Source organism: Salmo trutta, chromosome 33 (genome assembly GCF_901001165.1).
Source record: "Salmo trutta chromosome 33, fSalTru1.1, whole genome shotgun sequence".
Lineage (NCBI taxonomy): Eukaryota > Metazoa > Chordata > Actinopteri > Salmoniformes > Salmonidae > Salmo > Salmo trutta.
Window position 1 is genome coordinate 19,312,858 of NC_042989.1, and position 71,800 is coordinate 19,384,657.

The 71,800-nt window shown below is 45.1% G+C and overlaps 2 protein-coding genes and 2 long non-coding RNA genes across 7 annotated transcripts in view; 3 read left to right on the top strand and 1 right to left on the bottom strand.

The window, feature by feature from the left end:
• The first annotated feature begins 6,901 nt into the window (after positions 1-6,901).
• Positions 6,902-39,254, top strand: tmem260 (transmembrane protein 260). 3 transcript variants are annotated; one of them, XM_029730151.1, is made up of 17 exons: positions 6,902-7,062; positions 7,430-7,545; positions 12,114-12,145; positions 13,942-14,105; positions 25,066-25,243; positions 25,460-25,573; positions 25,694-25,873; positions 25,994-26,034; positions 27,149-27,235; positions 30,987-31,095; positions 31,273-31,445; positions 32,159-32,330; positions 32,506-32,645; positions 34,179-34,355; positions 36,553-36,606; positions 36,904-36,988; positions 37,085-39,254. In XM_029730151.1, the coding sequence occupies exons 2-17, from the start codon at positions 7,440-7,442 to the stop codon at positions 37,337-37,339; spliced, it is 2,067 nt and encodes a 688-aa protein (XP_029586011.1). In that variant the 5' UTR covers positions 6,902-7,062; positions 7,430-7,439; the 3' UTR covers positions 37,340-39,254. The 3 variants fall into 3 exon arrangements, with proteins under 3 accessions (XP_029586011.1, XP_029586012.1, XP_029586013.1); XM_029730152.1 differs by having other exon boundaries at positions 6,918-6,972; XM_029730153.1 differs by lacking the exon at positions 6,902-7,062 and having other exon boundaries at positions 7,488-7,545; positions 12,518-14,105.
• An 11,900-nt stretch (positions 39,255-51,154) lies between these two features.
• Positions 51,155-51,933, top strand: LOC115172127 (uncharacterized). The gene is made up of 2 exons (XR_003871387.1): positions 51,155-51,513; positions 51,609-51,933. It is a non-coding gene; the product is annotated as an uncharacterized LOC115172127 (long non-coding RNA).
• Positions 51,934-64,775: 12,842 nt separating this feature from the next.
• Positions 64,776-71,182, bottom strand: LOC115172584 (homeobox protein OTX2). Of its 2 annotated transcripts, XM_029730155.1 has the most exons (4): positions 70,879-71,182; positions 67,644-67,859; positions 67,029-67,180; positions 64,776-66,651 (listed from the first exon to the last, which is right to left on the bottom strand). In XM_029730155.1, exons 2-4 carry the CDS (start codon positions 67,738-67,740, stop codon positions 66,028-66,030), a joined length of 873 nt encoding a protein of 290 aa, XP_029586015.1. In that variant the 5' UTR covers positions 67,741-67,859; positions 70,879-71,182; the 3' UTR covers positions 64,776-66,027. The 2 variants fall into 2 exon arrangements, with proteins under 2 accessions (XP_029586015.1, XP_029586016.1); XM_029730156.1 differs by lacking the exon at positions 70,879-71,182 and having other exon boundaries at positions 67,644-68,021.
• Positions 71,183-71,570: 388 nt separating this feature from the next.
• Positions 71,571-71,800, top strand: part of LOC115172585 (uncharacterized) — a 5,189-nt gene continuing 4,959 nt past the window's right edge. Inside the window, exon 1 of the long non-coding RNA XR_003871462.1 lies at positions 71,571-71,800. This exon is cut by the window's right edge and continues 359 nt beyond it. This is a non-coding gene — a long non-coding RNA (uncharacterized LOC115172585).

Below are 71,800 nucleotides of genomic sequence, written 5' to 3' on the forward strand. Positions count from 1 at the left end.
GGCAAGTCAGTTAAGAACAAATTCTTATTTACAATGACAGCCTACTACGGCCAAACCCCGACAACAGTGGGCCAAATGTGTACCGCCCTACGGGACTCCCAATCACGGCCAGATGTGATACAGCCTGGATTCAAACTAGGTACTATAGTGATGCCTCTTGCACTGAGATGCAGTGCCTTAGACTGCTGCGCCACTTGGGAGCCCATGACTAAAGCATGAAAATAGCTTCCAGGTTTTTAACCAAGTACAAAAACGTAACATCTGCCAAGATAGTATTCATTTTTTGTGTATGCTAAATGTCAAAATTACTACCATTATTCACCTAAACAGCATTGCTATGGTATAGTCTTTAGCTAGTAATACAGCAGAATTTGGGGTGGGAGTGATGATACAACGTTGAAGCATTTCCCATCAAGATGGACATACATGTGACCCATTTGTAGACCGGCCCTCGAAGTGTGGCGCTTAGTGCTACTGTGCTCTGGAGGCTTCACAGTATGTATGCCGTTGCGGAGCGGTCCATCAGGAGTGTGCCACAAACAGAGAAAGGTAGACACAATGCGTGTGATTATTTCAGCCCACTGACAGACTGTCAGGATGCCTGCCTTCACCAGAAGCCCGTACCTGCAGGATCAAAGACAGAAGCAGGATACATCATGTCCTATCAGTCAAAGACACATGCACCCAAGGAAGGGAAGATACAGGTGACCAAGGAAGGAGATTGAACCCAGAACAGCCATCTGAGTCTTTGTCATCTCCCTTCTGATAACCATGACTACATCACTCCTCCGTTTTATGTTGCACCAAAACATATTTTGAAGTTATGAGGTGAACAGCACTTGATGAGTAGGGAGTGGTGTGTTTTAACAGCTGTTGGACAGGTGTGTAGATGGGAAGCTGGCAGTAGGTGAGGAGGGTGGGGGCAGTTTTGAGAGGAGATCTGTTACACGGAGTGGAACAGGGAAACCCAAGAGCAGACTCAGACGAGAAGACTGGGATGAAGTAACCAAGGTGTTTATTGAAAGGCAGGGGGAAGATGGAGTGCAGGCCAGGGGAAGCTCAGGCGGGTTGCAGGAAACCAGGTGTGGAAGCTGAGGCTGGAGCGAGAGGGGTTGGGACAGAGTAAGCAGGTCCGGAGGGGAATCCAAGGGAGCAATAGAGTGGGGAATCCAGGGCAGAGTAGCAGGATAAGGAGAGGTGGGACTGGAGACAGGGACCAGAGTCAGAGCGGGCAGAACTGTAGCGGAAAGGAAAACCGTGTCAGGCAAGGAAAACAGGCACAACAAGATCTAAATAGTAACAAACGGCTAGAAACATTGACTGAGCAGAGATTACAATCTGGCAGTGTGGAAGTGGCAGGACTGAGTATTTGTAGAGGTCTTGATTATGGAACAGGTTGCAGCTGGTGGGGATCTGTTCTGACTACAGCACACATGTCTCCGCCCACACAATCACACACACAGAGAGAGAGGGAGAGGGAGAGAGCACTGGGGGAGTGGCGTCAGGTCAAGGAGACACAGGATGAGCAATAGAGGGAGTGGCAGGAGCAGATGTAACAAGATCAGAAGACGTCAACCTCAGTGAATGGTGGGTAATGATGGTGTAGGTATCATGAGTTATCATTTGCAGTCCATTATGAAACCACTCAAATTAATTTGATAATATCCATCTTATTATAGAAAAATGTGAGTCTAAACAAGATATCAGTTGATGCCACTGCTACATATTTAGAAGGAAAATATGGGGTGGTGGTGGACCATAATCATATAGTAGGGGAGAGCGGGAAAATGCTAGGCCTTACTTGAAAATGGTTTAGAAGATGACCATGTGGCATGGTGAGGGACAGCATATGCAATGTATTGCCATTCAGCTATGTTATCATGTAAACCTTATTATCCTAGCAGGAGACGGCATATCTCTTGCTGTGTCTGAACGGTGTAACCGTCATTTATCTTTGTCTCCTCATCTATTTTCTGTCCAAGATCCGGTGAACTGGCATGCGAAATGCCACAGGTGGCTGGAGGCTGCACGCCAAGCTATCAATAGGACATCTTAGCTGGTGACTTGAAGGCGGTGATATTTACCTATGTCCCAGCGTGGTACCAAGGCAAATAATATGCAGATCGTCTGTAAATAAGAGATAGGGTTATCCCCCCTCGCTTTAAATGAAGTAACAACAACACACGCACACCGTCACACGCACACCGTCACACGCACAAACACAACAAGACGCACGTTTGTTTCCCCGCTTTTTAATTTAGTAAACTTGGCAGTCATTTTAATCTCCCGGCAAATTGAACCGGTAGGGGCTCATGGCAAGCGTTGGATGAATATTATTAATTGCTGGCTATATCTGTCTTGCGCAATTAGTCACTGTTTGCCACAGAAAACATCTCATTAATTATCCAAACCCGTTATTCAGTTATAACTGAAGTTACATTTACCTCGAAATAGTGCCAGGCAGAGGTCCACTCTTCCCTGGGCCCCATGGTCGAGCTCCTCTGCAAATAAATCAGGGGTAGAGAGGGTATTTGAAATAATGTTTTAATTACTGAACTCTCAACCTATTTTCCTTGATATATGCAAAAGCAGAATCCCGGTTCCCAAAAAACAGGCCTACTCCAGGTGTAGTTTGAATGTTAAATATTGCATATTGCTCTAGGACTGTTTTTTAATGTCACATTTGTCCCTTGTTACATTTGTCCCCACCTTCCCCTATGACCTATGTCTGTTGGAACTCAAAACAGGCCCAACCTGGTGAAGAAGACCTTGACTTTGATTATGACCTTTGTGCTGTTACTGGGCATACTCTGTGCATGTTTGTCATCAACTACATTTGTTTGTGGGCAGATGGCCTTTCTTCTTCTGATTTACCACTCTCTCTCGCCCTTCTTTCTCTTCTCTGTCACTCCCCCCTTCTCCAATTTCCTATTTTGTGGAAGCTGTGGCATATAGCCTACTCATCCCAACAAGGGGACAAATTACTTTAATTACAGAGTAATTGCAGAGTTGTGTGTTAATTAAATCTTTATCAGTTGAAGTAAGTGGATTGCTCCCTCATGGAAACCATGCTGTGACGTGCTGTCTCTCTCTCCCTCCTCCTGTTATTTCTAAATTCTTCACACCACAGTCCTAGACCATGTTATTTCCTTTATTCTCACTCTATCTCACACACTCCTCTCTCTAACTTCATTGCGTAGGATTAGTGCCATGTTGGAGCGGTAGTTTGGACCAACTCTGTCAGTAGCCAGCTGCTTTTCTAAAATGCCATAACAAACATGATAGAAACCAAAGTGAGGTAGTGGCCTTCACTGCAAACCGAGATACAAGATTTATCTTCAGGTTCCTGTTGTTTTGCAAAATTGAATCCTCAAATTTTAATTGGTCTCCATTAGGTGTACTGCTCTGGGCGATTGGAACAAGGGCTCACTTTGTTGTCCTCTGTTCTCCCAACCCCATTGTGTTCCATTGTGCAAAATGTTGATTATGATTTGTTTATCCTTTCCATCTAGCGGTCTAGTTTAGGAACATTTTCTAAACCAAATGGTGCAAAGGGAAAACGGCTAACGTTAGCTTTAGTCTACAACATCCTTGTTATTCAGTTGATACACAAGTGCGTTGGGACCAGTGTGTGTTTTGTTTCCCCTGTCAACAGACTTATATTGAGAGTGGTAGCTAAATAGCTTTTCAATCACAACCACATCAGTAAGAATCCTGTCTGAAATAGCTTTGCCACCTGCAGTGTTTAGACCACCTATCAGTACCCACTAGGAAAGACTCTGGATCATAGTAGATGTGTTTCTCTGGTGTAGTCCCTGTGCAGCTTTTGTGTTGTGTACGTGATCACTACGTTCGGGGTGCTATATAAAAGCAGCAGCAAAGTATGAGGCCGACTTTCTGCTTGTTTGCATTTGATCTCTATGGATATACACAGTGTGGATAGTGTCAGTTAGTCTGTGTGTGCAACTGTTTAGTGGGAGGACGAACAATTCTATTATGACTGTGAAGCATATTTCACAGGGGCTTTAGTGGATTACACAGGGTTTGCAGGATGCTTAAGGTAAGATTAAAATAAATAATATAGTAGATCACAGTAAGAGAGAAATCAGACCAAATAGATATATGTGAGTAGCCACTTCTTTGTATGAGTGTGTGTGTATATGCGCTCTGTATGTGTATTTGTCAATGTAAGACATACAGTACGTTGTGGATATGAATGGTGGGCTTCACTCTTTACAAAGGCAGGGAGAGCACCAGTGTCATCAGACTCTCCTGAATGCTTACCTTTGCATAGGAAAAAAAGCCTAAACATTTTTGAAAAACAACACGTCCAATTACACATGCAATACTATCAAGAGTGCACTTTCCATTTTCAACATATGGCTCTTCATCACATACAGAGACCATTGATTATTCCATCCTATTGAGATTGTAGAGCAGCTTAGAATGTACCAATGGACATGTTGTACAAGAGAATGGTGCTATAACAAGATTGACAAAAACACACATAATTACAGTACAGAGACAGATGTCAGACATTAACCCGCTAACTAGCCTACTTTATCTAAGGCCCCTAACCCCCACTACCATTTATGATGGATGCCCTTTCCCTATCACTGCACTTTACAAATCACCATTGCTAACACATGAACTTTCTTTCTGTACACACAGGCTAACTGCAAAGATAATGAACGTAATACCACAGCCATTAGAGACTAGTGTTATTTGCTAATAGCTTGGCGCCATATGGAACCGGGGATTCACCCATGTGGGTAATTCCCATCGTTTGACAAGCTGTCAATAAAAAAGTCTTACATTTTCAGCAAGCATGGGGGGAGGGACAGGGAGGGGGCTGTGGATGCTGTATAATCCCTCAGGCTCTGGGATGAGTTCTCTGTGTCACTAATGTGGCCTGCCAGCCTGGCACATATGGTACAGACATGCCTCTGTACTTTGTGCAGGCAGTTGAGTTTGTAGCTACAGTAGCAGCCTAGCATGGGCTGTCTACAAAGTTCAGAAATGCAGCATGAGACAAATAGAAAGGTGAGTTGTTGTGGTGGCTGGTGGTCCAATCTGGGTTTCATGGCCAAGAAAGGCATTTTAAACGAGCTAATGAAACATGTTTCAAGCTCAAAAAAGAGAAAATACAGAGTAGCAACAGTTTTGTATTGTCCAACGATCCACTTGGAGGATTCCTCTGTTGACAACCCTCTTGTTCGGTTGTTTGGGGGAGAACTTGAATCTGTGTGTATGCTAAATACACCACGGTGCATCTGTGCATCTATAAGGCCTGCCGTAAATCCTCCTTTTCTATGTGCCAGGATTTGTGAGAGTAATGGAACACTCCAACTTCCCCCTTCTCCCTCCTCATATCCCTCTGCCAGCGCTGCAGCCCAGCGGATAACCAAGCGTGGATTAAGAGTGACATTACAGTGAAGAGATGGCTGAGCTGAGAGTGAAGAAGGGTGAGTGCTGGTGTGTGTGTGTATATATGCTGGATGTGAGTGTGAGTGTGTGTGTGTGTTTAAGACTGATTAGACAGTACGGGTGTTGGTGAGAGGGGAGAGAGGATTAGAGAACCATCTCTGAGTTCTTTAGGTGCTGACACCACTCCACCTCGCCAAGGGCTCAATTTACTGAGGGATCAGACCCATTTATGATATAGTGGGATTATTATCAGTTCAATAGGGCAATTTCTTTATTAGGGTAACCCTTCAACTTGGGAATGTGGACACTTGTGAGACATTTAGGGGTGCATGTACACCTCATTTCAGTATCATTGAACATTAGCCCACATTTGAACATATACTGTGATGTAGCTGGACTTATAGAAGAAGGAATCTATGCAGCTATAAAACATAAGAGAAAGGAGACGTATATAAATGTGTCCCCACAATTATGTGTCGACACTTCCCTATCCAGTCATGATTTAATGCCTAAAGCGAACCAAACACTTTTATCATTTTAGTACATTTTATTGACAGATTTGTAGAGCTTTTGAAACAAGAATATCTGCACCATCTACATTCTACACCAGTGAAAATATTATTTGATCTGAGATGTTGACATGATCATCTGCTGTATGTTAGTGTTATTCGTATATTACTGAGGATGCTAATCTCTCCTCTCCATCATTTACAAGAACCTAGAGCCTTTTTCAGCTTGACTGACTGTATCAACACACCCAATTAGGAACCAAAACAAATGCAGCTTCCTTCAGTAATTCCTTACCACCTCACAGGATGACCGTGACGTATAGCTTCTTTCAAAAGGCTCCAAATCCAATAAGGCGGCTGGCTGGGTTTGAGTTTGAGTTTACCTGGTTTGTCAACATTCTTAAGCTGGCCCAGTGTATTGGCTCCCTTGTAATGCATTGTACTTCCTCCGCTGAGTGATACAGAGTAGTCCATCATTGAGCATGTGATTACACACTCAATATCAGGTTAGAAGATACAACAAGAAATGACAGAAGTGATGAACCCCTTAGCTTTTTCTCAGCATATTGAGCAAGTTACAGGGCAATTGAATCTTGCTCTATCCTTCCATAATCACTTTAAAAACACCTTGGTTACAAACATATTTAATGTTCAACCCAAAAACATTTTATGGAGCCTTATGATGACCATAGCTCGGGATGAAGTATCAGATTATATCATAATGATGCCTGTCAATCAATCTCGAAAAGAGCAGGCAAATGTTACATTTTCAAATAGATGTGCACGATGTGGATGTTTGTGTGTGTTTGCCAAATGTTCAGACATTTTAACAGGATTACTGAGTAGTAGCAGGCTGGTAAAAGTGTAGGGTATCACACACGCACTCTATTCCCTCTTGTTGGATGTGACCTAGACTAACCCTAACCCATTTTTTCTCCCCAAATCTCCATCTGTCAAAACTGCAGTTCCCTCTGGTTGTCCCCCTGTCCCTTGGAGAATGCTGCTGATGGGCAGACCAGGAAGTGAAATCAGCAGTGTGACTATTGTCATTTGAACTTTATACGGAATAACCTGTTGTGGACCATGCATGTATTTTTGGAAGCTAGCTATTGATTTGTTTCTTACAGTAAGACGTTTAATCAATAATAGCTAATATGCACGAGTCAATATGAATGGCGCGTCTTTGTAGCGGAGAAATAGAATGCGCATAGCATGGGTCTGGAGTAGTTACCAGTATCTTGGACATGCCTTTCAATGAATCGGCTAGCTAGCTACCGTAGCTGGCTAGGCTACGTTAGCTAGGCTGTGCTTTAAAATTAGAATGGCTAACGTTACTTTGGCACAACAACAAAAAACATGTGTAAATAGACGTTGGGGTGTTAGCATTGAAACCTAGCGCTAGCTAGCTACTCATTGTTTCAGTGCTAGCTTAGCTTTCCGGCTAATTGTGCATGCTAGCCAGCTAACAATGCGTGTTTTTTCCCTCTATCTAGCTAACTAACCATGGTGGTGGAGCAGAGAAGCTGGGTGCTGACTGGCGCCACTGTCGCCTTTGTCGCAGCGCTTTACCTGCCCTGCACGCAGAAGGCTGTCCCCGGTGGAGACTCAGGTAAAGCTTTTGAGCTTGTCAGGCAGCCAATCGTGTATGGTTTATGACGAGTGAGTGGTGTTGACGTGTCATCTACCGGTGATCTGACTAATCATACAGGTGCTGTATGTAGCATTGCCCTTGTTAAGGATACAACTTAATCACAGTTATATCACGGTTTCTGAGTAAATAACTTTTGCATACACCTTTTCATTGTGCATGCAGAAGTAGCTAATGTCAGTTCCATACTCTTTACATTCAAAATGTTCTCTACTTACCCATATATAACTTGTTACTCAGTTACATCCAAAAACGTTCATATTATATTCAGTGCACACTTTTCTGGTGGTGACATTCCAGTGCATTGAATCTTCTCATTATATGAGGTGCCTGGATACATCTCTGTTCAGTGGCAGTGGTGTTGAATTGGCCATCAAGTCCTTTGTTTTAGTTTGTACTGTACTGTCCATGGTGCTGAATGTTTGTTTTCATGCGTCCTGCGAACATACAGTAAACATTATGCACTTCTATAGGCCTATTTGATAACATTTGCAAATATTCTTCTATTTGTTTAGTATATCTTGTGCTCACTCAGTCTGTTATAGATTGTCTCTTTAACCATCATAAACAAACAGTACAATTGTATGTAGTTTTATAGGCCTACTTAACAAAATGTGAACTGTTTCCACAATTTGTGGTCAGAACATTGTTTTTTTTCCTCTTGTGCTTCCTCTGTCTCTTCCTATCAGAGGAGATTATTTTGGCATGAAGTGAAGATTGGCGGTGCATATTTATTTAATGATAAAGTACATTTTACATTCAAATTATGACAATGAAGCGACAATGAACTGCGTTTTAAAGTAGTTTAGTAATGTATTCAGCAGGTAGTGGTGTGTCTCTGCTTGCCTGCAGACTGAGACAGGGAATTACTCCAGCGTCAGGATTACTGATTCATAGATAATCATGGATGGGGGACTGTGACATTCACATCTACCACAATACTTTTGTCAGGCTTTAGTGTCAAAAGTCTCCTCTCCTCCACCATTTGCATTGTTATTAACATAATGTGGGTTTATTTCCTAAAGAGAAACTGCATTTCCTTCAAAAACCTCTCAATAAGAACAAGATCCAAATGTTTCTCTTTAAGAAAAACGGTTTTGTGTTGCCTAGTAGTTTACTAGAAGTTTAACATTCACTTTTGATGTACAGTTGTTACTAAAATAAGAAATGCCTCATTATATGCCTTGTTATTGCAGAGAGCAATGGTTATTTAGTGCAGGTAATCTATAGTTTATATGTTGTTGCAGGGATAATTGCAGCTACTCTTGACCCATGGTAACAAATTTCCATACTAAATCCTCTTTTTATTATCATTTTTGACAACATTCATTTAAAGCATTTCATGAAGTAATGGCCTGTGTAAGTAGGCTACAAACTGTGCTTAGAAATATCATACCGGTAGGTACACTACATGACAAAAAATATGTGGACACCTGCTCGTCAAACATCTTTCCTGCTGTACCAGCCTCCACTCTTCTGTGAAGGCTTTCCACTAGATGTTGGAACATTGCTGCGGGGACTTGCTTCAATTCAGCCACAAGAGCATTAGTGATGTCAAGGACTGATGTTGGGCATTAGGCCTGGCTCACAGTCAGCGTTACAATTCATCCCAAAGGTGTTCGATGGGGTTGAGGTCAGGGCTCTGTGCAGGCCAGTCAAGATCTTCGACACCGATCTCAACAAGCCATTTCTGTATGGACCTCTCTTTGTGCATAGGGGCATTGTCATGCTGAAACAGGAAAGGGCCTTCCCCAAACTGTTGCCACAAAGTTGAAAGCACAGAATCGTCTAGAATGTCATTGTATGCTGGAACTAAGGGGCCTAGCCCGAACCATGAAAAATAACCCCAGACCATTATTCCTCCTCCACCAAACTTTACAGTCGACACTATGCATTGGGGCAGGTAGCGTTCTCCTGGCATCCTGCAAACCCAGATTCGTTCGTCGGACTGCCAGATGGTGAAGAGTGATTTATCACTCCAGAGAACGCTATTCCACTGCTCAAGAGTCCAATGGTGGCGAGCTTTACACCACACTGGGCATGCCGATTTTAGGTTTGTGTGCAGCTGCTCGGCCATGGAAACCCCCGATGAACAGTTATTGTGCTGACGTTGCTTCCAGAGGCAGTTTAGAACTCTATAGTGAGTGTTGCAACTGAGGACAGATGCTTCAGCACTCGGCGGTCTCATTCTGTGAGCTTGTGTGGCCTACCACTTCGCGGCTGAGCTGTTGTTGGTGCTCCTAGACATTTCCACTTCACAATAACAGCACTTACAGTTGACCGGGCAGCTCTAGCAGGGCAGAAATTTGACGAACTAACTTGATGGAAAGGTGCCACGTTGAAAGTCACAGAGCTCTTCAGTAAGGCCATTCTACTGCCAATGTTGTCTATGGAGGCTGTGTGCTCGATTTTATACACCTGTCAGCAACGGGTGTGGCTGAAAAAGTCAAAGCCACTGATTTGAAGGGGTGTCCACATACTATTGTGTATATATAGTGTAGGTTCAGCTACACTGAAAGTGGATTTGGGGGCATGAATGCTTTGCTCAGTAGGTTTGTGTTGTTCTGGCATACATTCTGCAAAGGGGAAATACATTGAAACTGCATTTTGCAAGATGGAACCATTTGAAAAGCCTGGTCCAGATATGGGGGAGTAGGGGAGAGTACAGGAGAAAAGTCCTGAGTAGCCCTGCTGGTTGTGATGCTGCCGAGCGGCCTGGGCCTTTGAAAAAACATCCAGCCCCTTCTCCACAGCGTTTAGGGACGGTGCAGGATGCCCGCTCCGATAGTGCCAGCTGAACACCCTTTCCCAATTCTCCAGGTCTCCGTTTCCATGTTCTAATCTCTTTAGGTGTGATGCGCCCCAGAAGGCTTGAGCACACCCTGCGGGAACGCTGTTGTCTAGGAATGTGGTGTGTGGAAGTGACAGGGATTATGGGAAGGCTGGTGTGGGTGCCTGTGCTCTGCTATAACAAAGACTCTTGGCGTCCACGCTGCTACCCTGTCAACTCATATATTTTCTCATTTTAGTAATGGGACCGCAGCACTGCTGCATCTCTGTGCCTCTGCCACTCTGATGTTGTGGACCTATATTATTTAGAATTTTATGTTGGTGTGTAAAAGTGTACAATATGGAATATGTAGTGTGAAATGGAAGATGAGACAGAGTGATGAAAAATGATGACAGGTAGTTCTCATGCCAGGTGAAATGGACCAATGGAAACATTTGAGCTGTGCAATTGAAGAGCTTTCGGGTTTCATGGCCTATTAAACTGATAAGAGTGAGGGCGCTTCATGAGCCAGAAACTCAAACATGATAATGCACTGTATCACAGAGGTTAAATGCAGAAAATAGAGGCAGGCGGCCAACTGTTTGAAATTATACTGCAATGTTCTGCAATTTTGGTATTGCATCAAAACCCCAGTTCTTGCAATTCTACAGTAATTTTGTATGTTTATGTGTGTTACTGATATTTATAAAAAATCATATTTCTCAACTGAAAAAATGTATTTTAATTCAGTCAATATAGAATAACCATTTCCAACTATATAGCCAACTTTTATTGCAAATTGACCACATTTAACACCATCAGTACAATTATATAGACATATTTGCAAAGACTCTTATACACAAATGTATCAGTCAAGTTATATTTCATACAAAACCTTGATGCAAAAATTCCTTTATCTGTTTTTATGTAGAAAAATAATGTCATTGAATTGTACCTCAGAGAAAACAATATCTGATGTATCTATATTCGGCCAGCAGAGGGTGCTGTGTAGGGCACACGCATTTATCAATTACATTTCATCTGAACAAAATTTCAATTTTCATGAGTGGGAGATGCAAACATTGGGTGAAGAATCTGTGTAATTGGAAACGCTTTGGATAGATTCTGGCACAAATGGGTTTGTGCCCAAAATGATCTGATGCATCCTGAAATAGCATTTAGGGGGATGAATGCAGTTTATGCTGCACCCCACACAGAGGTAGAGACAGTCATAAACCTTGCAACCAGCTCCTGTGTCCTTAAGCTTACCTCATCATGCTCTCATTGTCACCAACACTGCCTCTGTCTCTGTGTCCTCTCTGGACCAAAGGAGAGGCTGGGAGTCTGGGAACAGAGAGAAAGGGATGGAAAGAAGAAAGAGAAGGGACCTGGTGCATGAGGAGGTTTGGAACAGGAGTGATACTCTCAGAGCAGCCTACGTGTGTGCCTGTGTGGCGAAGCATTGGGGAGGAAGTGTTATGGTGTGTTTGTGTGTGTGTGGCGGAGATGGGAGTAGTTTTGCTGTGTGTGTGTGTGTGTGTGTAGGGGGAGGGGGGAGTCAAGGGAGAATCGAGAGATGAAGAGAATGAGCGTGCCGCTTAGGAAATGTCACACTGTGAAGATTTGCAGGTTTTGATCCAGGCAAATTAATGCAAACCCCCAGTGCAAGTATTTGATTTGGGAAAACTTTGGAGCAGACTTGTCTCTTAATAATAATTATTGGGTTTACATTAATTTCCTCCCCTATTGTCTTCCACAGGAGAGCTGATCACCGCTGCTTGTGAGCTGGGGGTAAGCGTTAGCCGTATTGTTTAATCAATTCACTCATTAACTCCTTTAAGCATTACGGAAGTTTAATTAAGCATGGGCAGAAAGCAGATTAATTTACTTTCAGTCCACAGGTTTTTCCCTTCTTTTCTATATACTTATTTGACTAAGTTGGAAGTAGAGAATGCTATAATTTGCAACCCGTTTTTCAAATCCAATTAAAGTCAATGGTAAGGCGATGGCTTTCATAGGCTCTGCCTTATGTACGGTATAAGGCTCATTATATCTTTTTTTTGTGTGTGTGTGTAAGCTGGGAAGAATGAACTAAATCGGGTTAACAGTTATAATAAGTTTTATTATTTAATAAAGTTTATTACGCTGCTGTGATCCTTTTAGGGAGGCTGTGTCGGTGTCACTATGCCAGTAATCCTGCCGTTAGTGCCGCAGTCCGTGTGGCCTGCGTGTCAGGCCTCCCCAGTGTTCGGAGGTCCTCCCTGGGCCCGGGGACGCCGGCCCTCCCCTCTGATCCCCAGAGCTCTGGAGCTCTCTCTCCCCACAGCTCCCAGTGGTCTTGGTGTCCCTCCGCTGTCCTTTAGCTCTTTAACTATGAGCCGGACCATCTGGATTTGCCCCCACATCCCGTCTTTCCTACCTCCACCTCATGTTCACCTGTGTGGTGCTGCCTGCCCGTCTGACCCAACCATCTGTTTATCAAACTGGGATTTTTCACTGTCTCCCTTCACCCCTTCTTTCTCTCTCTATCTCTCTCTTGGGCTCCTCCCATTTCACTGTGCCTTTTTACCGCCCACATTTCTTCTCCTTCTGTCTTTCCATTTGACCTCCCTTTGACCTCCGTAGCTTTAAAAGCTCCTCCAGTCTGTCCCCACTCTCCTCAGACCTAGCTGAGGCTGGTTGTTGTGGACATACCCAGGGATCCAGTGAGCCTCCGCCGGGTCCGTGATGATTGGTGGTGGAATCACTCTCTCACCTCTCAGTGGCGGCTTCATTTGAAGGGCTGCCCCTGCTCCCCGGCTGACCCTGCTCCCCGGCTGACCCAGCCTTATCAGTGCCAGGGAATGAGTCTGTGTGTAATGACTGAGCCCTTATCGGCCTGGAGGAGACTTAATGGCTAATTGCAGTGATTGCTGGGATCCCCCGGGTGAGAGTGGCTGCGGCTCTGAGGTGATTTGGGGGGCTGGTGTGCACCACGTGCTGCAGCACGGACCCCAGGGAGTTGCCTTGTCCTTGGGAAGTGATGAAGGGAGGAAGAGGAGGAGGAGTGGTTTGTGTAGAGAGACGAAAGAGGGTTGGGAGGTCCTCTCATAGCAGAGTCAATCAGTCAGCGGTCAGGTCACAGTAACAGTATGGCTGTCTAGGCCTGCCACTCCATCCCTTCACCTCCACCACCACTCCCCCTGGGGCACTCAGGTACAGCACTGGTGGAAGTGGGGCTAATTAAAATAACAGGCCTTCATTACCCTGCTACCACCTCTCCCTTTCATCCTGCCTCAGCCCTGTGCCCCCACTCTGTATAGTTCCACCACACTTATTTAAACATTTCTCACTCCTCAAACTTTTTAGCCTGATATCCAGGGCCAGGAGTATTTCCTGAACGGGCCAGGAAAAACTTGTACCTATACACTGATGTCCTCAGGATAGTGGGCTCCCTCCTGTCGCTCTCCTCATCATCCCTCCCCCGGTTACTGTCCTCTCTCTCTCTCTCTCGCTCTCTCTCTCTCTCTCTCTCTCTCTCTCTCTCTCTCTCTCTCTCTCTCTCTCTCTCTCTCTCTCTCTCTCTCTCTCTCTCTCTGTTGGTGCAGGTGGCTCACCCCCCGGGATACCCAGTCTTCACCCTCCTAGCCTGGCTGGCTCTGTCCCTGCTGCCCTATCTCTCCCTCTCCATGTCTCCGGCCCACAGTGTCAACCTGCTGAGCAGCTTGCTGGGGGCTGGGGCCAGCGGGGCCCTCTGCTTCACTGTCTGCAGGTAAGACTACAGCACATCGCTAGGGCCAGGCGTCTCTCCTGGTCAGGTCACCTAGTCAGGAAACACTCCAGGTCCTTCTTATCTAATTATAATCAACATGGTTAGTGTCTGCTGCATCCAATAGGGCTGTAATTCTGCTATTCTGCATGTTTGTCAATGATATAGATCAGTGGTTCCCAAACTTTTTATAGTCCCGTACCCCTTCACACATTCAACCTCCAGCTGCGTACCCCCTCTAGCACCAGGGTCAGCTCACTCTCAAATGTAGTTTTTTTGCCATCATTGAAAGCCTGCCACACACACACTATACGATACATTTATTAAACATAATAATTTGTTTTTGTCACAACCCGACTCGTGGGACCAGGGCACAGGTAATAATCTAATAATAATCAATAATTTTGCTCTTTACTTAGCCATCTTACATATAAAACCTTATTTGTTCTTCAAAAATTGTGATAACTCACCACAGGTTAATGAGAAGGGTGTGCTTGAAAGGATGCACATAACTCTGCAATGTTGGGTTGTATTGGAGAATCTCAGTCTTTTTCCACACAGTCTGTGCCTGTATTTACTTTTCATGCTAATGAGGGCTGAGAATCCACTCTCACATAGGTACGTGGCAGCAAAGGGCATCAGTGTCTTAACAGTGCGATTTGCCAAGGCAGGATACTCTGAGCGCAGCCCTATCCAGAAATCTGGCAGTGGCTTCTGATTTAAATTAAATTTTTACAGAACCGCTTGTTGCAATTTCAATGAGGCTCTCTTGTTCAGATATCTGTAAGTGGACTGGAGGCAGGGCATGAAAGGGATAACGAATCCAGTTGTTAGTGTCATCTGTTTCGGGAAAGTACCTGCGTAATTGCGCACCCAACTCACTCAGGTGCTTCGCTATTTCACATTTGACATTGTCCGTAAGCTTGAGTTCATTTGCACACAAAAAATCATACAATGATGGAAAGACCTGTGTGTTGTCCTTGTTAATGCAGACAGAGAAGAGCTCCAACTTCTTAATCATAGCCTGAATTTTGTCCCGCACATTGAAAGTAGTTGTGGAGAGTCCCTGTAATCCTAGATTCAGATCATTCATGCGAGAAAAAACATCACCCAGATAGGCCAATCATGTGAGAAACTCGTCATCATGCAAGCGGTCAGACAAGTGAAAATGATGGTCAGTAAAGAAAACTTTACGCTCGTCTCTCAATACAAAAAAAGTGTCAATACTTTTCCCTTTGATAACCAGCGCACTTCTGTATGTTGTAAAAGCGTTACATGGTTGCTGCCCATATCATTGCATAATGCAGAAAATACACGAGAGTTCAGGGGCCTTGCTTTAACAAAGTTAACCATTTTCACTGTAGTGTCCAAAACGTCCTTCAAGCTGTCATTCCCTTGGCGGCAAGAGCCTCTCGGTAGATGCTGCAGTGTACCTGAGTGGTGTCGGGAGCAACTGGTTGCATGTACGTTACCACTCCACTATGTCTCCCTGTCATGGCTTTTGCGCCATCAGTACAGATACCAACACATCTTGACCACCAAAGTCCATTTGATGTCACAAAGCTGTCCAGTACTTTAAAAATATCCTCTCCTGTTGTCCTAATTTCCAGTGGTTTGCAGAAGAGGATGTCTTCTTTAATTGACCCCCCATAAACGTAACGGACATATACCAGGAACCGTGCCAGGCCCGCCACATCTGTTGACTCCAGCTGTAACGCATAGAATTCACTGGCTTGTATGCGAAACAGTAATTGCTTCAAAACATCTCCTGCCGTGTCACTGATCCGTCGTGAAACAGTGTTGTTTAATGAAGGCATTGTCTGTATAGTTTTTTGGGCCTTTTCCCCCAGCATTGTCCCAGCCATATCCGCGGCAGTAGGAAGAATTAAGTCCTCCACAATAGTATGGGACTTGCCTGTCCTAGCCACTCGGTAGCTCACCATATAAGACACTTCTAGCCCCTTCTTATTAATGGTATCTGTTGCTTTTGTACATGTCTTACTACTCGAAAGTCGTCTTAATTCTCACTCAAAAAACTCCCGTGGCTTATTTTTCAAATCGTCATGTTTTGTTTCTAAATGTCTGCACAATAGTGAAGGTTTCATCGAGTTGTGAGATAGTACTTTTGCACATATAACACACTGTGGCTGAGGAAAGGCACTACTCCCAATATAATTGAACCCCAAATCAATGTAGTTGTCATCATATTTGCGCCTCTTCGATGGTCCAACGTCCCTGTCTGTTGTTCGGTGCTTTCCCGGGTAAGGGGGCAGTAGCTCTTCGGCTGCATCAGATTCACAACTATCAATGTCCATGCTAGCTGGGCTAACAACAAATGTAGAATTACTGATGCTAGCATTGGATGTGCTCGTGGAAGCAGAACAACTTGTGTCGTCGACAGGTGCAGGTGTAGTACTGCGGGTAGTAGCAGTACTACAAAGTGGAATTTCCACGAGAGAGTAACGGTTAATGTGATTGGATGTTAATTATTTGACTAGGCTACCTGTATTTGACATTGTGTTGTTATTTCGCTGAACACTAGATGGTTTAGTTTTATTTCTGGCAGTGAAACGAGGCTACTCAGGCGAGAAAAAACCTCACCCAAAGGTATAGCCCCGTTGGAAAATATAAATGGACTGTTTGAAAATGTGATTAAAAAATATATATATATAATTTTTTTTATAAAAAAAAAAAGTAAATCACATTTTTATTTGGCGTACCCTCGACGGCATTGCCCGTACCCCTATTTGGGAATACCTGATATAGATAATAACTAAATGGATAATTACTAAATGAGCCAACAAATGGGTTTTTAGCACAAAATGTAAACTCTCTTCGTAGCACAGTTCTGTAATCCCTGGACATTTTCCAACTGACGTTTGCATCTTGCTGCTTGGTGAAAGGACTGGTGATATTTTTGGGTCGTTTCTGACTGGCAGTGGTGTTCCTGATCCCCCTGTTCTGTATTCAGAGCAGAGTCCCACCACACTCCTCCCCCACAAACACACCCAGCCTGTTTACCCATCGCCTACCCGTTGTGTGTGTGTGTGTGTGTGTGTGTGTGTGTGTGTGTGTGTGTGTGTGTGTGTGTGTGTGTGTGTGTGTGTGTGTGTGTGTGTGTGTGTGTGTGTGTGTGTGTGACACCTCCCATCACCCAGCGTGCTCCCAATCCTGACATGGCACGATTTCTAATCTCCCCCTTCTGCACTCCTGGGTCTAAAAGGGACAGGATCTCCCCTCCCTCCCTCCCTCCCTCCAATCAGGACCTCAGAATGTTAGCCACTGTGTCTCTGTACATTCCCATGCCACCCTGCCTACGGCCCTCCTCCTGCAGCTCTGCCTGCCTGCCTGCCTGCTGACCCCACCATGTAAGGAGTCTTTTCCCCCCTCTCTCCCTTTGTGTGCTTTTATCTCACACTGTCGCCTGGCCTATCTTACATCGACTGTTTGCTGATTTTGGTAGTTTCCTACATGTGTGCTCTATGCACCATTGGTGGCAGCTTAATTTCAGACTTTTCCCCCATAGTTTTACATTTACCTGGCCCATTTATGCATGCAGTGCTATTTTGAGTATGTATTGTGCACCGTGTTAGATTTACCATTCCAACAAATTAATTGTGGCGTATGTTAAAAACTGTGCCATTTGTAGCACAGATACAGAACCAGCAAGCTGATTTGGGCCAGAGAAAGCAGGTGATACAGGGCTGGTAAAGGGAGTGTCACTGCTCCCATGTGGGCTGCAGTGGGCTGGGTCCATTTCCTGTGTGCTTGGCCGGTGGTGTCTGGGTGGCAGGTGGGCTGAAGGGGGTCAGGGTACAGGGTCAGCCCTGCTGGAGCAGGACAGGGGCTGGGGAGGAAGTGCTCTCTCCATGTGGACTGGCCCTCAGCCCGGACTGACTGACTTCAGCCTCACTCTCAGCCCCTGTCCTGCCTCTCCTCCTCTCTTCAGAGGTGACTCATAACCTGAAACCGGCTGGCCTCCCAAGAGAGGACAGAGGAGAGGAAAATCCTTATTATTTCTTTCCACTCTCACTCACTCCAAAAATCCCAGTATGTTAGTGGCTAGCCAGAGCTTAGTGAAATGGTGCAATTGATCGTTTATGAAACAAATTCCAAAACGCAGTTGAGTCCATATCGGAGACAGAGACCGAGAGAATGAGATCCACAGAGCAACAAACCACAGAGGGAACCGTTAGAGAGCAGTTGTTCCCTCTGTGGATTGTTGCTCTGTGGATCTCATTCTCTCCGTCTCTGTCTCCGATATGGACTCAACTGCGTTTTGGAATATGTTTCATAAACGATCAATCGCACCATTTCACTAAGCTCTGGCTAGCCACTAACATACTGAGATTTTGGAGACAGCATCTATGCATGCTGTCTGAAGATATTTGGACCACAACACATGGAAAGTGCTGCCCTGTTTGTAATCTCTAAGGATTTAGATCAAATTTTGGATTATAATTAAACTAAGTGAAAAGTCATTATGAGGACCCCCCTAATGGGCTGATGGGCACTGAGGACTTCAGCCAGAGCACCCAGTCATACCCTCTAAGCTTTTAAGTATGAATGTATAATTTACGCTTTTCAATTTGAAAAATAAGCATAAAGGTTTTAGTCATTATCTGTCTGGAGCATGATTTGGGTTGAGGCTGTGGCTGGAGTTCAGCTGGCAGACTTGGTATGGTACTGATAGGGCTGGAGGGGGCAAGGGGGGTAGATGGTTTCCGGAATGGTCGCTGGGGGCATTGGGTGCTTCGCCCGTGCCCGGTAGGGTGGCAGAGATGACATGCCATGCCACTGTGGGGGTCCCTCCGGCCAGACCTGGCCCTCAGACTAAATGCCAAGACTGACCAGTCTGCACTCCCTCCCTGCTCAGCCCTCTCAGGAACATTTTAGCTAATCTCACTGGGCTGAACTATAGTAATACCTATTCTATGTCTGTGATTGACATTTCCCCTGGTTTGTATCCAATCTCCATATAACTTTTGTTTGTACCACAGCAGTATTTTGAGAGTGGTTATGCAAGTGGTTGCACTAGAGGAATAGTCACAGTTTCAAATGCATAGGGACTTACTGCATTGAAGTTATTACATGTTATCCACTTTTATTTTTTTATGGACTTGAAGGCAGTTCCTCCAAAACAGTAAATTGCAAGACCTTGAAATTTGTCTGTAATATTCCCAACATAGCGAGCCTTTGATGTATCAATTTAAATTAGTCGGACAGATTGCTGTTTTTTAATGTGGTGGAATGTAAATTGATAGACTTGGAAGCCATTTCTCCCTAAACTGCAAGTTGCGTAAGTGTAAAATGTAGCACTTAGCTTCCCTTTGATTTGTCAATTACAGCACACTTGGCTTAATCACATGGTTTGATGGCCAAATTGCCTGTCTCCTATGTTATCACACCAGGACTAAACAAGCCTTTAAGGATGGTGGCCATAATCATAATAATTAGTAAATCAAATGTTATTCATCACATGCTTCGTAAACAACAGGTGGAGACTAACAGTGAAATGCTGACTTACGGGCCCTTCCCACAATGCAGAGAGAAAAATAGAAAAACAATAACACAATGAATAAATAAATACACAATGAGTAACGATAACTTGGCTATATACACGGGGTACCAGTACCGAGTGGATGTGCAGGGGTACGATTGCACTTGAAACTTCCTAGGAATAATATATGACCCTATCAGTCCTACAACAGTCCTCTATACAGTGAGTCTCAGGAGGACTATAAGAACGTGTGTACCCTGTGAAAGAGGATAATCCAGAGAGCTCAGTATTTGGTGCTCCCTCATTTCACAGTTTATCTACTGAAGCTCCTCTGAATCTGTGCTACCTGAGAGGAATCTCTCTCACGCCGTTCCTATAGTAATCCTGAGACCAGAGACAAACGGAGTACACTGACACAGTCAGTGGAACGCTAAAACAACAAAAACACTGTCACCACCAACATCCAACAATCAGCACTTTTGACACGTCGTGTGATCGTACGATTACATAACAACAGGATTCGTGAGGCGCACCAAATGTGCCCCGTCCCTTCCCTCCCCCGTCCCTTCCCTCCCCCATCCCAAAGGCACACCGGCGAGACACTCACCTGCCAAGAGCGGGCCTGTGTGGACCAGCTGATACGTCAGTGGACCGCAGGGCGGGCGGTGTGCCAGACCATGCCTAGTGCCCAGTGCTGTGGCCCAGGCTCCTTATAGGGCCTCCACCATATGGCCCTGATGGTGCTCCCCCTCCCTACTCCCCGCTGCTGCTCACTCAGGTGGCTTGTTTTTCCACTGGGCTGGAGCTGCTGGAGGGACATTTGTGGCGGGGTCATCACTGGATCAGTGTGTGTGTGTGTGTGTGTGTGTGTGTGTGTGGTTTTATAGGGATGAATGGGGTGGGGGGGAAACAGCTGAGCATCCCCCTTTCTCCATCCGCTACCCCCCCTGCCGGTGGCCAGGCAGCCCTTCCCTTTCACATCTGTTGTGGTCAGGTAGAATCTACATCAAGGCACTCAGTGTTCAGAGCCATTCTTCTCTCAACCATAGATTGAAGAGGGTAGTTGTATTGTTGTTTGGACCTTTGCCCTGTCTGGATGATATCCTACTGTCTCCTAGGACATGAGGCCTCCCTGCTCCTCTCACCCCCCATCCTCAGCATGACCAATGGTTCCCCCTAGGATTCATCCTGTAATACAGTTAAACAGATGTTTAATGAAGATGTTATTTCCTCATTACTGGCAGTGGGATGGGGATAGAGAGGGGTATGAGGGGGGTAGATAGACAGCATAACAAAGTACCAGTTTAATATTCCTCTCGCCTGTGGCCCTGAGATTGTGTCTGCCTCGGACGTAAATTTTACATCCCTCACCCACCACAGGCAGTCTTAATAAGGCACCAGGCTAGTAGACGGATCAGACTCGGCAATTACAATTCAGCCAGAATTAGTTAATGGAATCTATAGAGTAACATTTATATATCAGTGGTGGCTGCCTAATGACTTTGTTGAAATAGCTGCAGCAGCAGCATAAAAATGGCTTTCTGTGAATCACATAAGCACAGGATTTCTGTAATTTGTTTTTTTCTGTTTTGTGTAATTTTTGTGTGTTGGGCTGGAGATTAAGATGGCATTCTGGGAGAAATTGTCATGTCAGTGGCTGCATTGTTTGAGCGGGATTGTGGTGATTAATTTTGCATGCACTCGGAAGCGTTGGGGAGGGCGGGTGCTCTCCTGGAGGAGGGGTGACTGAGGCACGCTCCACTCTCTGGTCCTGATTTACCACTCCTCTTCTCTCCTATCTGCTGCTGTGGTTGCTGCTTCTGCCTGATTGGGGAATTTAAACAGGAATGTGTGCACATTTAGGAAGGTTTGTTTGCTAGCTGCTGGAAGGCTAGGTATTATGAATAAATTCATAACATTTTTATAATGATATATGTAGCACCCATAATATCATGTGTATGATCTACTTAGACATGTGTAATATATGCTTTATAGTAGATAGTTAAATTGTTACCTCTATTTTACCTAGCTTGGCCAAAAAACAGGGTTGCATGTCTGTTTCCCAAATGTGATGCAACAGAGCACTTAGCCAGAAACACTGTCATATTATCTAAAGATCCTCAGTGTTCAGCCCACTGTCCTGTCCTGGCCACATCTAAACCCTGGGGTGTCAGTGTTACTGAGCCAAGGCCAGCTGGAACCCTCTGGCCCACCAGACCAGGCTAGGCCAGACCAGGCCAGGCCAGGACACCACTTCATGGGCTTCATCCTAGCCTCTTCAGGAATGTGTGGTTCTTTTCCAGCCATGTCTCTCCCAAAGCGCCACTCACGGAATGAGAGTGGCGCTTTGGACAGGCTGCTGGTGGCCCTTTGTGTTGCCTCATTCCCTACACATTCCCTACAGACAGGCTGCTGGTGGCCCTTTGTGTTGCCTCATTCCCTACACATTCACTACAGACAGGCTGCTGGTGGCCCTTTGTGTTGCCTCATTCCCTACACATTCACTACAGACAGGCTGCTGGTGGCCCTTTGTGTTGCCTCATTCCCTACACATTCCCTACAGACAGGCTGCTGGTGGCCCTTTGTGTTGCCTCATTCCCTACACATTCACTACAGACAGGCTGCTGGTGGCCCTTTGTGTTGCCTCATTCCCTACACATTCACTACAGACAGGCTGCTGGTGGCCCTTTGTGTTGCCTCATTCCCTACACATTCCCTACAGACAGGCTGCTGGTGGCCCTTTGTGTTGCCTCATTCCCTACACATTCACTACAGACAGGCTGCTGGTGGCCCTTTGTGTTGCCTCATTCCCTACACATTCACTACAGACAGGCTGCTGGTGGCCCTTTGTGTTGCCTCATTCCCTACACATTCCCTACAGACAGGCTGCTGGTGGCCCTTTGTGTTGCGTTATTGAGGCCATCCCAGACAAGCGCCAGGCAGGCAGGCGTTTGGTGCTGGGCTTCAGTGCAGTGCTGGCAAGCTTCTGGCCCATGTCTAGGAACTGAGGGGGTAAATGAGGCAGGTTTTGCTTTGACTCGTCAAAGTGACAGTGGCAAGCTATTTGTGTCCTACTGTCTGTCCCCGTAGAGGACACTGGGAACTATATCTGTGTTGGTTTGAGGACATGGATTGTGGACATGGAGTATTTGTGGTATTTGTGTTTACTTTGAATGTATTTTGTCTTCTTCTGCTTACTGACCTACAGTTTATACTCTATTTGGGATATTTCTAATTTAGAGAGTGAATTGTTGTACGATTTTGGTAGATGTATTTTACTTCAGTAGGAGCTTGATGATTATTGTTCAAATTTCCAGGATTCTTTCCTCTTAAATGGTTTATATGTTTCTTTAGCAGGGCAATGATCTCCCAATATCTTCATGAAATACATAGAATTTCTGTACAGCATTTCTGTTTAGAATTCCTTTGTCATCCATTTAATTACCCCAGTGATGAGACTGAGACATTCTGGCACACTAGATCAGTTCAGGGTAAAATACCCTCACTGAGAACATAGTATTCTCTTGCCATGTCTCAACCAGACAGCTATTGTCAGTGAGCCACAACATTACAGCACAGCAGCATCCTGCAACACACTGAGCTTTGATAACAGGAAACATGGCCACAATGGAGTCAGAGTCCCTTCCTCTTCATCTCTCTACCATGGGAGCAGCCAGCCCCAGACTTAGCCCAGATAATGAACCATGGAGAGGCTAAAAGACTGACTGGGAACCCAGGTGGTCCTCTGCAGACAGACAGGTCATTTAAACCTGAGAGTACACACATCACTGGGTTGTTACACACTGACAGGCCCTAGGAGAGAGATGTGTCAGTCTCTCAGAAGGAATAAAGGGCCAGGGGACAGGAGTGTGGTTGTGTGTATGTGGGAGTGTGCTTGTCAGGCAGCTCTGTAGAAGCCAAAGCAAGCCTGGTGTAATATCCCCATTACTTCCAGGGACCCCACTACTGCGCAGCACCCTGCTCTACCTCAAAACCAGCCCCCCTGCTAAGCGTGTGGGCTGGGGTTAATTGCCGCGCAGGGGGGTAGAATTGAGGGTGCGGGGAGTTCCTGCCCCTCAACAAAGTCCCCATCTGCCCCCCACCCCTTCCTCCTACCCTTCAAGTTACAACTAATTCCTGGATCGGTGCAGTGAGAAAGAATCTGCTATCTCTTACTAAGACTGAACCCACCCCCACACCCAGACACCCCTTCAACCCCACTACAACCCCACTACAACCCCACTACAACCCCACTACAACCCCACTACAACCCCACTACAACCCCACTACAACCCCACTACAACCCCACTACAACCCCACTACAACCCTGCATCACATAGAACACAGAGCAAAAAGACTGGAGGATAGGAGAGGTATTTTTTACTCTCCTCTCCCTCTCTTTTTTCTTGATTTACCGCGCTTTCCTCAGAAAGCTCCATTGTTCCCCTAGCCTAAGTCTCATCAGGCCTTTTGTGGCTGACTATCACAGCGGCAGGCAGCGAGCTGGAAATGTATAAATGGTATCATGCCTTGTGATTAATGGCGGTGCTTATGAGTCAGGTCTGATAACGGGCCTGCTCTCTACTCAATTTCAGATACCGTTAATGGAATCTGTCTTCTGCGATTGTAATGTGAGAGCGCCTAATTTGCTATGGAGCTTGAAGCTGTCACCGGCAAGGGATTGTGGGGTCATAAGGGACCTGGCAGCCGTTTGGCCTGCAGCTTGTATCTGCCGTGCTGAATAGAGCAGCTCTCTGCCTGTCAGTTAGCTGATAGGCTGATGAGGACTCTAAGCCACTCCACACAATGGCGGAAAGGGCCATACTGCCTGACTTCCTTAATTGTGGAGCCCGCTCATATTTCAGAGCCAGCGTGCTGGGGACTAGGCTGCTTTTTTTCTTCCCCTTCTCCTCCTCCTCATCATTTGTTGTCCCTCTTCCTCTCCCTCTGTCTCTCTTTCTAGTAAGTGGTGGGTCTTAGTATATGACGGATTATCCCAACTTTGCTTCAGTTACCACTAAAGAGATGGAGGCAGGAGAGGAAGCAGGGGGAAACTTTTGTGCACACATTATTGAAGTAAAGGACCATATCTCCCATAATGGTTATTTATGTCAGGCTGCTCTGGTGCTGCTGGAGAGGAAGGTTGAAGGATAGGTGTGGAAATGGTCTAGATTTTAGATAGTACCTATAGCTACACAAATATAAGATTTATTGCAATGACAGGTACTCCATAATTAACAAAAATGTGCCAATGATTTTTTTGAGCAATCATATGCGTCAATCCTAAATATGATTTTCAGACCTAGCTTTGGGATAATTTACTCATGCCCACATTGCCCGGAGCTGCTCATACCTATGATTGGACAGTTACTCTACAATTAAAAATGGGAAAAAATGCAATGATTTCTTGAGCAGTTAAATTTGTCTTAACCCCCGTGCCTCACCCTCTTCCCTCTACTGTAGACTGGCAGGCCCAGGGCCGGGTGCGGTGCTGGCTGGGGGGGTGTTTGCTGTGTCCAGGCTCAGCTGGCAGTGGTCGGTGGTGGCTGAGGTCTTCTCCCTCAACAACCTCTTTGTTGGGCTCCTCTTCTCCCTGACTACCAGCTTCCACTGTGCTGACAGTGCCCCCCAGAGGAGGAAGGTAACCCAGCCCTCGGGACACACTCCCTCCACAGCTTCCACCCTCACACGGGACAGAACATGCATATCAGCCACATCTCCCAGACCACATAGACTGTTCCATGGTGATATCACAACTGTCTGCCTCAGGAAACTATACTGTACAACCTATATATATATATACTGTACAACCTATATATATAATATGAGGAATTAAGTCTCCTCTTGTTGTTGTCAGGTTGCCCATTGGGGGGCGCTGTGCTGTGGCCTGGGTCTGTGTAACCAGCACACTCTGGTGTTGTACGCGGTGGTCATCATTCCCTGGGTCCTGCTCCAACTCTACTCTCACAGGGTAAGTTTAACAACAAGCTCTTCTCCATCTGAGTGGCCATGGAGACGTGACACAACGAGGTAGAAGAACTGGCCCACCTGTAAGGATGCTGAATAGATGTTTATTGTGTGATTGCGTCAGGAGCTGTCTGTGTGTGGGCTGATGTCTCTGGGACTGTGCTTCCTGGGGGGTCTACTGCCCTACGTCTACCTGCCTATCTCCTCCTACCTGAACACAGCTCGCTGGAGCTGGGGAGACCAGACTTCCCTCTCAGGCCTCTTTACTCACCTACTGAGGACTGAATACGGCACCTTCAGCTTGGTACATACTTCTATACATTTACCTGTACCAACGTGCATTATCTTTGAGCTTGACCACAAACTCTAGCGCGGGACATGTAGGGGTGATTGATGTGGTTGTTTCTTTAATATGTGACCCTAGGCCAAGACAGAAGGTACCGGGAACCTCACCATGATGCTAAAGTGAGTATGCCCATCTTTATTAGAATATTCATTCACTTTATTTTACAGATGAAGTCATTGCTATAGCATGAGTTGTTCTGGTGTCTTGCTTTTAAATGTTGTGCATTTGAAGGTCATTCATTGGATAATGTGATCTGTAGAAGTGACAGAGTGGGTTTTCTCATGGTTTTGGCTCTAGACAGACCGGTTTAAACATCACACAAAAACCCATCAGTTCTGTTCTGAAGGAGGGAGCCCATCCATCGCCAGCACTGGAGCCCGTCTCTCTCCTCTCTCTCTCCAGCTTTTGTTCTTCCCTCTCTCCCATCAAAGCAGAACTGAACCTGCTTAGAGGGCCAAATCCCTGTGTTCTGTTTCTCCAGCAGTTTGAAATGATCGCTCTGCTCTGGTGTTTAAGCGTGACAAGCTGTGATGACAGACACTGCAATATAGCGGAGAGATTTGTTTTCCTCCAACAACCCCCTCCATCTCCCCCCTCCATCATCCAACTTCTGTAATTGTCTATGGCTGACGACGGGTGGGAAGTATGCGTCTTAAGACCCCCCCCACCACCAGCCCCCCCCCCCCCCCCCCCCGTCTGGCCCCCACCCCCTTCCATCACCCCTGCTGGTTGATGGACAAGCACACCTTCAAGACAAGGGAGAGAGGCAAGCTTGACAAGCATGTCACATCGGGGATGTAAACCCCACTAGACAAGCTGACACAGTCTCACACTCACTCTCTCTCTCCCCCCCTGATATAGAGACTCAATAAGCCATCAAATAGAGATGGGTATTAAAGAAGATGCTCTGGGAAAGTGTCTCTGTGACTGACAGGCACTCTGACAGGGGTTGAGTAGAGGACACATTCAGTGGTGTCTGTCGCTCGAATGGAAGGGTGGGGACTGGGGGTGCATACAGTCAACAGAGTTAGTCTGTTTGATTGGGGGGGGGCACAGTTACTGGTGTATTCCAATCTGATGAGGAGGAAATGAGAGGACATTCAGTAATTGGTGTCCTTCAGTTTGATGGAGGTTAGAGGGATGCGGTCATCAGAGGTTTTTGGGGTGTGTGTGTGTGTGTGTGTGTGTGTGTGTGTGTGTGTGTGTGTGTGTGTGTGTGTGTGTGTGTGTCAGGGCTCAGCTGGACCACTGTATGGCTGACCTGTCCCTCCCCGTGCTGGTCCTGGCTGGACTGGGCCTGTTCCTCGTCTCCTGGGACAGGTAAGGAAACACCTGGCAGACCAACCTTGCCTCAGGGCAATTATTAGCATTTGGGATGTAAAGTTGAATCCCTTCATTTAGATATGTTACATTACGAATGGAATAGTGGGCGTACAATATCATATGAATTGGAGGACATATAGTATCATACTTCTTTCGCTGAGAGCAGGCTGCTTGTTGCATGTAGGAGAATTTAAGATGCTGGTTAGGAGAACTGACAACTAAGGTTAAGAGAATTTACGCAAAAGGTTAGGCGAATTAGGTTAAGGTTAGGGGACATCGGATTACTAGACGGTTGCGGTATACACCCAACCTTCCTCCTGACCAACCTGTCTTAAATAACCAGACCTTTATTCAATTTGTAACGTAACATATCATACAAACATTTACGTAAAATAGCAAACGTCTGAATTATGAGTCCAGTCTGGGCACATCATTCTCTCAGACATGCACAATCTAAAGTTCGTTGATCTCAACATGAGGCTAAAAGCTGTCGTGCTGTCAAGGCTCTGTACAATGAAAAGGAGATTTTGATGTGTGTTTTTTGTACGTCTACTAGTTGTAATGATGTGTATGTGAATGTATGTATCTGTATATAGCAGTGCTCTCTGATGTGGCTATGTTGGGGTCTGTTGGGTGCCACTGATAAGGCAGAGCCAGGGAAACCCATGAGCAAGGCTGTTCCCAGGGCACTGCCCAACACCCCTACCTACCCCTACCCACCACCTACCTACCCCTACCAACCCTCTGCCTTCCCCTACCTACCCCTACCCACCACCTACCTACCCTACCAACCCTCTGCCTTCACCTACCCACCACCTACCTACCCCTACCCACCACCTACCTCCCTCTACCCACCACCTATCCCCCTCACCCACCACCTACCTACCCCTACCCACCCTCTGCCTCCCCCTACCCACCACCTACCTACCCCTACCCACCACCTACCTACCCCTACCCACCACCTACCTCCCTCTACCCACCACCTACCTACCCCTACCCACCACCTACCTACCCACTACCTACCTACCCCTACCCACCACCTACCTACCCCTACCCACCACCTACCTACCCCTACCCACCACCTACCTACCCCTACCAACCCTCTGCCTCCCCCTACCTACCACCTACCTCCCTCTACCCACCACCTACCTACCCCTACCAACTCTCTGCCTCCCCTACCCACCACCTACCTACCCCTACCAACCCTCTGCCTCCCCCTACCTACCCCTACCCACCACCTACCTCCCCCTACCCACCACCTACCTCCCTCTACCCACCACCTACCTCCCTCTACCCACCACCTACCTACCCCTACCCACCCTCTGCATCCCCCTACCCACCACCTACCTCCCTCTACCCACCACCTACCCACCCTCTGCCTCCCCCTACCCACTCCCAGCCTTCCCCTACCCACCCTCTGCCTTCCCCTACCCACCCTCTGCCTCCCCCTACCCACCCTCTGCCTCCCCCTATCCACTCCCTGCCTCCCCCTATCCACTCCCTGCCTTCCCCTACCCACCCTCTGCCTCCCCCTACCCACCCTCTGCCTCCCCCTACCCACCCTCTGCCTCCCCCTACCCACCACCTACCTACCCCTACCCACCCTCTGCCTCCCCCTACCCACTCCCTGCCTTCCCTTACCCACCCTCTGCCTCCCCCTACCCACCCTCTGCCTTCCCCTACCCACCCTCTGCCTCCCCCTACCCACCCTCTGCCTCCCCCTACCCACCCTCTGCCTCCCCCTATCCACTCCCTGCCTCCCCCTATCCACTCCCTGCCTCCCCCTACCCACCCTCTGCCTCCCCCTATCCACTCCCTGCCTCCCCCTAACCACCCTCTGCCTCCCCCTATCCACTCCCTGCCTCCCCCTACCCACCCTCTGCCTCCCCCTACCCACCCTCTGCCTCCCCCTATCCACTCCCTTCCTTCCCCTACCCACTCTCTGCCTCCCCTACCAACCCTCTGCCTCCCCCTATCCACTCCCTGCCTCCCCCTACCCCCTACCCACTCCCTGCCTTCCCCTACCCACTCTCTGCCTCCCCCTACCCACCCTCCGCCTCCCGCTACCAACCCTCTGCCTCCCCCTATCCACTCCCTACCTACCCCTACCCACCCTCTGCCTCCCCCTACCCACTCCCTGCCTCCCCCTACCCACCCTCTGCCTCCCCCTACCCACCCTCTGCCTCCCCCTACCCACCCTCTGCGTCCCCCTACCCACTCTCTGCCTCCCCCTATCCACTCCCTGCCTCCCCCTACCCACCCTCTGCCTCCCCCTACCCACTCCCTGCCTTCCCCTACCCACCCTCTGCCTCCCCCTATCCACTCCCTGCCTCCCCCTAACCACCCTCTGCCTCCCCCTATCCACTCCCTGCCTCCCCCTACCCACCCTCTGCCTCCCCCTATCCACTCCCTGCCTTCCCCTACCCACCCTCTGCCTCCCCCTACCCACCCTCTGCCTCCCCCTATCCACTCCCTGCCTCCCCCTACCCACCCTCTGCCTCCCCCTACCCACCCTCTGCCTCCCCCTATCCACTCCATTCCTTCCCCTACCCACTCTCTGCCTCCCCCTACCAACCCTCTGCCTCCCCCTATCCACTCCCTGCCTCCCCCTACCCCCTACCCACTCCCTGCCTTCCCCTACCCACTCTCTGCCTCCCCCTACCCACCCTCCGCCTCCCGCTACCAACCCTCTGCCTCCCCCTATCCACTCCCTACCTACCCCTACCCACCCTCTGCCTCCCCCTACCCACTCCCTGCCTTCCCCTACCCACTCTCTGCCTCCCCCTACCCACTCCCTGCCTTCCCCTACCCACCCTCTGCCTCCCCCTACCCACCCTCTGCCTCCCCCTACCCACCCTCTGCGTCCCCCTACCCACTCTCTGCCTCCCCCTATCCACTCCCTGCCTCCCCCTACCCACTCTCTGCCTCCCCCTACCCACCCTCTGCCTCCCCCTACCCACTCTCTGCCTCCCCCTACCCACCCTCTGCCTCCCCCTACCCACCCTCTGCCTCCCCTTACCAACCCTCTGCTTCCCCCTACCCACCCTCTGCCTCCCCCTATCCACTCCCTGCCTTCCCCTACCCACCCCCTGCCTCACCCTACCCACCCCCTACCCACCCTCTGCCTCCCCCTATCCCCCTGCCTCCCCTTGCCTGCCCCTGCCTCTCCTGGGGGGCACTTTGATACACTTGGCTTTACACAGACACACAAGCATGTATGTACGTGAACGCGTGCACACACACGCAAACATACGTGGGTCATTCCATTGATATTCCATGGAAAGTCAAGTTTCCTGAAATACAGCACAATAAATATGCTATTTTTTCCAATTCTCATTTCCATTCACATAATTGTGTTTTGATTACCACTAGGGGATAGTGTTTTTTCGTTCATTTATAAAACCATTTACAACCATCCTCTGTGCTGTAATGGTGATGTGAGGCAGAGTGGTTGGCCCATCACACAGTGACTCACACGCTGTCATCCAGACTCAGCATTAGGAAAGCAATCATGCTGTGGGCTACAGAACGTGTTCGCTGTAATAGTGAGTCTGTCTACAGGCGGTGTGGTGTTATCTCTCCTGTACCTTGATGAATTTGGGAGTGAATTGCACTGGATGTATTTTCATGTATTTTTTGGGAGGGTGAAATTAAACGTGATATTGAGAGAGTAATATATATGGTATTTCTGTGTATATGTCTATGTAAGGCCAGTTCTCTCATGGCGATGCCTGTCCTTCCTCTCCAGGAGGCGCCGTGTTGTTTCCTGGCTACTGACGGCCATGCTGCTACTCTACTCCCTGTTCTTCGCCTGGAGAGCCAACCTGGACATCAGCAGACCCCTACTGCTGGGAGTGGTGAGTGATGAGCCATGGGGCTTAGTTAGGACAGGCAGGGAAAACAGGCAGGGAAAACAGGCAGGGAAAACAGGCAGGGAAAACAGACAGGGAGGCGACTGGACGGGCCTGATTGGGATGCCACGGTCTCCTCTGACCCAGGTAAAAGGCTGTGTTGTGTGTTTGGTCTCTCTGCAGGTGGAGCGCTTCTGGCTTCAGAGCGATGCTGTGGTGTGTGTGCTGGCTGGGCTGGGCCTGAGTTGGACACACACAGGCCTGGAGAGGAGGCTGGGCCATGGGGGTCTGTGGAGGGCCGGAGGCTGGCTCTTCACCGTAGGTGTCCTGGCACGCATGGTGCTCTCCAACCATCGGTAAGCATCATAACCTGTCAACAGACTTAGGCTTGATGGCACATCCTGTGTGTGGTGTTATAACACTAGTATCTTTACCACCAACTGTTTTCAAGGTTTGCCACACAAACTAGAAAATACATGTTGTCTTATAGGTAGGGGGTCGCACACAACATGCTGAGTATTTTACTCCCAAAACTCCCTCCACGCTAGTCTCACCTGAGCTAACCCAATAGTTCTCTCTGTACTTCAAACTGGAGCCTGCACTCCACATGGCAGGTATTTGATTCTCCCGTCTCTTCCCACCCCATGGTAGGGGCTAAAGAGAGGCACGGTTAGCACATAGATTTCACTGTGAATGCTGAGTGTGAGATGTTAGCCATGAGAGGCAGCAGATTACACCAGCATGGTGCTGCGCTCTGCCTGGCAGGCTGAGGCCGCTATCACACAGCTGCTTTGATCAGGAGGAGAGCCTGGCCTACACTGTCAGACCCATTGCACCTGTCTACCCACGATTAGATAGGCAGAGCTGGGGCTGTGACAACTTACCACAGAGCAACTTGAAAGCATGCATACAGTACATGAATGCACACACACAATCCTCAGAAGTGAAGACCTACAAACACAACCTCGCTGCTGTGTACACAAACGTACACTTGCTATGTGTCAGTGTGGTTAGAGAAAATATGTTAGTTCCCGTTGACTTGTGATGGTTTGTGTTGCATCCCTCCCAGGGAGTGTGATCAGAGCATCAACAGTGTTGTGGAGCGGTTCGGCAGGGAGCTTCTGGCCTCTGTCCCTCCAGACTCTATCATCCTGACCCGGGGAGACCTCCCAGGGAACTCCCTGCGCTACCTCCACTACTGCCAGGGGGTCCGGCCTGACGTACACCTCGTTGACCAGGAGGTTAGTACTGAGCCTTATATTGGGTTTATTTAGGCCCAGGACACCATGCCTAGCTTTATTAGAATAGAATTGGAAATGAACCTGATACTGAAGACAGGCCATACAGGTTAGACAATAGAGTTGTGATGATGATCTCAGTAAGGCTCCTATTCATTACTACTCTCTCCCCCTCCAGATGATGACGTACAGCTGGTACGTGGCCAAGCTGGGCCAGCATCACCCTGGGGTTAATTTCCCAGGGCTCTGGTGGGACCCGGTCCACACTGAGAAGAAGGACACCTTCAGTCTGGAGCAGTTCCTCTCTCACAACACACAGTGAGTGAGAGAGAGAGTGAGTGAGTTGAGAGAACTGGTGAGGTTGAATGGGAGCACTGAGTGGTTGATACAATGATCAGTGCATTGTGGAAGTAACCCCAAAGACTTAGAACTGCTGCCTCAAGAGTCACAATGTTTCAGCCATATGTGGGAAAGACTGCAAAGAAATACTGAATACATAATGAGTATATATGATTTATTGTGACGACTATATCCATCTGACTATAGTAGTCTGGGGAAACAGAGATCAAATGGGTTGGACAGGAGTCCTTTAACTGCCAAGCCCACCAGGGGGCAGTGTTTGCTTGGCCAACATGAACGTCTCTAAGTGGGGCAACACTGACCAGTGAGATCAACCCTGGAGGGCACAGCACTGGAGAGGAGAGGGGAGTGGTGCAGAAGAAATGGGAGAGAGATGAATGGTGTGTGTGTGCACATGCTCGTCTGTGTATTTGTTGGGTAAGAGTGGAGGCATACAGTACCAGTCAAAAGTTTGGACACACCTACTCATTCAAGGGTTTTTCTTTATTTTTACTATTTTCTACATTGTAGAATAATAGTGAAGACATCAAAACTATGAAATAACACATATGGAATCATGTATTAACCAAAAAAGTGTTAAACAAATCAAAATATATTTTAGATTTTAGATTCTTCAAAGTATCCACCCTTTGCCTTTGACAGCTTTGCAGACTCTCTCAACCAGCTTGGCATTCTCTCAACCAGCTTCACCTCCTTCAAGACTTTTCCAACAGTCTTGAAGGAGTTCCCACATTCGCTGAGCACTTGTTAGCGGCTTTTCCTTCACTCTGCGGTCCAACTCATCCCAAACCATCTCAATTGGGTTGAGGTCGGGTGATTGTGGAGGCCAGGTCATCTGATGCAGCACTTCATCACTCTCCTTCTTGGTCAAATAGCCCTTACATAGCCTGGAGGTGTGTTGGGTCATTGTCCTGTTGAAAAACAAATGATACTCCCACTAAGCGCAAACCAGATGGGATGGCATATCGCTGCAGAATGCTGTGGTAGCCATGCTGGTTAAGTGTGCCTTGAATTCTAAGTGAATCACCAACAGTGTCACCAGCAAAGCACCATCACACCACCTCCTCCATGCTTCACGGTGGGAAACACACACATGCCGAGATCATCCGTTCACCTACTCTCTGTCTCACAAAGAACCAAACATTTCGATTTGGACTCATCAGACCAAAGGACAGATTTCCACCGGTCTAATGTCCATCGCTCGTGTTTCTTGGCCCAAGCAAGTCTCTTCTTATTGGTGTCCTTTAGTAGTGGTTTCTTTGCAGCAATTTGACCATGAAGGCCTTGAGGGGAGAGTGAGTAGTGTTTGAGGGGAGAGTGAGTAGTGTTTGAGGGGAGAGTGAGTAGTGTTTGAGGGGAGAGTGAGTAGTGTTTGAGGGGAGATAGATAGCTGGGGTTAGGTCCCTTCAGGGGTTTCCAGCCTTGTCCAGTCCAGTCTTCTCTGCCCACTTCAGAAGCACGGTGCCTGCCTGATTGTGTGTGTGTCTGCAGGGGGGCCGTGCTGGCCTGCATCGGGCTTCCTAACGGGGACCCCAGCTGGGAGAGGAGCTTCTCTCGCTGGCCCCTAGGCGTGTGTGACCACCTGGTGCCTGCCCAGGAGCACTTCCACCCGGAGGAGTGGGCCCGTCGCACCCGCTACATCTATAACTGGACCGAGCCACACAACAGGTACACAGTACATTACACACACAGCCCAGAGGGCCCACTGGAGGGGTGGGGGGGCCTGCTCAACAGGAGAAGCCTACACTCCATGGGGAGTCTATGGGATTCTGCTAGTCGCCATGGAAATGGTCATACTGTAGACCAGATATCAAACTCATTCTACGGAGGGCTGAGTGTCTGCAGGTTTTCATCCTCCCTTGTACTTGATTGATGAATTAAGGTCACTGATTAGTAAGGAACTCACCTCACCTGGTTGTCTAGGTCTTAATTGAAAGGCAAAACCAGCAGACACTAGGCCCTTCATGGAATTAGTTTGACACCCCTGCTTAGTTTGACACCCCTGCCTATGCCATAGCATTTCTGTACACTTACTGTATGTTTGTTTCTACCATGACAAACATGCTAGTTAGGAATCCATTGAGGAATCTTATGTTCAGTGATACTCTTTGGTGTTGACTATTTCTTCTCTATGTGGTCTTTCACAATACTGGCAGAGAACCGACGTTCCTACAGCAAGGTTTCCTCTGTTTTCCATGCTCTGATCCAGAAGCTCTTTCTGCATTATACCAAAGCAAGACATTAGGCCTTCAGCTATTTGAAATGAGACTGAAGATGAAACATAATGAGTTTCTTATTGCGTTTTGTCAATAAGTGTGTCAAAAGTGGAATTAGTCAAAGCTCCATATTCTGTTGCCGTTGCCAGCAGCCCCTCATTCACTGCGATAATCATGGCTGAATACTGTGACATTATTTCCCTCGCCCTCACAAGCGTGTCCGTCGATGCCCACAAGCCAAATATTAGCTCAGAAACCTGTTAAAATATTATTTTGAAGAAGAGGTCAAGTGTTTATACGCAACAAAATGGAAAAGGATATATGGGTTATTCCATGTCTAATGTGTTGGTATTGTTACTCTGCCGTCTGATGTTTTGACAGTACTGTATTTATTCACATTAGGTTTGTGAAAACCTAAAATTGCACACTTGGTTGAACAATAAACACTGAACATAAATATAAATGCAACATGTAAAGTGTTGGTCCCATGTTTTATGTTTTATTCCCAGAAATTTTGCATACGCACCAAAAGCTTATTTCTCTCAAATTTTGTGCACAAATTTGTTTACGTCCCTGTTAGTGAGCATTTCTCCTTTGCCAAGATAATTATTTCACCTGACAGGTGTGACATATCAAGAAGCTGATTAAATAGCATGATCATTACACAGGTGCACCTTGTGCTGGGGACAATAAAAGGCTGCTCTAAAATGTGCAGTTTTGTCACACAACACAATGCCACAGATGTCTCAAGTTTTTTGAGGAAGAGTGCAATTGGCATGCTGACTGCAGGAATATCCACCAGAGCTGTTTCCAGATAATTGAATGTTAATTTCTCTACCATAAGCCGCATCCAACGTTGTTTTAGAGAATTTGGCATTACGTCCAACCGGCCTCATAACAGCATACCACGTTTATGGCGTCGTGTGGGCAAGCGGTTTGCTGATGTCAACGTTGTGAACAGAGTGCCCCATTGTAAAGGTGGGGTTTTGGTATGGGTAGGCATAAGCTATGGACAATGAACAGAATTGCATTTTATCGATGGCAATTTGAATGCACAGAGATACCGTGACAAGATCCTGAGGCCCATTGTTGTGCCATTCATCCGCCGCCATCACCGAGTGTTTCAGCATGATAGGCTAATGCACGGCCCCATGTCGCAAGGATCTGTTTACAATTCCTGGAAGCTGAAAATGTCCCAGTTCTTCCATGGCCTTCATACTCACCAGACATGTCACCCATTGAGCATGTTTGGGATGCTCTGGATCGTCGAGTACGACAGCGTGTTCCAGTTCCTGCCAATATCCAGCAACTTTGCACAGCCATTGAAGAGTAGTGGGACAACATTACCAGGCAACTACCCTTTTTTTAAAGGTATCTGTGACCAACAGATGCATATCTGTATTCCCAGTCATGTGAAATCCATAGATTAGGGCCTAAATCATTTATTTGAATTAACCGATTTTACTTTATATGAACTGTAACTCAGTAAAATCTTTGAAATTGTTGCATGTTGCGTTTATATTTTTGTTCAGTATATATTAAAACCAATAATGATACAGAATGAATATGATAGTGTGGAAGGAATGATGCATAAGGAAAGCCCCAGAGGTGTTGAGAAGATAAAGAGCTGTTTTTGTGTCTGGTTCCAGCTTCCACCCAGGGTCCTGGGAGAGGGTGGCTAATGAGGAGATGTGGCAGGCCAGGTACAGTAAAGAGTTAACACTGAAGGCACTGACTCCTTCTCTGTTACGGTCACTGTATATGTATAGTTTACAGATAGAGCCTCTATGACAGATCACCCTTGTCTGCTAGCTTAAACATCTACATAACCCAGTCTGGTGTGGTAGAGCACCAGCTATTCTACATGAAATGCTGTTGTGTAGCTCACATCTACATAAATCCCTCTATTCTGCTAGTGCATCTCTGCAGATAGATCTCTATGGTTCGTCCAGCCATCCAGCACTTAGCCCTGAGCCTGTGATGTATCCTCTTTGTTTCAGGATGAAGACGGCTTTCTTTCTGTTTGACCTGGCTGAGAGGATCCAGGGAGAGGGGAAAGCTCGCCTGTTTGAGCTCTCCTACACTGTGAGTTAGTCCTCCCATAGTAAACATATAGGAGTATGAGCATTAACCAATAGATGATGGTTATTGTGTACAAGTTGTGTTCTTTGTGATTGACAGCTGTATAAGGAGATTGTGGAGAGGCATACAGACTACCCTCCCAACTGGGATAAAAACCTGGCCCTGGCCAGCGAGAGGCTGCTGCGTTCAGGGAAGCAGGGCCACAGCCCTGATAGCCTGCTGACCTGCAGCATCCAGCACTTCAGCCTGTACCTGGACAAGGAGCCCACGGACTCCCAGGCCCCCGCCATCCGCACTGCTGTCTCCCACCTGCTGCAGGAGAGGACCAGGCTCCGGCAGAAACACACCCCGTGAGGGAGGGGAGTGTCAGATAGAGCAGGCATACAGGAAGTACTGCAGGACACCATGGAGCCTCTCTGAGGAGGAGAGGTCCTCTCAATGAGTGTGGCAGCCAGGGGACGTTGACTGACCTACAGGCTGTGTCTGGTGCTCTAACTTCTCTGCTGGTTGGGATGAAGGGTTTTCTCAGGGGTTGAACACGCCCACTACAGTGGGGAGTAGACTGGGCTGTACCGGCATTCATCATGGAAAAATTTATGTATGATGACCTGGAAAATTCTGTGATGAAGTAGGGCAGGAAAAACATCCCTTGTCAAAGACTTGGCTACAACATGGGTCCTAATATGGAGGTAGTGTTGGTGATGGGGCTCTCTGTGATGAGGTGGGGTTGTCCAGACAAACAGGAACCAGGCTGCACCTCACACTGCAGGAATGTTTTCCACTGGGGACATTACATGACTTTTGCAGCCTGGATTGAACCCAATCAAGCTGTTCAAGTCTCCCACACATACACACTTTTATTTACTATTTCCCTGTCTCATTTTTCTGTCTCTCTCTGCATCTCTTTCTCTCTCACAGCTTTTAACGTTATGATTATGTGGCCGTGGCCACCTGCTGATTTAGTTATCTTTTTCTCCCATTAGGTGGCAGGGCTGAGATTGAGGGAAACCCAATTTGGGCGCAGAAATGGGGGATTAGAGCAGGCTCTTAATCTGTGACAGACTTGTGCATTGCCACGCTGTCGCTGTCCTGGGCTCTGGGCTCTTAGCGTGACCCTGGCTCCCAGTCGCCACCGCTGCCCACCGACTATACATTCATTTGAGTTGGTCCTTTAAAAACAAATGGATTCAATGAGCTTTTTTTCTCCCTTTGACGACAGAGCTATAATCCCTCATAGATTTAAATGAAATATGAAATGTTACAATGCCAGGGACCCTTTTAGAGGTGTGTGTGTGTGTGTGTGTGTGTGTGTGTGTGTGTGTGTGTGTGCGCGCTCCTCCAGTGATACGCAGAGAGGAAAAACGCACTCACACACCGAGCAGTGGAGCGCTTTCATCTCCAGAGAGACATTCCGTCACGCAGACATCGAGTCACAACCACAGTCACACAGACACTCAGAGACGTTGCATCCAGACATGGTCCTCAGCAGCACGACCCACACTCCTGGATAGATGGACTCAGTGACTTGAGGCTGGTCTGAGAGACATGGTGTTTCAGTACACCTGATTACATCTTTAACTACTTTCCCTTTCATTCCTTCCCCCCTCTGTTCTCGCATAGACTTTCTACCTAATTTACCGTATACATTCTCAGTCTGTGAACATGCTTTTTCACTCTTTCGGGGGGAAGGAATGAAAGGGACAGTAGTTAAAGATGTAATCAGGTGTACTGAATCACCATGGCTCTCAGATGTGTGTTTGATATTTGGGCGCCACTGATTTCTATGAGACCTGGTCCACAGCCACTCCTGTGTCCACAGCCACTCCTGTGTCCACAGCCACTCCTGTGTCCACAGCCACTCCTGTGTCCACAGCCAGCCTAGCCTGTGTCCTGTCCTGTCATCTGCTCTCATTGTACTTTTAATGGCATGGACAGAGAGGGCAGAGCACTGGAAGTGCTGCTCCGGTCCTCTCAGAAAACAACCTGCCCTCTGCTCTGTCCACGAGGCTGGCTGATGAGAATGGGCCTAAGACAGATGGTTCATCTCTCTCTCAGAAAAAAGTGTTTTTCTGTTCTCCAAAGATTAAAATACTCTAAGAAAGATTATTTTTTTCCACTTTAAAATTTCTCAGAGCTTTACTTTACTGTTTCTACTGTGTTTGTACATTTTTTCTATGAGACATTTTATTTCTAGTGTAAGTATATTTACTGATTTATACAAATATATAGAAATTAGTATTAAAAGGAGATGCAAAAAAATCACCAAAAATCGATTTGAAGCTGTTTGAATCTGCCATTATATTTTTTGTGTTTTTCTCTCTCTTTGCCACCTTACTGTATCGTTAGCCTTTTCTCATCTCACGTCCTCAGTTCTGCTTTATGCTCCCTCTCTGTCCTCGTTTCTGTCTCCCTCCCTCTCTAACACCACTCTGTCCCCCTGTCTCTTGCCCTCCCGGCCCCCTGTCTCTGAGATTCAGTTGCCCACCCCAAATCAGCAAGCTGCCGAAGGATTGTAGGAACCCATGGAATCGCCATGACCACGGATGCAGGCAGGGAGCCACGGCAATGCTGGAATGTGGGGCGTCTGAGGAGATAAGAGCTGTGAGCCCAGCCAAGGAGAGGGAGTGGGGAGGGATGGAGGGAGAAGGGGGAAAGAGACAGGGAGGGTGAAAGAGAGAAGCAATCCTGTGAATGGGAGACCGAGACGACATAGAAATAGGGGGGGGGGGGGGACGAGAGAGAGAGAGAGAGAGAGAGAGGGGGGGACACTGGAGATGGGAAGCCAGCCTTATTCCTCTTTGCATTTCATTTACATCCCTGGCCGTATCGACCAATCGGATTGGGAGCAAAGCCCAGGGCTTAGGAGGGGAATAAAAAGACAAAATGCCTTTGCTGCTCTCATCCCTCCCTGATAATACCCCTTCTGTTTTTCTTTTCTCTTTTTCTCCGTCTATAAGTAGATACTGTCCGAAATGCCAGCGGAAAAGCGACACCTCCGCTTTCTGTGTATCTCAGATAGACCGAACGGGAGCAGGCGCTGAAAAAACAGCTTTAGTGGCTGGGTCTATCTCCTCTGCTCTCTGGCTGGATGGAGAAGGTTGGAGGGGGGTAGGGGGGCTGGTGTTTGGTAACAGAATGGGGGGTTGGAGAGACATAATGTACTGAGCTGGCCACAGATTTTGCCGCATATTACACTGAGAAACTTCCCTGCAGATCCGTTTTCTAAACAGGGAAACCTGTTTCATGGGTGTTAACTCTGCGCGACCCATTTCTGTGATCCTGGCCAATGGCCGTGACTGAACTTACTGTGCTAAAACATATTTTTAGCACAGGATTGTTGTTGTTATTCATCCATACTTGCAGGTTTATCTAATGCAGTGGCTCTTGTCGGTTGATTTTGCACCGTAGGTCTTATAGACGACAGTATGGAGTGGAGTGTCCCCATAGTCGTGACCTAAGACTCCAAGGTGCCTTAGCATCATACAGACTAGCTGGGACATTCGAGTTGTTTCCACCTTTTGTCGTTAGCTGTTTTTATACTGTAAGCACAACACAACAAGTCAAGAGTCAAATAGGACACGTATGGGTCCAAGCCTGTTCCTTTGTGTTATGCTATAGGTTCTTTAACTCTGTGGGAATGACTGTTGTTAAGTGTGAATTGCCTTACAGATTAAGTTTGCCATTGCCTTCATGAGTGTGTGACAGGTGTTGTTTGAAACCCTGCAAGTACAGTGTGTTTGTGTGTTTACAGAGTGTCTGTTTGTACAGGTGCTAGCCAGCTCTCCATTGTCTTTATGTGCTTGTGTTGGTTTGTTTATCTCCTGTTTACGGAAAGTCTCAAATTTGTATTCTCCACCTTTAAGTGTCCCTGCCTGTTTTTAAATGGATTAAGTCATTGTGTTGATGAGTACTTTGTCCATGTATTTTTGTAAGAATATTAGGTTTATTGTGTTGTCACAGGCCCTTGTGTTGTTGCTGCTGCTGATATAGAGCTTATTGAAAGGGCTTGTTGTTGAACAGATGAGAATCCTTCACAACAGTGGCCTGCTGCAAAGCATGTAGACACAGGGAGGGAGGCCCTGTTACCTGCTTCCACCAGAAGCCCGGGGAAGATAAAGTCACCTCAGGAACCCCATTACTACACCTCCACAGCATTTTCCTCCTCCACCTCCTCGTCCACCTCCTCATCGTTTCTTTAATAAAGACCTCAACAATAGGGACAGATATGGGAGGGATTAGGGGTCAGGGGGTTGGGGGATTTGGCCATCTACATTTCCAGGATCAATCTTGAACCCTTGCTTATCTCTGGCCCCAGCCCCCATATACCTCCGGTGGGCTGCCTGGCCCTAGCCTGGGTGAGGCCTGGCCCTGCCTGGCTGTGTTGCTCCTCTAGCAGGGCATGGGGGGCTGGTGGTGCCTGGCGGATAGGAGAGGATCCATGGCTTCTCTGTCCAGGCTGGGGAGGTGGGGAGGGATAAAGGCTTTACCCAGGCAGCCAGGGGCATGAAGGACCACAGGGGATTTGTGGACAAAGGGTTCTTACACTCTGTCTCTATAGTACACCTCCGCCCCTAAAGCTCCACTGACAGGTGTGTGGGTGTTTTGAGTCTATTTGTGTATGTACTTTAAATGTGTATTTTAGTATTCCGGTATTGCAAATGTGAAATAACCTCTTGGAGTTATACTCTGCTAACTGAATTTTATCCTAAGTTCCCGTTGTTATCTTGCATACACACATTTGTTTATTTGATACAGCCCCTCTCCACCACTGCATTTTCTTATATCAAAGACAAAACAGTGCAGAGCGTAATTGAAAATGGCTACCGTGGAGAAAGGACTCTCTCCGCATTGACTACAGAGAGTCAGAAAAAGCCCCTTTCTCCGCTCTCTTCTTAGATCTATTTAAATAATTGAGGAGTAAACTGACAATTTAGGCCCCTTTATGGACGCCCCTGGCCTTTCAGGGGTCTCTCCGTTTGCCCCATACAAGATGGTGCCACTGGGCATGGGATAATATCTTTGTTTGCTTCGAGAGGTGCTGAAGGAGGGGGATTGGCGGGGAGCGGGCCAGAAGCGGTTTTGCCAATCAAGCAGGCAACACTTTCTCCCCCAGGTTCTAATTTTGTGCCACATTAGAGAGCTCGGCCTCCATTTAGGACACAGAGGTATTTTCATAATTTGCCGCGTCTCTCGGCTCACTTGGGGTGCCACTCCTTCTCTTTCTCTTCTCTCTCACTCCGTGTCTGAATGAGAGGCCTGGGGAAGAAGAGTGATTCATGCCCTTGGTTTCTGTCAGCTGACTGTGTTTCTGCATAAAGCAGCTGGTAGTAGGTGAGGATACAGTAATAGTAATCACTATAAACAAGCTCTGTTTAGGACTGAATTGCAAGTTAAAACATCGTGTTTAATGTCAAGTGTACATCAATATAAATGCTGTGTATCATCAACTCACAATAATAAGTAAAACAACGTGACCCTATTAGAAATCATCTCACGTTGTTTCTAAACTCACGTGTTTTGACAGGTTAAAGTGGATGTTTTTTTCTTGTGCTTGACACCACTGGTTCATGCACATCACCAGCATCCGTAAGCAATGATTCACATGTGATTGGTCACATAATTCACTATCTCAGGGGGGCATTTCACCGCTGACAGACAGGCAAGCTAATCTAAAATCCCTCAATTTACAAATGGAAATCCCACCATCCAATTGAGCTAATAGAGGGACTTGAATGGGATAATAAGATGTGCTGTAATACTGTGTAAAAAGCCTGTAATGTTGTGTTGGTGTATGAGCCTTTGTGACTGCGTGTTTGACTGTCTGCAGTGATTACCGGGGCCTGCGGGCATGGCGGCAGCTCCATGGCTGGGACAGGGTGCTCCTCTCTGGGCTGGAAGACATGCCTGTCTACCCCTGGTGGTGGAGCCCTCGGTGCTGGATCAGAGGTGCAGGAATGAGAGATACCCTGTGCTCTGATTTCTCTCGGTTTCTCTCTAGAACTGCTTCGCTTGCTTTGTCTGTCTGTCTGTCTGTCTGTCTGTCTGTCTGTCTGTCTGTCTGTCTGTCTGTCTGTCTGTCTGTCTGTCTGTCTGTCTGTCTGTCTGTCTGTCTGTCTGTCTGTCGCTCTCTGCTGATGCTGCAGTGCTCGCAGATGTGCACAAACAAGGGAGGATTAAAGCAAAACGAATCTAAACAGACAAACGGAATTAGAGTGATGGGTGTCGGTGGGCTGGTTCAGAGTGATAAACATAATGATGCCGTGTGTGTGTGTGTGTGCCAGTGTCTAGGGGATTATATGTGGTTAGGTGTGTATGGCTGGGTGACCGCTTCTGGGTGTCTTTGTGTGTTTGCCTCTCCGTCTATGTTTTTGTAATTATGTGTGTGTATATTTACTCGGTTTTTACTTGTGTATGTGACATGTGTTACTGCAACTTGCCTCACAAACCCCAGTCTGTGTCCTCTGCTTGTGACGATGTGTATGTCTTTCCTCTGCCTGTCGGTGTTTGTTTGGATCATGTCTTCCTTTTTGTTTATCACAGTGTAGGTCTGTGTACAGCTGTTAATTCCAGACAGACATAACTGTTTTTGTCTACTGGATATATGATGTGTGTACATGTGTAGCCTATCTACAGTGTGTATAATGGTATTTATGTGTACTGGCCATATAAACCAGGGATGGAAACTAGTCCTCGGGGGCCTGATTGGTGTCACACTTTTGCCCCAGTTAACACACCTGACTCCAATAATCAACTAATCATGATCTTTAGTTTAGAATGCAATTACTTTAAATCAGCTGTGTTTGCTAGGGATGGGGATAAAGTGTGACACAGCTCTGGCAGCAGGCTTCTACAGCAGGCTATGTGTGTGCTGAGGAGTAGGAGATGAGTGGAGAGGAACCAGTGGGGGGTTCTGATCAGCAGTCTGGGGCTCCCCTGCTGAGGGGCTCTGGAATTAGGCCTAAACCCTGCCCTGCCAGATGGCACCAGCACCACATCAGCCCCACCACCACCCACCTTAGACGTCAGGGCCAGGCTGAGCCCTGCTCCCCCTGGCCTGCACTGGGCCCTGAGGACTAGACACTAGGGAGATGGGACCCCTGGGGGAGCTCAGAGGGTATGGTTCTCCTCAACACAGGGAGGTAATGCTGATAATAAATAATGTTGATTGTGATTATATTGAATTTGGAATATACATTTGTCCCCCAATAGCTGTGACCTTTAGCCCTGGCCCTGGAACTGTCCTACACTGCTAGCTTACAAGACTCCTACTGTACTTGCAAACAAAATGAGGGAAATCTGTGACAGCAGGAGAAGCCTGAGGTGAGGTGGACTCTTTAACGATTCTGATAGTGGCTGGCCAGTATAGTGGCCAGTCAGCAGGACTAGAGAGTGGTGTAGTAATATGATGTGGAAATAGGGCTCATGGTGAGTTGTTTTGATCTACCTGTCTGGGTAATATGGAGGCAACGCTTCAGGGGTGGAGTTTGTTGTAAGTTTGTGTGTGTTGTTTGAACATGCTGGCTCAGGTGTGTATGTTGCGTGCCCTCTGCACATACCTGCTTGGAAGTAACTCAATAAAATAATGCACCCCTTTTCTATGTGCTAGTCTGGGTTTCTCATTTTTACTTTAACCAAAGAGTTCAATAATAAATTATTCCAACTGGTGTTAAATCAGACTAATTGCACTGGATGTATTATTAAGGGAAAATAGGAAATATTAAGACTTCAAAATGATGAGTGGTTAAAAAAGAGTTTGTATACATTTTAAGAGTCATCCCTGGCAAGCAGACAACGCTAACATATCTACAACCATGGTAGTATTTCCCCACCTGGATCAGTTATCCACAGCCTCTCCAGCAGTGTTACTTAGGAAATCTTCTCTGAATTACTAGTAAGCAGATTACATGAGAGAAGTGTACAAACAAATAAAAGATTACAGGCTGTGAACATGTTCAGTCTAATGCCCTTTCAACAAGCAGTGCTCCACACAATGCCTTTCTCTCCCTGAGCTAAATGTGGATTTCTCCCTAAATATTCACCCCTGCTGACCAGCCATGTCTTCTTCCAGGAACTGTGAGCATTGACTCAGCAGCACCTCTGTAATGACACTGTTCCACGCCACGTGCCTGTCTCCTTAACTGGTACCAACTAGGCTTTGGAGTTCAAGTAACTACAGGGTTTAGACACTGATTTTTATTTTTTTTAAAAGGGAAGAAAGAGAATCTGGCTGTTGTTCTTGAAAAGCTGTGTTTATCCAGGATTAGAGACACCAACATGTTAATAATTGTTTCTCACAGAACTGCAAAGAAGTACTTTCCTGTAATCCCCTAATCAGGCATTACACCTCTGAGCAGAGCCACAACGCAGGCGCATGCTTGCTGTGACGCAGCACACCCACAGTATACAGTAATACACCCACACTGTATAAAACACCCACATTTTCCCCAACTTATCACGTCCACTTTAGACACCCACCACCACACTTCTTGCATCATGTCTAAAACAGTACAACGTGTGAATTTCATATTAAGTGCAATATACTGAGAATAGGATTTATGCATCTTGATGAATGGTGTAAAGGTGATAGACTTACTGAGTACTCATTCCATCGCCCTGCTGCCACACTATTGGTTGCAGGGGTCAGACATGAGTTTTAGACAAGCGTTATTGCCTCACAGTACAGGAAGTCCCATAGACATGCTAACATGAAGAGGCCAGAGCGGGGTGGTCTGACTGTAGACTGGCTGTTCTGACAGCCCAGCTCCTGGTCCTCAGAGGTCAGGCCCTCTGCTGTGTACACCAGACTGCTCTGAGACTGGAGGTTATTGCTTTGTTTGACTTGATAGACACTTGATAGTCTGGCCCTAATGTGCTTTCAGACTCTGGTTAATAAAACACTATTGTTTCTGTTGTTGATTGTGGTGGGATTTTTAAATGACAGCCACAACATTCAGTGTAGGGGGTAGAGGGATGTCACCTACCAGCCCTAATGCTAAAAAAAAAACAAGATTTGTGTGAGCCTCCAACATCTTGGTTGGCAGCATATTATAGACAGAGGCTAATGTTACGCCTCTTATTGGAGTTGAGGTCATCAAAACACCCTCAGAATGTCTATTTCCCTCTGTGTTTGGAGCCACAGGGTCAGACGTAGGGCCACTTGTGAGCAATGAATGCTGGGAGAATAACAGGGCCAAGGCCCATCTCAGTGGGCGAGGTGCAGGACTTCACACCCCTGGCCGGGACCAGGCCAGAGGGCAGATACACATGGCAGGTTAAGACTAGCAATGCACTGATTAATAGGAAAGTTATTCAACATACAGTTGAAGTCGGAAGTTTACATACACCTTAGCCAAATACATTTAAACTCAGTTTTTCACAATTCCTGACATTTAATCCTAGTAAAAATTCCCTGTCTTAGGTCAGTTAGGATCACTACTTTATTTGAAGAATGTAAATGTCAGAATAATTAGTAGAGAGAATTTTTTCTTTCAGCTTTTATTTCTTTCATCACATTCCTAGTGGGTCAGAAGTTTACATACACTCAATTAGTATTTGGTAGCATTGCCTTTAAATTGTTTAACTTGGGTCAAATGTTTCGGGTAGCCTTCCACAAGCTTCCCACAATAAGTTGGGTGAATTTTGGCCCATTCCTCCTAACAGAGCTGGTGTAACTGAGTCAGGTTTGTAGGCCTCCTGGCTCGCACACGCTTTTTCGGTTCTGCCCACAAATTTTATATAGGATTGAGGTCAGGGCTTTGTGATGGCCACTCCAATACCTTGACCTTGTTGTCCTTAAGCCATTTTGCCACAACTTTGGAAGTATGCTTGGGGTCATTGTCTATTTGGAAGATCCATTTGTGACCAAGCTTTAACTTCCTGACTGATGTCTTGAGATGTTACTTCAATATATCCACATAATTTTCCTGCCTCATGATGCCATCTATTTTGTGAAGTGCACCAGTTCCTCCTGCAGCAAAGCACCCCCACAACATGATCCTGCCTTTCTCTTGTGCTTCACGATTGGGATGGTGTTCTTTGGCTTGCAAGCCTCCCCATTTTTCCTCCATTATGGCCAAACAGTTCTATTTTTGTTTCATCAGACGAGAGGACATTTCTCCAAAAAGTACGATCTTTGTCCCCATGTGCAGTTGCAAACCATAGTTTGGCTTTTTTATGGTGGTTTTGGAGCAGTGGCTTCTTCCTTGCTGAGCGGCCTTTCAGGTTATGTTGATATAGGACTCGTTTTACCGTGGATATAGATACTTTTGTACCTGTTTCCTCCAGCATCTAAACAAGGTTCTTTGCTCTTGTTCTGGGATTGATTTGCACTTTTCGCACCAAAGTACATTCATCTCTAGGAGACAGAACGCGTCTCCTTCCTGATCGGTATGACGGCTGCGTGGTCCCATGGTGTTTATACTTGCGTACAATTGTTTGTACAGATGAACATGGTACCTTCAATCGTTTGGAAATTGCTCCCAAGAATGAAACAGACTTGTGGAGGTCTACAATTTTTTTCTGAGGTCTTGGCTGATTTATTTTGATTTTCCCATGATGTCAAGCAAAGAGGCACTGAGTTTGAAGGTTGGCCTTGAAATACATCCACAGGTACACCTCCAATTGACTCAAATGATGTCAATTAGCCTATCAGAAGCTTCTAAAGCCATTACATAATTTTCTGGAATTTTCCAAGCTGTTTAAAGGCACAGTCAACTTAATGTATGTAAACTTCTGACCCACTGGAATTGTGATAGATTATTTCACTGTGTCTGTAAACAATTGTTGGAAAAATGACTTGTGTCATGCACAAAGTAGATGTCCTAACTGACTTTCCAAAACTATAGTTTGTTAACAATACATTTGTGGAGTGGTTGAAAAACAAGTTTTAATGACTCCAACCTAAGTGTATGTAAACTTCCGACTTCAACTGTAGCTATAATATATAATAAAATGACTTGGACAGAAGGCAGTGGTTGGTAAAATGAATTATTAACTGAGCTGAGAGAGTATCTTTGTTTGGACGTATACAGGACATCCTTTGAATTCTGTCTGTATTGCATGTATCCAGTAGCTCTACATCTCAGTACAGAAGAGGCCATGAGGGCTAATGGCTATTGTTCAGGATGTTTTAGCATGTTAACAGCTTGGTCATATTATCATATGTCAATAGTGGCAGGTGTTTGTCTCTGTGTTCTGTTTGACGTGTTTCGTTTAAGTGCTTGTTTATAAAGATGCGTTTCATGAAACATGCGCGCTATACAGAAGGGCTACTCCGTTCCAAGCCCACCCATCCTGCCATCTATTGTTTCATTATTTCACTTTGCTTTTTTACCCTCCTTTTGTTTTCTCTTGTTTGCTACCATTGTAGCTGTTAAATTATCACGTTTATTGTTTGTTCTCCCTCCCCCTCTCTCCCTCCCCCTCTCCTTCTCTCCCCCCTCTCTCTCTCTCCTTGCAGGGACTGGCTGGAGAGTGTGATGAGGGGATCGGCAGGGATTAACCTGGGGAATTTAATTAGTGGAGCTGTCGTCCCTGCTCTTAACAGTTCAATTTCCCTCTCTCTCCCTGCCTGCCTGGCAGGCTAGCTGGGGCCTGGCGCCGTGGGGAGGGCAGGCAGGCAGAGGCAGAACATTTCACAAACAGATCAGTCCACCAGCCCTGAGTGGCCCTGATGGAGGGATGTGATGGGGAGATCCAGGTGGTGTTTTTCCTGTTGTAGAGGATGAGCGGTTGACTGGCCGTGTGCCTGGACTCTCAGTGACCGGTGGCCTGGCCACACCCATCCCCAGGTGTTGTAAGTGGGCAGTAGAGGAGGAGGAGGGGGGTTTAGACAGTGTGCGCTTGGGGTAATCGTTACTCAATCTGAAGCCGGCACTGTTGCATTGTAATCCTGATGCTAAACTTCCCATTAACCCATCTGGGACCCCCAACCCCACACCCCCTACAAGACAAACACACACTCGCCAGGGTTGTGGTGGTTGTGTGCTAGAAGTGTGCCTGGCTGTCCCCAGATCACCTGCTTGGGAGCATGTCCAGCCAGATCACATTAAAGACCTGCTAAAGGAATGTCCCAACTCCCCAGCACTGCCCTGCCCAATCCCCTGACCTACTGGTCACTGGTGATCCCCTGTTAATATTCCACACACACACGTCTGTCTCTGGGGACCGGTCCCTCTGCTCCCCTATGGGGCTGCTGATAATTCAAGTCAAACATGATGTCTCGCTTGTTTGTCACACTTAGTGTTTCATTCGGTCTGGGTGGGCAGGGTCAATGTCCTAACCTTGACAAGATATCAATGGCACACTGTGTTTATAGGATAATCAACTCAGTTTGAAAGAGTTCCCCATGTCATTGAAAAAATATTAGACAGAGATAAAGTGAATGAATTTATGGACTCCTATTTGGTTGCGTTTTGGGGGTGCACTAGATAGATTTGATGATGTTCAGGTATAAAAGAGGGAAGGGAGGTGCAACAGTATGCTTCTTGTTTACTCCGTCTGCCTCCTAACCCCCCCCCCCCCAGCGCTTCTCCTCCTCCTGCTCCCTTCTCCCCAGTGTGCCCCCCCCATCCCCCGCTGGGCCTGCGCTGTGTCAGTGTGCCACTAATTAAGGACTCTTAAAGCTATGGCCTACACTCATTAGTAAACTGTAGCATCCTTACTGAGGAGGGGGTGGGGGGGGGCAAACTCAACAGCTGATTCAGTTTGAGGACCTGCTGTCACCTGTGGCAAACACTTCTGTTGGGGTCCATAAGGTCATGAAGAACAACTATTGCGTTAAAATATGTATTTATATGACATTGTTTTTTCTTTTTGGTTTTATGGTCTTCTTCCATCCAGATTAGTAGCATGTATTATCATTTATGTTTCTGATGAAAACTGCTCCTTCCAAAGAAAATACTGGATCAATGCTGGAGCATTTGTTGAGGGCTTGTTCGTTTTATTTCATTGTGTTGTTATCTTTTGTTCAGTATTCACTGCCTATTAGTATACTTAAAAATGGACTAAGGCAGCGTTAATCAGAGTTGCATTTTGTTGTTGCTCGATTCATGTGAGTACTGTTCGTCAGCTCTTTTAGGTGTCGCCATTGTTGTCGCTATTGTTCTTGTTGTTAAACTCCATCACTCCTCCTCCCTTACCCCCAACGTTCAGCTGCCCCTCCACTTGCCGCTCTGTTTCTTCCTTTTTAATGGAAATTAAGAACTAAACAAATGGGTGTGTTGTTGTTTATGAAAGTAGGCCAAACAACTGCTGACAAACAAGAGGGGTAGTTGTAGGTCAGTACGGCACAAGCCATGAATTACTGTGTCAGAGAGGACAGGCTGTCGTCGGTCGGCCACAATAGACAATAACATGAGAGCTACATGCACGCTCCCCCTCTGAGAGGATGTAGACTGGGCACATACACGTCATCAACAGAAGTATTATCAACAAGCCAACATAACTCAGAATACGAGGGATCACAACCACTCATAATCTACAAATATACCAACAACAAAAAAACTCCCGTACTGGATACTTTGGATTATATTATGGCAGATAGAATGGAAATATAAAGTGCAATTGAAATTAGAAACACTCACGTTAAGGTGACAGTTTAATCAGACTATGATACCAATTCTTGGTATAAAGTCTGAAACAATGCACTGCAAAAACTTAGTTTACTTACAAGCCAGAGTGTTGAATAAAATGTGATGTGAACTTACTCTAATGTCTATCGGTGCGGTTGGCCCTTCAGTGGGTCGAAATTTGAGGCCATACCCACAGGAAAGTATTATTTACCCTGACTTTTTAGTGCACCGGTACTGCCGTTGAAATTTCAATCACCTGGTACATGAGCAAAACCATGTAAACAACACCTGCAAGACTGTTAGTATGCATGCATCACGTGCATGTACTTCCACCTTGTGCACGTGCCTTAGGTCTGCAACAAACTAATCTTGATTGCCACACACACAGACCCTCGTTTTGAAGTCTGTTTAATAATACTTTCCTGTGGATATTTTGACTCAAATTTCGACCGACTGAAGGACCAGCCCCACAGACAATTGGCAGAGTATGTTCAAATATAGATTTTATTCAACATTCGTGAAAGACAAAGGACGTTTAGGTTTCTATGCCTACACAATGGAAGGCATCGCCACAATTTATACTAAGGTGACAGCTACAGTGACTGCTTCTACTCACCCAACGTACAAAGGTCTTGTTGATAACTGGCATGTTCCAGAACTCTGTATCTGACTAGTTGTTTGACACTTTGTTTCATTTTTCAGTTGACCTGGAGGTTAGGATCCTCATCATCACAACCAGGAGGGACTTGACCTCAGTGACTCCTAGATGCTTCTGAAACTACCCCAATAACCTGTCGCAGATTGTTCACTCCACTCACCAAGGAGTTAATAAATCAAAGACCAACACAAGCACTTCAATTCATCTGTTTTATTCATCAGTGAAACAACAATCTTTTCTTGAGTGAATAAGGCCTTATCCCTACTGCCCTGAAGCAGCAGCCCATGGTTGAAGTACAGGTGTGACTAATTACCTTGTTATTACAGGAAGCAATCTCATTGGTTAATTGTATGTTCCCTACCTGTATTTAAACCCCCCTGTTTTTGTGTTCTAGGCGGCCACCCATAGTAAGTCATGATGTCTGGCATGGTGGACCCTTTGTGCAGCTATGCTTGGTGAGAGCAAATGGATTTTCTGTTGAAAGTTATAATGGAGAAAACGGCACCTGCCTGCTAGGCTTGCTGCACTTCCTGTGCCCCTTTTTGTTTCATGTTGGTTTTGTATTTGTGATTTCAATTAGCAGGGTTTTTAAAGTAAAATAATTGAAATGGAGTAACTGATAAGTGGAGGCAAAGTATGGATAACTCAATGAATTGATGGTTACATTTGAAATGTTTAATGGAGAAAGCCTTGCCTTAAAAATAAATGTTTAAAACTGGTCCACTGTTGTCTGCCTCTAGCCCACTTCACGCTGCCTGCTCAACCTAGATCCTAAGAACCTCTCACTTTTTCACCTCGTGACATACACAGAGACTCCATCCTTTGGTGAAAACCTCTGGGGGATCAGCCATCAGCAGGCTATAGAGGCCCAGTTCAGGCAGATCTTGAATCAGGGGCTGAATACCCCAGGCTACAGAATGAGGGGATTGGACTGAAAACTGTTTCAACTAGGGGGTGCTGGAGGACTGTGGGAGGGTTCCCAAATATATAGAATGCCTACTGTATTTATTGAACTTCATTCATTGGTTATGTTTCAGCATGTATGGCACCTCATACTGACGCTGTATCAGTAAAGGGATTACCATAGTTGCCTACTACTCTATACTATAATGGATAGCAATCAGTAATGAAAATACAACAATAAAACCCAATACCCTATAACTGCACTATTAAACAGCAATAATGGACAGCCGTGTGTATGTCAACAGCAGTGGAGACTGACCTGTTATGAGTGGCAACGCTAGAGCCCACAATGCATTTCTTTGTAGACCTCATTTAATCATAATGGATACAATTGTTTTTAAACACCCCTATTCCCCTCCCTTTCCACTATGCCGGGCCCCCCTCTCTTCCTGCCCCCCCCCCCCCCCCCCCCCCCCACCCCCTCCATGGCATAATACCTCGGGTGACACACACACACACACATAACAGATGCCCCCTGACGCTCACACACACAAGCGGGCACGTGATTCAGGAGCCTGCGGCCACAGGCCCGCCAGCCTCATGGCATTGTGTTCCCCCTGGGCAGGCAGGCTGCCCCCGGCCTGCCTAAATACCCTTTTGTCTGGGGTGGGATAATAACTGGAGGCCAAGCCGCTGGTATGGCACATGTGCGCCCGCTCGGCCCTAATTTTTGGCCCAAACAGGTGGGTAGGGGAGGGGAGGGGAGGGGAGGGGGGGGGGAGATAGCGAGGGGGGAGAGGGGAGGGGGGGAGATAGCGAGAGGGGAGGGAAGAGGCTGCATCTGTCCCTATACCCAACGACTCCCTCGCCTCACCCAGCCCAGCCCCAGCTACCACCCCATAAGGTCTCACGAGAGAGGGAGGCAAACCAGAGACAAACAGGTGGAGGGGAAGGGGGGATTAGAAGAAGTATATGGAAGACATTGGAAAACTGTCAAATAGGCCGTATAAGTAAGATTTCACTATTCTTGTAAGATTTCACTTGAATCAGACCAGTACCCCTAAGCCATATTAAATGCTTGGCCTTCAGTAAGTGATGCCCTGTTGTCTTGTCTGGGTTCAGTGGCCTGTCATACTGGCTCATAGACCCAGAGAACATGAGACAGATACTATACATGACATGTCAATGTGTTTGTTGGCTCCACTTCCAAGCCAAAACACTGGCGTATTTATGCAGTGGGAATAGAGTCGGCTGGAACGGAGAACTAATTGAGAAAACAAAAGCCAAAAAGGGCAGGAGTTTGATGTGCTGATGAGGAACACATATAATTTATTAAATGTTGTAAAGTGGAATAGGACTTGGCTTTTTGGATGTTTATTACATTTGTATTTGATCTATTACATATTTATTGTGTTTCTGTGTAATAAACACATTAGTATATGCATTTTATGTGCCTTTATCAAAAAGACTTCCATCAGTTAGTTATATTAATATCTGTGCCTGGTTTAGCCTACCATAATTACACCTGGCTGAGCCTCTGCTAGCATTATGCTGGTGACTGGTTATGGTCTGCTGTGGTGTGGGCAGGCCCAGTAGGACATGGGGTCTGATTCCAGCAGTAGTGTTGAATGGGCCAAGGAGGGTAAGAGGAGGGCAGAGCAGTAAGATGATTGGGAGCAGAGCGGAGTGGAGCAGGGCACGCAGACTGGGCTCTCCTCATTCTGTCTAATTCTCCCTTAGCTCAGTAGCATGGTGGACCTGGGCCTGCGTGGGTTACAGCTGACAGTATTGTGACAGCTGGAGCAGCTTCTCCTGATCCTGCACTGTAAAATCAAAAAATGAAATTAGTCAAGGTGTCCTGGAGGTGGGGACAGGGTCTGAAGGGAGGGATGTGAGGGAAATGTTGATGGAAGTGGTCTCTCTCTGTGTTTCCTCCATTCTCATTTGACCCACTGCTCTTATACTTGTTACATTGTGACTAATATCCTTTACTTAGCCTAAATGACAGTAAGCACTTTGTACATTTCACATCTTTTATATTCACAAAAATGTGTTGTGCTCAGCTGTGCACCCATATACTCCACAGGGACATGGTGGTACATGAAGCTTTAAGGGAAGGGTGTGAGTCATGAGGGTCAAATGTCCGATTACCCCAGTCACTGTGGTAGAGAGGGATCAAGGCCCTCGTTGCCAAAACGCACTGTTCTAGATCCAGCCTCAATAATCCGATCCTATTCATAGGTTGCACGTTTCGTCACAATGTTTTTAACGTTTGTTTTAGTACTAATGCCCAGCTGAGCATTCTACTCAATGCAGTCTCAATGGGTGCTGATAAAGATTTTGTCTAAAGTGCATTACTGTGGCTTGGAAACACGGGATATTTCAAAAGGCAGCCTGGTCTCATAGACTAGACGTAACATAGTAAATGTAAATCCGAGACACTCAAATTAGGCTGAATGAACCTAAAGGTCAAGGACAACTTTTGCATTTTAGCCAATTAGCAACTTTGGAACTACTTACTACTTTTTAGCTACTTTGCAACTACTTAGCATAGTAACTAACCCTTCCCTATCCCTTTAACCTCTCTAGGGGGTGTGGGACGCTACCGTCCCACCTGGCCAATGTCCAGTGAAATTGCAGAGTGCCAAATTCAAAAACAGAAATACTCATTATAAAATTCAGAAAACATACAAGTGTTATACATCGGTTTAAAGATTAACTTCTTGTTAATCCAACCACGGTGTCAGATTTCAAAAAGACTTTACGGCAAAAGCAAGGCATGCGATTATCTGAGAACAACGCCCAGCAGACAAATCATTACAAACAGTAACCAGCCAAGTAGAGGAGTAACATAAGTCAGAAATAGTGATCAAATTAATCACTTACCTTTGATGATCTTCATATGGTTACACTCACAAGACTCCCAGTTACCCAATAAATGTTTGTTTTGTTTGATAAAGTCCCTCTTTATATCCAAAAACCTCAGTTTTGTTAGCGCATTTTGTTCAGTAATCCACTGTCTCAAACAACATCCGGTGAAACTCAACAAAACAGAAATTCTCATAATAAACATACATAAAAGATACAAATGTTATACATCAGCTTAAAGATAAACTTCTTGTTAATCCAACCGCTGTGTCAGATTTCAAAAAGGCTTTACAGCAAAAGCAAACCATGCGATTATCTGAGAACAGCGCCCAGCAGACAAATCATTACAAACAGTAACCAGCCAAGTAGAGGAGTAACAAAAGTCAGAAATAGCGATAAAATGAATCACTTACCTTTGATGATCTTCATATGGTTGCACTCCCAAGACTCCATGTTACACAATAAATGTTTGTTTTGTTCGATACAGTCCCTCTTTATATTCAAAAACCTCAGTTTTGTTGGTGCGTTTTGTTTAGTAATCCATTGGAACAAAGCGCGGTCACAGCAGGCAGATGAAAAATCAAAAAAGTACCATAAAAGTTTATAGAAACATGTCAAACGATGTTTATAATCTAGCCTCAGGTTGTTTTTGTCATAAATAATTGATCATATTTCAACCGGACAATAGTTTCGTCAATAGAAAAGGAAAAACAAGAAAGGCACACTCCTGGTCACACGCAGGACTCATGTCTGGAAATTTCCACTGTCCTCTCATTGAAAGTGGTGTTTCTCCCTCATTTTTCAGAGTAAAAGCCTAAAACAATGCCTAAAGACTGGCCACATGTAGTGGAAGCCATAGGGACCCTGAACTGGGTCATAAGTCTTTGTATGGTGGATAAGCTTTCAAAATAATAGCCATTTCAAATAATAGCACTTCCTGGATGGATTTTCCTCAGGTTTTTGCCTGCCATATCAGTTCTGTTATACGCACGGACATTATTTTAACCGTTTTGGAAACTTTAGAGAGTTTCCTATCCAAATCTACCAATTATATGCATATCCTAGCTTCTGGCCCTGAGTAGCAGGCAGTTTACTTTGGGCATGCTTTTCATCCAAAATTCCGAATGCTGCCCCCTACCCTAGTGAAGTTAACCTAACTCCTAACCCTTAGCCCCTAGCCTAGCTCACATTAGCCACCTAGCTAATGTTAGCCACAACAAATTGGAATTCATACATATCATACATTTAGCAAATTTGTAATATATTGTACAAAATTCGTGACATACAAAATGGATGATGGACATCTGCAAATTAATACATACCATATGAAACGTAACATATTATACTAATTGGTGTTGCGATTTTACATTTACTATGTAATGTCTACCCCTGAGTCCAGGTTGCAAAGAAGGAGTAATTAGTAGGACAAGCTTTTGTCATCATTGTGATGTCTCCAGATGCAGTATAACTTTACCTAGCTAGCTAAGATTGAGGGGAGAGTGCCAAAAATTGCGACCAAGTGATAGAGGTGCAACCCATGAATTCTCTCTCAACCAATGAGAAGTAAACAGTGAAACTGGCCTTGGAACAGTGCTTTGGGTAACTTACCCCCTACACCACGAAGAACACAATGCAACCTTGAATGAGGGATCAGATTTCTCCTGCCTTTGATCAAGATAATGAGGTGGTCCAGTGAAGGCTCAGTCACCTTTTCTCCTAACAATTCGATGCAATCTGAGCCTTTGTGGACGTCTTATGAAGTAGGCCTACAGAACAAGAAACAGAGTTGAATAACAGTGAGAGGGGCTTGGAGGACAGCAAGTCCTTTCCTTTCCCTTATCATGTGCCCACATTGATAACAATAACCTCTCAGTGAATATGAGATTTTCATCTTGAAGCAAAGAATAAGTGAAAAGGCTCTGATCTGAGTGGAAAAGTGGATAAGTATTGGTGTTCTAGAATTTCAGTGAAAAAAGTTATGCTTTCGCTCCCCATAATAGATATTCAAAGCACGTTGGGTGCATAGTTGTGCGCCATGACTTCAAAAAGGCTTAGACTCTGTCTGGATGACAACTCGAAACAGTTCATTGATGTATAACACTTAATGGAAAAAAATGAAATAAAAAGGAGCGGTAGTGCTGTCTGTCGGGGTGCTCTCATTGACCTCATCCCATTCCCAACTACTAGTCTTGTTACTAACCGCTGTCCATCTAGGGGGGTCTCGCAACTGTAATCTGTTGGTTTCACCTAATTAATTTCTGGTTCCTTGTACACTTTCACACAAGGGTATCTTGTTTGCTGGAGATTAAGAGCTGCCGAGAGTTCGTTAGAAAGGTGTAGCCTTAATTATCAGAGGCCTCATCGCGTGCACCTGCCTAATTGCCATAATGAGGTGTCTCAGTGGGATCATGTGGGAGAGAGAAGTGCCTCGCTCACTGGAACACGCTTTGGGTGAGAGTGTAGTGGTGAGTCATCCAGCATCAAATCATGAATCTGTTTTCTTATGTTTGTTTAGATCAAAGCCTTCATGCGTTGGATATAGTCTGCATCACCATTTTTCTCTAGTTTCCCTGTCGAGTTGATTGATGGATGATGCATAGGTAGGCCTATACACTTTTATATAGGCCTAAGTGACGTTTCACTCAAAATGTTCACAAATTTGGCTATAGATTTCTAGGATTAGAGAACATATGTGGAGGATAATATGAATTTCGCATGACTTTTCCAAACACAGCTGATGTCTACAGTTAAATCATATTATTATATGGCTTGTGGCCACACCAACGACCATTAGGGGTGTCAGTTCTGGGAATATTTGTTGATCAGGCGATTATCATTTCGCATTCCACCTCATTTCGAGCACTTTAGTCCCCATCAAGCCGCTGCGTCTAGGACATTAGATACATGTAATCCACCATAAAAGTATTTCCATTTGTCTCTTAAGAAGATTTTTTATTTATGGTTTGTTAGTCAAATGGGGGGTTGATAGATGTTTCCTATCATGGAATGCTCTCTTAATCCAAGAGCTGTTAAATCCCTGGTCCTACATGGACTCCATGTTTAGTTCTAACTAGGTAGACATTAACTAACTAGGTATTAACTTGACCAATATACATAATAACATGTGGTTTTATTATAACATATGCTGAGATCCTGTAATCATCTTATGGTGTTGAGTTTTCCAACAAAATATGATTCTACCTAATGTAATGGATCACGCTACCCCCCCCCCCCCCCCCCTTCAAACCCACCTATCATACAAGTAGGTCGAGGCTACATCATGTTCTAATGACAAACACCGCCTTGAAAAGGCCCTAGCAATTGGCCCGATAAACTTCCATATTCATCTTCTGTGAGGGGACAGAAGACAAGCAGGGTAAGAAACTTACTGGCCCCTGACAACAATAGGCTGTGAAGAAATGTTATCAGTTTTTAATGACTTAACAAACCATGTAGTATTTAGTGAAATAGTGCTGCAACCCAGCAACTGTTCAGAGAGGAATACAACATTTGTTATTGATTTGCACATAGATATTATTAGCTACAGCTAGCAAATATTATTTTTCACTTTTTGATCTGCCTTTTGGACCTCAATGGAATATGTGTTAGTATGCATCCTTAATCTCTGAAACTATTTTGATCGTTCAAATGAATATCACATTTTTTGATACATGTTACAAGTTGGAATAAGCCTGTTGTCAAGCAAATGAGTCAAAAACCTTGGTTTGCTCCGTAAAAAGTATTAATTGTAGCTTATAACCAGGCATGAGCGATATGTTACAGTAGGCCTATGTGGAAAGAATGTGTGGTCTTCTGCTTTATCAGACCTCCAACTAGTCCTGCTGTACTATTATCAGTTTCAGATCTCTGGAAATCCACGGATTTGTGTGAGCAGTCGGACAAATTAAAATCACATGCTTTTTAGTGGCTTACTCCAATCCCGTTAGATTTCATTTTAAAACATCTAAATCTGTTATTATGGGTACAAAACCCTTTTAATTTAATCTTTGGCAAGATTATCAAATTCATTGATGATGTTACAAACTTAAATAAGTAATTCAGAAAATATAGGGCTGTGTTTGCTGAGCCTGGATAAGAGGGATAGTGCTGAATTAATGTTTGATATTATTATTATTATTGTACTTTAGTAGTAGTAGTAGTAATAGTAATAGTAATAGTAATAGTAGTAGTAGTAGTAATAATAGTAGTAGTAGTAGTAGTAGTAGTAGTAGTAGTAATAGTAGTAGTAGTAATAGTTGTAGTAGTAATAGTTGTAGTAGTAGCAGAAGCCTAGTAATAATAGCCTAATATGTTATTATCTGTGGATAAGCAAATCAGTCAGATACGGTGAACTGCATTTTATAAAGAAAAAACAGTAACACTAACAGTAGGCTGATCAATGACCATCCCTAACCAACGACTCCCCCTAATCAACGACTCCCCCTAACCAACGACTCCTCCTAACACCAACGACTCCCCCTAACCAACGACTCTCCCTAACACCAACGACTCCCCCTAACCAACGACTCTCCCTAACACCAACGACTCCCCCTAACCAACGACTCACTCTAACACCAACGACTCCCCCAACACCAACGACCCTCCCTAACACCAACGACTCACTCTAACACCAACGACTCTCCCTAACACCAACGACTCTCCCTAACACCAACGACTCTCCCTCTAACACCAACGACTCACTCTAACACCAACGACTCACTCTAACACCAACAACCCCCCTAACACCAACGACTCACCCTAACACCAACGACTCTCCCTAACACCAACGACCCCCCCTAACACCAACGACTCACCCTAACACCAACGACTCCCACTAACACCAACGACTCACCCTAACACCAACGACTCACTCTAACACCAACGACTGACTCTAACACCAACGACTCTCCCTAACACCAACGACTCACTCTAACACCAACGACTCACTCAAACACCAACGACTCACTCTAACACCAACGACTCCTCCTAACACCAACGACTTACTCTAACACCAACGATTCGCCCTAACACCAACAACTCTCCCTAACACCAACGACCCCCCCTAACACCAACGACTCACTCTAACACCAACGACTCACTCTAACACCAACGACTCACTCAAACACCAACGACTCACTCAAACACCAACGACTCTCCCTGACACCAACGACTCTCCCTAACACCAACGACTCACTCAAACACCAACGACTCCACCTGACACCAACGACTCCACCTGACACCAACGACTCCACCTGACACCAACGACTCTCCCTGACACCAACGACTCACCCTAACACCAACGACTCACTCAAACACCAACGACTCTCCCTAACACCAACGACTCACCCTGACACCAACGACTATCCCTGACACCAACGACTCACTCTAACACCAACGACTCTCCCTAACACCATTCATCTTTTTTTCAATTTTTCTTGAATCATTAAACATTTGCCAAAAGGTCTCATTGATGGTTCAAGTCGAATTCTGCACAAATCTCATCATGATTGGTTGAGTGTCTTATAATTATATATATTTTTTTCCCAAATCTGTAATTTGAGAGGTCTGCATGTGTAGCATATGGATAGTGTGCCAGTTTTTCATTGCTCGAAGTAAATGATGGGTGTTTTGTTTACATGTAGTCATATATGCAGTATTTCTCGACAGTATATATGTTCCAAGCCATAGAGGATTTGTATCCATACCCAGACTGCAGGAAAGGACAAAAGAAAAGGGGAACAAATTGAAGCTTTTCGAACTGATAATGAGAAAGGCTTTTGCATACTATTTTTGCAGGATGGTTATTTTAAGCTGTTGCTTGCCAACCTTTGGAATTAGGGACAGGGTATGTTTTCTCAAGATGCACACATTAGCCTACTCCCACTTTCCAGACCATGTTCTTGCCTAAATAAATCTGTCTGAAATATAATGTCCTTCCTAAACGGTATATCGTCTGATATATGAAAAAGTTCAACCAAAAGAATATAGCAATAATTGTCATTGCCAGCACAATAGTGGACGCGGTTGTCATAAATGTAAACTCATTATCGTGGTCCTCATTCCTGAATCGTTATCAACCGATAACGGTTGACTTGACTTCTAATAAACTACCAATAGCCCTATACATAGTACGCTATCATTAATTATATTAATAATACACATTTACATTTGGATATTGCCGTTTTTATTTCTTTTATGAATGAATGTTCAATAATAGTTCATCCTGTCTAGAAGGTGCTCATCACCTGGTTCTTTGTTGAAGCGTCAGTCGATGGCCTCGTAGCCTGTAATCAGAGATCATGTTCACTTACTCTGAGGTAATAATCTGGGAATGCGTTTTAGGGCTTGTAAACATTTTCCCAACTTCACGCGGGCCACTCACGCGTCTTGCGCAGGTTGCATCCGGGCGTCTCCAGTGAGTACTTGGGAGTGGGCCTTCCCGACGGTGGTTATGGTGATGCAGTGCATGGCTGGCAGGACCAGGAGTGCTGTAGGCTAAGTGCAGGCTATTGTTGTGATGTTAACAAAAGATCGGAGGGATTAATGCAGCGTCTGCCTGTCCCATATGCTCTTCAGTGCGGCTTGCTTTTGATTAAAACTCCGAGTCTGACTGTAGGAATGGGGTCTTCAATACGGGGTATGCGCACCTGGCATCTAATCTCACCGTCACTTGTGCACGCGTAAAATATCAGATTCAAAAGTTATAACCCTCAGTGAGCCTGTTGTGTCTCTCAGAATGTCACTGCACTTATCAACAAGACCTGATTATTAGTGCATTGTTTAGGTGAATGATTTATCCTGCGTCTTCCTTAGACCTCGATGATTAAACACATTAGGAAGGCAAATAAATCACATCCTTCATATGGAGGAACACATGGATAGTTAGTGGCTAATTTATTTTAATGATAGGTCTACAAATGCAATGGGTGTTCTGCACAAGCATGTCACATAGCAAGATTGAATCCTGTATTTTAAACCTAATCCAGAAATGAGAATTGCACCAAAAATGAAAGCAATTGTCTACGGATGGTGTTGGACCATCTGACATAAAAAGAAAAGGGGACAGTTGGCTGAAAAAGCTTTAGATGATGGTGATGGTTGTGATTTTCTCTTCTTAGTATAATTCATTTGTATTATTTTTAGCATTGTTATTATTATTCTCATTGGGTCTATTATTTGTATTGTTATCATCAGTTATCACCATGTTGTGCATGTGCGTAAAGTTGTGCGTAACGTTTCCCTGCTTAGAGTTGCTCCTCAACTGAATATGTCAACCCTACTGTACTACACTGTCTGACCAGCCAGCCAGCTACAGCCCAGCCCAACCACAGCCCAACCACAGCCCAGCTACAGCCCAGCCTGGTCTTACAGTTATTTAGCAGCCTATTTGACCTCTAAAATAATATTTGTTGAGTATGAGCATTCATAGATAGTATACATGTTGTTATTTAACTTATGTTAACCCTAATTACAAAGGATTTTTATTGGATTGTATGAGTTAGTTGATTTTTGTTATTTTCCATTAGAATCTCTCATGAATAGCTTATGTGCTGTGAATCAATCAAATGTATTTATAAAGCCATTTTTACATCAGCAGTTGTCACAAAGTGATTATACAGAAACACAGGCTAAAACCCTAAAGAGCAAACAGTGACGAAACCTAGAGCGGAACCAGGCTCTGTGCGCTAGGGCCCAATCCGAATCATTATTTCCCGCGCCTAAAATTAATTCCACACTTTACACACATATCCAAATTACGTGCGCTTATATTTGGGATTTCCCCTTATGAACACTGATCATTTATGGTCAAACCAAATGCTTATAACCGACCGAAAGTTGTCCGTTGTTATAAAAATCTTTCTACAAGTGACCTTCAATTTCAAACATGGAAACACATTGTACAGTCTGGAGGGCAGAGGCCAGTTGTTGTTGACACTGCACGAGGAGACGCAGTCTCTTTAACATGCATGCCACAGACAACTGCATCTATTGTTTACATTAGAATGATTATTGTTTCATTGTTTATTGTTACATATACGTTTTTTTGTTGCTATTTTTTATTATATTTTTTTGTACAATTACTAGGCTTCTTGCACTCAACTAGACCTTTAGGTTGATTCAACTGAACTTTCACTTACATCTAAACTAACCATCTATTTTAGCTGATAATAATGATGATTTACATTACACACACGAACACCAACACGCATGCGCGCACACACACAGGCACACACGGTTCAGTCACCACTTTTTCTGAACTAAGGGATAAAATGGAATAAAAAGAATGAAATCCAAATCTTTAGCCCTCTTTTTAATGGTTCAATTATTTCAAACCCGGTTTTTAATTAGTGTGTTTCCTTTACTGAGGACTCGAATGAAAGAGAGATTATTGGCAATGTCAAGGATGCTAATTGAATGTTCGACTTCTAACAATTACTGCATAGGCATGGAGTAATTACAGATTCGATTGCCTGTCTGACTTTGCCTCAGTCAACTCACAATAACGTTAAATGCTCAGAGTAAGACTTTCAAAAATAACCCTGAGCCGACGGTAAAACCCTTTCCCCGCCCACTTTCTTTGCCTTCGCCAGATGTAGTTTTGTAGAAGTTCTCCATTCAGCTCCAGAGGACTCCGGCCTGCCAATTGTTCTCAAACCTTGCACCCCCTAAATCAGATTATTAAAAAAAATGTTTTACTATCAAGGCAAGCTTGAAACTTTGTGCAATGACGAGTCGTAGTGGAACTTTCCAGAGAGCTGCGTTTCATTATATTTGATTAACTTAACTAATCAGACATCTTTTGTTGCCTTTTAATTGATTTCGGAAAAAGTTTGCAGAATATCTGCAGCTTCAGTTTAGCAATCTGCAATTAGAGGTTCTTAAAATACATCCATATTATTACTAAGTGGCATGAATCGTTGCTATAACCTCATTATTTTTGTAGAGATCGAGTCAATCCATGAGTTGAACAAAAACTCAGTCAAAGTGTGTTTGTAGAGAGGCTGCTGTAAACGGACTGGTACGGTAGGCCAGCTTTTGGAATGCAGGGTTGGGCAGAAGCATGCGGCGGTCCTTGAATGACTGTGCCCTAAAGAAACCCCGCTAGTAAAATATTGGGATTAGTTTCTCTTTGAGGCCAGGATTAACACTACTTTCCCAAGAAGCACATTCCTGTCGCTGAGACTATGTGAAATGAGGGACCGGAAACTAAGAAAAAGCAACATATAAAACATGTGCTATACCCTGGCTGTTGCAGAAATACATAGGCCCTAAACTCTTATTTTGTATAGCAAAAATAAACGACGCAGGGCTGTTCACTGTCATCGTAGCCTATTTGTGTTGGTTTTAACGTGGAAGAGTCAAATCCATGTTTTGTGTCTGTGGGCTTGACAAAGAAAAGAGCAACAACTATTGTATGATTTGAAATAGACCTACTCTGGTATTATTTATCCAATGTATGACTGAAACACCAGCAAAATGTTTTATTTATTATTATAACGGTCAATGTAGACAGTAGGCTGCGTGTTGACCGTTTGAGGCGGATTGGAGGATATTGAACGGCCAAGTGTGGCTAATGATTGCTTACTAAGATAGTGATTACAGACCTAATTAACACACCTCAATTCAATTCGTTCATTAATTTCGTTTAGAAAATATCGTAATCTGGGGTAAAATAATATCATGGCATAGGCCTCCTGCAATATATCTTGGCTACCAATATTTTGCTTGACTTTTTGCTTGAAAGGCTGAAGTTAAATCAGTATTTTGCAATAAACATTTCCAACGTGCATTCTCTGTCAATTCATCCAATAAATAGTATTATGGCTCTTCCTATGAATATTTATTTGTTCGATTCAAGGTGAGGGAACATACATATAAACCTACTTCCACAGCGTTTAATCTATATCTTTTGTCCATGGATGACGTTGTAAAATACATAAATATGTATCAACACACACACACACACACACACACACACACAGTCAATAGTGAATCCATATTTAGTTCATTGATAAATGTGGGGGTCTGATCTCAGGACCTTTATTTATGTCTGTTCAGCGGTGGGGTCACACCATTTTTGGAGCCATGTTAGGGATCCACAATCAACGTGAGTGATCAATGGATAGGGACGCGCTAGGCTGTCCAGAGAGGTCTCAGCAATCGAGTTTCTTTTCCAGTATCCCCTCAGATGTTCTACCCTGTGTTTGGACAGTCAGGTTATCTCTTGCAATAATCATTATTTAACCATTATCCATTATTTTCTTGTTGTTCAAAAAGTTACAAATCTATTCAAATCACAGCAGAGAGTCATCGCTGATGCGAGGGAGCTCAAATTGCATACAATACAACAGATCACAGTTTCGAAGGCTAGCACAGATTTAAAAAACAAACACATATGTACCATTTATATAAGACACACACTGATTGTCTCTTAGAAACTACATTTTGATTCCTTATAAACACTTTTTCTTAAATAAAGTAGTCAATCCGTGTCGCCTCGGGGGAGCGCAGTCCACACAACATTCCTGGTCAAAGTGTTCCTCCGCCAATAGGTCGGCAAGTTGTAAGAGGCTTAAATGAAGCCTGTCCATCCCAAGCACTTAACCAAAAGATTGGCTCCTCTAGCAATGTTGTTCTTGGGTAAGGATTTGTTCGTGGCTGTGATGTACCATAAATTACTACGAGTCGACTCCAAGTTTTCCTTCAATTAACCAACAGGTGCTGTACTGTTAGCATAGAGGTACACACTGACAGACAGATGAGATGGCTTCAACCTGTGAGGTTAATGAAAATAAAATATCTTTGCCAGTGCTAAAATAAATTATAACTTCTCCTCTGCTGGACAGGGCCAAACTTCATGCCAACAACACGAGCCGCTACCGAGAGTCGCCCCCCCCTCTCTTTCTCTCTCGAAGTTCCTTACCGGCGACACGAATAATCAGTCTTTTACGGATATATCTTATTGAAGGATGGCAGGGCTATATGTTTGATTTATCATCATTATCTTCGTTTGAATAGTTTACATAGCCATATTGTTCTTTTCACAGGACTTGGAATTTCCACGATGAAGTCTGATCTTTATAATCCAAGCAATCGGCATTGAAGTTCAGCTTCCAGGATGCCGCTTGGTCTTTATAATCCAAGCAGTCCGCGGTGGAGTTGAAGCCTAGCCCCGAGGCTCCGTAGCCCTGAGTGGAGAGGGATGCAGGGGACTGGTTCAGATGGCTTGTGACGGCGTTGGTGCTCATAGGACTGAGTGTCGTCCCGGGGCCAGACAACTGGTGGTGCATGGGTGTAAGGTAAGAACCGCAGTCCATTCCGCCGAAGTATGACGTTGATCCGGCATAGCCTTGGCTGTATCCCGAGGCCTGTGTGTAGGTCATTGGGTAGGATCTTTGCATGCAGGAGGAGGATGTAGAAAGAGGGTCAGCCAGTGGAGAGATGGAAGCTGGACTCCAAATAGATACCGGTGCGGTGCTGGTTGATATGGAAGGGACTGAAGTAGTACTTGAGGGCGGTGTGAACTGGCCACTCGCCCCGCTCTCAGAGCTCGCTTCTCTGGCTGGAGAACTCTTCTTTTTGGCTGGTCGCACCTTGTTCTGCCCCCCGTTCTGCTGCTGCTGTTGTTGCTGGCGGCACTTTGCCCTTCGGTTCTTAAACCAAACCTAAAATAAACACAAAATAGCAAACACAATTAATCACCAAAACGGTAAGGAAAGGTTCACACGTAAAAGCCTATTTGCGTCACATTTCCAAAATGTGACGCAAATAGGCTTTTACGTGTGAACCAGATCATTTAGAAAATGTGTGTTGTGTTGATCATTCACTTTGGAGATGTGTTATTATACTGATGTTGAAAAGCACTGCTTGACACAGTAAACGTAGTCTGAGTAGTAGTTCTATTCGTTTTTGAAAGCTTCTCTTTATGAATGCCATGCCAGTTACTGTTATGGCCATCTGTCTCTTCTCGTTTGAGTTGCCATAAACAGCGGATATGTATTATTCAGCGATAGGGAGTATTTGTGCCTGTGTCAACACTCACCTGTACACGAGACTCTGGCAGATTGATTTTCAGTGCTACCTCCTCGCGCATGAATATATCAGGATATCGAGTTTTGCCGAACAGTGCCTCTAAAACGTCAAGTTGGGCGCGTGTGAAAGTCGTCCTTTCTCGTCTCTGCTTGCGGGGCGTCGCTGTTAAAAATAAACATATGCACATAACTAAAAATGTTAATTCTACCCACATAAGATTATCAGAATATAAAGTAGGGATATTGAGACACAACTGTGAATGTATTCACTTTTAAGTGTAACTTATAACAACATTGTTTAACATGTATTTGCTATGCAGGGCTAAGACGAATTCAGGACCAAGGACATTTTACAAACATTTAGTGAAATAAGAATTTTCAAGTCAGTACAACAGAATGCAACATTTAGTTGATGTCTTGCCTCATTTCAGCATTATGATAATGCTTTATTAACATGAATCCCTTGGTGTTAAAAAGCATGTTTTAGATATAAATCCGTAACCAGACGCATTATATCCACGATGGCTTTACGTGATTTGACCCTAATTGGAAAATCTAATCAAATGAAGAGTGGACATAAATTATTAAAGCATCCATGCACAAGCGTAAAAAGTGCTGGAACTTACCTGGGTAGCCCACGGATGGATGCAGAAGGTCCATTCCGGAGGTCGTTAAGCTCAGTCCATTGACTGTGTAAGGTGGTTGCTTGAGATACGACATCATGCTAATGTTGGACTGGGGGGTAAAGTTGGAGAAAATGTTGAAAACTGGGTAAGGCCCGTAGATGTCCTTGGTTGTTTATTGGTTCTTTTTCTCGAGGTCTCGACTTTGCCGCTGAATGCCTATTCCAAAAATCATAAAAAGAGAAGAAATTGAGCAAAGCAAGTTGCATCCAGTTTAAATAGCATTTGATGGACTCAGCGCTGTGATTAGTTGGCAATAAACCCTATCCAACCGCAGTGTGCTCTTAAAACAGTCCCAGAGCCCCAGCTGTCCTCTTCAAGAGAGCGTGGCTCATCTTGACAAACGTTCCTCCCCCCCCCCCCTCCCCCCTCCAACCCCCCAGGCCAAAAAAGCAACATTCTTAATTGCAACAAGTACTCTCAAAGAACAAAACACAGTCGCTCAAATGCACACACATTGGGACGCAGCAAGGATCATCATTTACATAGAGCCCAGCTAATTGTCTCAAATATAAGGCAATTGATTGGGGGCCATTTGCCGAGACAAAGACACTGTAGGCCCGATAAATGAGACTGATAACAAAAACCCCTTTGGCGAAAAGTAGCTAACAATGCAGTCAACTTATCGGGCCCATTTTGTACTGTAGCCATTTCACTAGGCCAAGCTTTTCACCCTGCCTCTTGGTTTTGTCCGCACCAGTAATCGCTGTAAACGTGAATAGGATGCCATTCAAATGTGAAAAAATAAGGCTACTTCAGCTAACAATTTAAAACTAGTAGAGAACTCGACTGTGCCCAATAGGTTCTTCTCAATTTCCATCCTAATTAATTGCTTGCTGTAATTAGATTTACAAGGTTGAATTACGTTCAGAAGGCAATCGAAATGTTTTAATAACGAGGCCCACGCTTAGGGGACTTGAGTTAACCAAACAGGCAACCAACCCTATTAGCAGTTATAGGCTAACTCCCTCCCCCTATCTCCCACTGTCAAAACGCCTCTTGACTAATTTAAGGTGTTAAAACCCATTAAAAAACCCTCAGCCTTGGGCTGTAGGAAACATCAGCCCTGCCAATCAAACTGCTATAAAGTAAACTATTTAGACAATGTAGATGATTCATGAAGGGCCTGGAGTATATAGGCCTAGTTCCTTATAATTGGCCTAAATAATGTAATTTATTGGTAAATACATGCTTCATTAATGATTTATTGACATTGGTTATGAATCAATCAAAAAAGTATATTACTCGCGGAAATATTCAGTTGTTGAACTGACTAATGACACAGCATAGGACGAACTTGAATGTATTTGATAGTAGGCTATGCACTGTCTTATTTTAGGTAGCCTATAGAGCATGGACATTTACATTTTAGTAATTTGGCAGACGCTCTTATCCAGAGAGTCTTACAGTAGTGAGTGCATTCATTTTCATACTTTTTTCGTTCTGGTCCCCCGCAGAAATTGAATCCCCAACCCTGGCGTTGCAAGCGCCATGGTTGTGGGGAAAAAATTACTTTAAATATGTCTTATTTAAAGAGAGGTTAACAACAAATTTCCAGGAGTATCTTCATAAAGATTGAACAATTCTATACTATTGGAATATTTCAACCTGGAGAACTGGTTTAAATAACATTTATGGTAACCCCCTCCCCCCTCCTCTCCCTCCCCTGTGTCTCTTGATTATTCGACCGGAGTGGCATTTTTTAATATCCATCCAACGGTTTTTTTCCTCCACTCAATCTGTCACACTTAAAACAGACTTCGTCTACCAGTTGCACACCCGCTCAATAATAATTACCCTGTCCAAGAATTAATTATGATAAATGTTTATGTTGATGAATTAACGAGATAATCCGGGTGGCACGCGCAGCCTAATTACAGGACGCTATCCTCAACTCTGCACTGCATTCAGTCATAATAATAATACTTTTGTAGTCTGAAGAAAATAACACAGGTTCTTCTCTTTCATTTAATATCCATAAGCTCATAAGACGTTTTTCGTTGTAGTTAGACATATGGATAGCCTAATGGAAACAAATCAATATACAGGACTATGCTAAATAATAGCCTATAGGCTATATTTTTAAAGAAACATTAGGCTATCACATTTCCAGATAGTGTTTTTTAGGCTACTCAATCGATATTAAAGTGTTAGAAAATATTCCATTTTAGAATGGGAATTGGATTATTTTATATGTAAGACTTTTTTTTTTACGGACAAACACACCTGTCCCTCTAACAAATAAAACGATTTTTATTGCAAATCTGGGCCATTTGTTTTTGAAGCTGTAGGTCAAGCGTAATTTGCATAAACCAAAGCAAACAGCTCATACGCTAATAAAAATAGCAAAATGTTTGAGATGTTAGGCTATATTTCCGAGAATTGCCAGGACCCTCCCGCGTGCCCTGTCACGACTGGCCGTTCCATATAGGACGGTAGGGGAGGGAGGTGTTGTACAGGCGGAAAGAGGGTTCACTACACGCCTCCTCAATTATCGCCCTTTGTCTGCATGTATTTTCACACCAACTGAGAACATTCACTGGAATGCATTCAGATTGAAGAAAGTAATCGAAAGTGTTGAAAAAACATTATCTATTCAAATTACTCCAAGACAATATTTATGTTGAAGACAAAATTACGGCTGAAATTATTAGCCTTATTTGGATTGAATTAAATGTAGCTACAAACTAGCGCCGAGTTTTAAAACTACAGAATTCATTGTCACATTTAGGACAGAAACGGTGTCATAAAACTGTTTTCCAGTGTCCTACAGTAGGCTTCAGGCTAAAATGGAAGTTCCATACACAATACACACCCGAGTGTTCAATGGACTAATGAGTTTTGTTCTATCATTCGATTAACATGTGTCAGGACGTTTCTCTCTTTCTCCAGGTTAAGCAAGGTGCTAATTGACCATACATTGTTGTCCAAACACAGTGACCTAATAGGGCCTAATACACTATTTAATGAATTGTATTGTTATGTTGTTAATTTTATTTTATTGATATATATTTCTGCTGTGGGATGTTGTCTGTATAGCGTATAGGCTAATAGTTAGCCAATACATCCTTCTGTTGTACAACAATTACGACTCCTATACATATAATGGTAGGCTATAATAATAGTCTAATAATAATAATAATAATAATAAAAATAATAATAATATATAGCAACTTACTCTCGATGGTGGTCCGGAGTAGAATGTTCTTTGTCCAGTTCTTTCCTTGAATAAAATAGCTCTCTCGAAATCCTGTAATGTAAACAATCAAAAGTAACTGTCGCTTTGGATATATTCGAATAAAAATACCGACACAACTTTCATCTTCAACACTTGCACCAATGTAAGGGATAGTGCAAAAGTGTTTATGATGGTGAAATACATGCGGTTATGATTTGTTAGTCTGTTCTGGGGAAGTTGCTGGAGTTGGATTTGTAGAGAGGGCTGGCCAATGAGAACGTCTGGAGGACTCGAAGCTGGGGTCTGTCTCTCTCTCTCGCGGGGAGATTTGCTGAGAAGCAAATGTCGCCAGCTACGCTTTGACGCAAACTCCTCAGCCAATGGCAGCGAAGGGGCGACTGACAACATTTCATCCCTGAACTGAGGGTAAATTAATAATAAAACCTCAAACTCGCAGGGCTGGAAATCTTAGCAAATGTACAGGAGCAATTGTGTCCCTGCATCAAGACTCATTTGAGTGGTTAATGGACGGAGCACATTTAACCATCACAATTGACATGATCACATTTGAAGTCTATTTATATTTAGCACACTGAAGTTAGAACTATATTCATATAAACTGTTCCCAATTATGGTAAATATGAAACTACCCCCACGGTTAATAAATGGTTCTAATCAGTGGGAAAGGTAAAATCCATAACCACAGTATTTTAACCTTACGAATAAGGACTTATAACAAGAGCTAAAAACAACACGGAGCATTCCCCACGAATCCATGACAATTCTGGGGCCGGTGACAAAAACCGTCCGGGCGAAAAGCAGGCGCTTCAAGTGGAGGCTAAAACACGGTCCTCTCACATTCCATTGCGTAGCAAGGGGGGATTTAGGGAGACTTATTTCCTTAAAACTGTCCTCCCATCCA

Bases quoted from the DNA above. Each gene is read 5' to 3' on its own strand.
- tmem260 (XM_029730151.1), top strand. From the start codon at position 7,440: ATGGTGGTGGAGCAGAGAAGCTGGGTGCTGACTGGCGCCACTGTCGCC. The intron at 31,096-31,272 runs GTGAGTGATGAG...GTCTCTCTGCAG, and splicing joins GACCCCTACTGCTGGGAGTG to GTGGAGCGCTTCTGGCTTCA. The intron at 31,446-32,158 runs GTAAGCATCATA...CATCCCTCCCAG, and splicing joins ATGGTGCTCTCCAACCATCG to GGAGTGTGATCAGAGCATCA.
- LOC115172584 (XM_029730155.1), bottom strand. From the start codon at position 67,740: ATGATGTCGTATCTCAAGCAACCACCTTACACAGTCAATGGACTGAGC. The intron at 67,181-67,643 runs GTAAGTTCCAGC...TATTTTTAACAG, and splicing joins TCCATCCGTGGGCTACCCAG to CGACGCCCCGCAAGCAGAGA. The intron at 66,652-67,028 runs GTGAGTGTTGAC...TGTTTATTTTAG, and splicing joins TGCCAGAGTCTCGTGTACAG to GTTTGGTTTAAGAACCGAAG.